Source organism: Arachis hypogaea, chromosome 20 (assembly GCF_003086295.3).
Source record: "Arachis hypogaea cultivar Tifrunner chromosome 20, arahy.Tifrunner.gnm2.J5K5, whole genome shotgun sequence".
Lineage (NCBI taxonomy): Eukaryota > Viridiplantae > Streptophyta > Magnoliopsida > Fabales > Fabaceae > Arachis > Arachis hypogaea.
In genome coordinates this window covers 100,649,886-100,721,974 of record NC_092055.1, presented here as the reverse complement: position 1 = coordinate 100,721,974, position 72,089 = coordinate 100,649,886, and the positions used below count along the sequence as shown (strand labels likewise).

The following is a 72,089-nucleotide window of genomic DNA, read 5'->3' as shown; positions in this document are numbered from 1 at the left end:
CGGGAAATTTTATCATCTTTTCTCACATTTATTCAATGAAATAGCATGGTTTTGTGAATTTCTCCTAATGTGTGCTTAAGAGTAAAAACATGCTTTTTAAGCCTTTAAACTGCTAATTTTAATTCACTTTAATTCCATTCGATGCCTTGATATGTTTGTTAAGTCATTTCAGGATTAGAAGAAAAAGATTGGGTTGAAGGAATGAAGAAAAAGCATCCAAAAATGCAGAATTCATGAAGAAATAAAGATTTGCTAAACTCAAGGCCACACGCACGCGTCACCCACGCGTACGTGTGAGAAGGAGATTCACCAGCGACGCGCACGCATCACCCACACGCACGCGTGAAGAGGAATTTTGCAATGCGACGCGTACGCGTGACCCATGCGTATGCGTGACAAGATGCACGTGACTTCACTAAAGGCAAAACGCTGAGGGAGATTTCTGAGCTCAAAGAGGCCCAAATCCAACTAATTTCTGATGCTTTTGAACCCAAGGATTGCAAGGGAATGGGGGGAAGGAATCATAGTTTAGTTTTCATCATGTTTTAGGGTAGAATTCTAGAGAGAGAGGCTCTCTCCTCTCTCTAGATTTTAGGATAGTTTAGGTCAAATTTTCTTAAATCCAACTTTTAATTCTTGTTTCATTTTAGTTTTCCTTTACTCTTATTTGTTCTAGCATTTTAGTTTATCTGCTTCTCTTGTTAATTTTTTATTTTTTTCTCTTTTATGTTGATGAACTCTTGTTGATTTCAATTTTCTTTTAATACAATTTTATGTTTCCAAGCCCCTTTTTATGTTTATCTTAATTGCTATTATTGATTTCTTGCTTGTGTTAGTTATGAGTTTCATTAATTCTTACAATTTATGATGTTTACTTTTATTGCACTCTAAGTGTTTGATAAAATGTTTTCACTAGTTTTTGAGTAATTTTCTTTACTCTTGGCCTAGGCTAAGGGAATTGAGTGACCTTGAGTCATTGGGTCTCATTGAATTGGTGATTTGAGAACCCTATGTGGTCAATTTGATAACCATTAACGCTATCCTACTATTAAGTCAATTAGTAGCTAGGTTAGGACTTATGGATTGATGTTGATCAAGCCTATTTGACGTACTTCAAGCGTTAAAGTAGACTTTGTACGTACTTCAAGCATAGGAGTAGACTTAATGGGTTGTTCCCTCATAATTGTCAATACATGGTTTGTAGACAAGGATGGTGATCTCAATTCCTATGCCTAGCCAAGAGTTCTTTTCCTTTCCTTTATTAATTAATTGTCATTTACTTTCTTGCTTTTATATTTTCTTGCCAATTGTAAATCAAACCCCCTTGTTCTTTCATAGCCAATAATTGATCACTTCATTGTAATTCCTTGTGAGACGACCCGAGGTTTGAATACTTCGGTTAATTTTCATTGGGGTTTGTACATGTGACAACCAATATTAAAATTTGAATGAGAGTTATTAGTTGATTTGGAACTATGCTTACAACAAAGTTCTTTTTCTATTGAGAAATTTCTAGACCGACAATAATTCTCACTTTCAAATTTTTGGCACCGTTGCCGGGGAATTGCAATGGTGTTATGTTATTGGCTATTGTATATATGTTGATATTGTGAATTTGCTTCTTTGTTAGTTTTTGCTTGTTTTAAGAGTTAGTTTTTATTAGTTCTTAATAGTATTTGTTTTTATTTTCTCTTGTCACTATGAATTCTCATCACTTTGGCTATGAGTTTGGCTACAATTATGTTGTAGGGAATGAAAGGTTCAATGAGGAACCACATTGTGGAAATGGATATCAAATTAGGGAGGAGCCACATGTTTACGGTCAACCTTCATGGCAACAACCTCCTCCAATCTCTCATGGCTACAATCTACCCCATAATGTACATAATTATGAACCAATTCCTCAACATTGTTGTCAACCTCACTCACAAGCCTCATACCACCATTCACCTCCATATGACCCCAACTCATATCCTATACTAACCACCTTGTGAACCATATGAACCATATGTAGAACCACCCCAAGTCCACCACCAATACCCTCAAAAACCACCACTTCCCATGTATGGGAATTTTCAATCACATAATGAATTTTTCTTTCCACCACAACCCTCAATGGAAGAATACCCATATCCATAAATCCAAGAGCAATATGATCCTACCTATGTTAGTCAAGTGGAACAAGAACCAAGGGATCGCTTCAAGGAAGCAATGGATCGGCATCAAGCAATCATCCGTCAGAAGGAGCAAGAGGAAGCCCAAAGGATGAACGAAGCTATCGAGGCTAACCTTGCCAAAATTAAAGCCAACTTGGACTCGTGGGATTTATACTGTAGATAAAGCATCTCCATGAATAAATGTGAGAAATCAACCGAAGAGTGGAGCATGAAGGAGATTTTAGAATCCCAACATGAGGATAAGGAGATGGGGTATGTCTTGCAGCAAGTGGAGGAGGAAGAGATTGTTGAAGAAGAAGAAGTGGTTGAAGACTTAGGCGAAGTTGAACAAGAGGTGGAGGAAGTTGAGCAAACAAGCTCCACCATTGAAGATGATTCCACACTAACTAATGTGTCTTTTAGAATTGATGAACCTCCCTCATTGTGTTATGGAATTGATGACAAGGATGACCATGCACAACCTCCAACATATGGTTTGAGCAATGAGGGATGTATAGAAGAAGTTGGTGAACAAGGAATTGACATTGAAGATGCTTGCCAAGAAGTGGAGGTATTCAAAGAAAAGCACAAGGGAGTGGAACTTGCAAGATCATTGGGACCATCCCTTCCTAAGTCACCATCTAACATGACATTCAAGTGGGTAAAAGTCTTATCCCTAAGCTTTACTTTCCTACTTGAATATGGTTTGCTTGAGACGGATGGGTAAGTTAGAGCTCTTTGGGGAGTTAAGAGCAAGAGAGAATTGGTTGATGGGTGGAAATGCCAATCAAGGTTCTTTATTGTTGGAAACTCAAAGTTTAAGTGCAATGGTTGGTATAGTTCTCAATTAAATGGGTCTAGGAAGATGCTTTAGTGCTCACTTGAGAATTCGGATCACTTGCCACCCAAATAAAATTGTCTTGATCAACTTGAAGATGGGTGTAGAAATAAGGTTTGGGATCCGGGTATATATGAGGATCAATTTTCGAAGCCCTTAGCTTGTGTGGAACTTCATCAAAGCGTGGTGCCATTGATTTTGAAATTTGGAGCTTACTTGAAATCCAAGCATTGGTGGAATTTCAAGGAAGAGTACAAGCATAAGCCACCATAACAAGAAGCTTCCTAATTGTCTAACTTAAGGACGATAAATAAAAGTGTTAGGTGGGAGACACCCCACCATGGTAAACTCTTTCCATTCTCTTGTAAATATAATCAATGGATGATTGAGTTGCCATTGTAGGTAGTTTTTCTTATTTTTTTATACCCTTGTACATATTTCTTTGATTGATAGGTTGCTTATTAGATTCATGCTTTGATTAGGATAGTTGTTTTTGAATTGCATTTTGCTTGAAGTGCAAGTTTTGTTTGTTTTGTCTTTGAAAATTTTTCAAAAACTAAAAGATTTTTGTTAAATTTTAATTTTTGTTGTTTTAGAATGTATATTGGTTAGGAGAGTGCTTTTTATGCTTCTTTAAAAAAAAAGACGTGCCACGCGTAAGCGTGGCCGATGCGCACGCGTCTTATGCCATGTTGGGACTCCTGGTACAAAAATCAGAGAGTTGTGCTGGAGTGGTGCTGCTATTGTGCGAAGAGCACAATTTAGCCCCATGCGTACGCGTGGGTGACGCGTACGTGTCCCCTCTCTTTGCTTCAAGCCACGCGTATGCGTGGATGACGCCTACCGTCGCTTCCCCCTCCTGCTTTTCGCGCGCACGCGTCGCCTTTGCGTCCTGTTTTTCTCCTTTCTTCTTCTTTCTTCTTCCTTCTTCTCTCATTTCTTCTTCTCTCTTCTTCCTTTCTTACTGTCTTCTTCTCCCACTCTCCAAAACTCCACTTCTCATTTTTCTTATTTTTCATTTCCTTCTGTATGTTTCATTTGCTTATTTCCATTCATTGCATTTTAATTTTGTCTTTGTAGCTTGTTCTTATTTTCTCTTCTAAGTTTCTTATTTTAACATTGGTGCTTCTTGACTTGTTTGACATTGTTGGGTGATGAAACTTTTAAATCAATGCTTAATCTTTGATGACTCTTGCATCCTTTGTGCATTGATATGAACTCCTATTGTCTTTCATGACCCACTCTTTCTTATTTGAACTTGATGCTTCAGAGTGTTCTCTTCATGCCATTTATTTATGCTTAAACTTTACTCTTGCATCAAGTGTTAGTGATATGCCCTTTGCTTATATTGTTTTCTCACTCACATGTTGTAGTTGTAAACCCTGCTAAAATCAGTAAATAATTAGTCAATAAATTAAATTTTAATTAGAAAAATAAAAAATACAAAACTAATATCAAAATAGGATAGAGCTCTTCAAAATGAGAATTTTGATACCAATTTCGAAAAATTTGGCCCAAAATTGGAGCGGATGGGCCGAACCGGTTGAACCGGACCCAAATCGGGCTTGTGGGTCCAACCGGACCCATAAGTTAAAATGGGCAGAGGCTTCTTCCTCCCCATTCAACAACAAAAACGCTGAACAGATTTGGGGGAGTGGAGAGCTCTCAAACCCTCATCAATCCTTCCATCCACCATAACTTCCCCGTTTGAGCTCCGATCGCCGCACCGTTTGCGGCCACACGTCCAGCGTGCCAAGCTCTACATTTTCATCGAATCAATTTCACGGGTAAGTGGTGCACGAAATCACAATCACACTTTTTCAATTCCGCACAACTAACCAGCAAGTGCACTGGATCGTCCAAGTAATACCTTACGTGAGTAAGGGTCGATCCCATGGAGATTGTCGGCTTGAAGCAAGCTATGGTTATCTTGTAACTCTTAGTCAGGATATCAATAATTCTCATATTTAATTGAAATGAGTGAAAGAACATGGAGTAAATAATACTTGTTGTGCAGTAATGGAGAACAGGTTGAGGTTTTGGAGATGCTATGTCTTCTGAATCTCTTCCTACTGTCTTCTTCTTCATGCATGCAAGGCTCCTTCCATGGCAAGCTATATGTTAGTGGATCACTGTTGTCAATGGCTACCATCTGTCCTCTCAGTGAAAATGGTCCAAATGCGCTGTCACCGCACGGCTAATCATCTGTCGGTTCTCACTCATGTCGGAATAGGATCCATTGATCCTTTTGCGTCTGTCACTACGCCCAACACTCGCGAGTTTGAAGCTCATCACAGTCATCCCATCCCAGATCCTACTCGGAATACCACAGACAAGGTTTAGACTTTCTGGATCTCAGGAATGTTGCCAATTGATTCTAACTTATACCATGAAGACTCTGATCTGAACCAGGAGGTTAAGAGATACACACTCAATCGAAGATAGAACGGAGGTGGTTGTCAGGCACGCGTTCATAGGTTGAGAATGGTGATGAGTGTCATGGATCATCACATTCACCATGTTGAAGCACGAGTGAATATCTTAGAATAGAAACAAGTGTGATTGAATGGAAAACAGTAGTAATTGCATTAATCCATTGAAACACAGCAGAGCTCCTCACCCCCAACCATGGGGTTTAGAGACTCATGCCGTAGAAGATACAAATTCAGAAATGAAATGTCATGAGGTACCAAATGAATCACTAAAAGTAGTTTTTATAATAAACTAGTGACCTAGGGTTACAGAAAATGAGTAAGCTAGAATAGTTAGTGTAGAAATCCACTTCCGGGGCCCACTTGGTGTGTGCTTGGACTGAGCATTGAAGCTTTCACATGTAGAGACTTTTCTTGGAGTTAAACGCCAGCTTTTGTGTCAATTTGTGCATTTAACTCCAGCTTTTATGCCAGTTCTGGCATTTAACGCCAGAATAGGGTAGAAAGTTGGCGTTTAAACGCCAAGTTGCATCATCAAAACTCCGGCAAAATATGGACTATTACATATTGCTGGAAAGCTCAAGATGTCTAATGTCCAACACAATTGAGAGCGTGCCAATTGGGCTTATGTAGCTCGAAAAAATCCATTTCGAATGCAAGAGGGTCAGAATCCAACAGCATCTGCAGTCCTTTTTCAGCCTCTGAATCAGATTTTTGCTCAGTTCCCTCAATTTCAGCCAGAAAATACCTAAAATCATAGAAAAAATACACAAACTCATAGTAAAGTCCAGAAATATGAAATTTGAATAAAAACTAATAAAAATATAATAAAAAAATAAATAAAATATACTAAAAACTACCTAAAAACAATGCCGAAAAGCGTATAAATTATCCGCTCATCACAACACCAAACTTAAATTGTTGCTTGTCCCCAAGCAACTGAAAATAAAATAGGATAAGAAGAAGAGAATATACTATAAATCCCACAATATCAATGAAGCTTAGTTCTAATTAGATGAGCGGGGCTTGTAGCTTTTTGCTTCTGAACAGTTTTGGCATCTCACTTTTTCCTTTGAAGTTCAGAATGATTGGCATCTATAGGAACTCAGAATTAAAATAGTGTTATTGATTCTCTTAGTTTAGTACATTGATTCTTGAACACAGCTACTTTATGAGTCTTGGCCGTGGCCCTAAGCACTTTGTTCTCCAGTATTACCACCGGATACATAAATGCCACAAACACATAACTGGGTGAACCTTTTCAGATTGTGACTTAGCTTTGCTAAAGTACCCAGTTAGAGGTGTCCAGAGTTCTTAAGCACACTCTTTTTGCTTTGGATCACGACTTTAACCACTCAGTCTCAAGCTTTTCACTTGTACCTTCATGCCACAAGCACATGGTTAAGGACAGCTTGATTTAGCCGCTTAGGCCTGGATTTTATTTCCTTGGGCCCTCCTATCCATTAATGCTCAAAGCCTTGGATCCTTTTTTCCCTTGCCTTTTGGTTTTAATTGGCTTTTTCTGCTTATTTTTTCTTTTTATTTTTTTTTTAATTTTTGCCACTCTCTTTTTTTTTTCTTTTTTTTCGCAAGCTTTGTTATTCACTGCTTTTTCTTGCTTCAAGAATCAATTTTATGATTTTTTAGATTATCAATAACATTTCTCTTTTTCATCATTCTTTCAAGAGCCAACAAATTTAACATTCATAAACTCCACTATAAAAAATATGCATTGTTCAAGCATTCATTCAGATAATAAAAAGTATTGCCACCACATCAATATAATTAAACTAATTTCAAGATAAAAATTGAAATTCATGTACTTCTTGTTCTTTTGTAATTAAGAACATTTTTCATTTAAGAAAGGTGAAGGATTTATGGGACATTCATAACTTTAAGGCATAGACACTAGACACTAATGATCATGTAGTAAAGACACAAAACATAGTCAAACATAAAGCTCAAAACCGAAAACAGAAAAATAAATAGACAAAGGAGATTAAGGAACGGGTCCACCTTAGTGAGGGTGGCGTCTTCTTCCTCTTGAAGAACCAATAGTGCTCCTCTATGTCTCTTCCTTGCCTTTGTTGCTCTTCCCTCATGGCTCTTTGATCTGCAGTCAAATGCTCTATCACTGAACTATGGACCCTTGAGATGAATATCTCCATCTCTCATGACTCAGGGGTGGAAGCAACTGCCTTCCTTTTCCTCTTTCTAGAGGTTTCTCCGGCCTTAGGTGCCATAAATGGTTATGAAAAAATAAAAAGCAACGCTTTTTTTCCACACCAAACTTAAAAGGTTTGCTCGTCCTCGAGCGAAAGAAGAAAGAAGGGAGTAGAAGGACAAGTGGAGGAGATGGAGGTTGGTGGAGATCCTGTGGGGTCCACAGATCCTGAGGGGTTAATGACTTCTCATCCCTACTCTATTTAGGCGTGAAAAACGCTCTTAGAGTGCAATTTTGGCATTAAACGCCAGGTTGCAGCCTGTTTTTGGCGTTTAACGCCAACTTTTCTTCCCTTTCTGGCGTTTAACGCCAACTTTGTGCTCTGTTCTGGCGTTAAACGCCAGCTTGTTACTTTTTTCTGGCGTTTAAACGCCAGTAAGTCTGTCCTCCAGGGTGTGCTATTTTTGATGCTGTTTTTAATTCTGCTTTAATTCTGCAGCTATTTTTATGACTCCACATGATCATCAACCTAAAGAAAACATAAAATAACAATGAAAAATGAAATGAAAAAGTAATTAACATAGATAAATAAGATTGGGTTGCCTCCAATAAGCGTTTCTTTACTGTCAATAGCTTGACATTATTGAGCCTTATAGTTTGCAATGTCTGCAAACCACGGAGCTTCCTGAATAGCAAACAATTGCTCATCTGGAAAGGTTTCAGAGATCTCAATAGATGGGGAGGACGCCCCTTCTACTTGTTCTATCCGGGACAGATGATCAGCCACTTGGTTCTTTGTCCCTTTTCTGTCTCTTATTTCTATATCAAACTCTTGCAGAAGCAACACCCATCTTATGAGCCTGGGTTTTGAATCCTGCTTTGTAAGTAGATATTTAAGGGCAGCATGGTCAGTGTACACAATCACTTTTGATCCTACTAAGTATGATCTAAACTTGTCAATGGCATAAACCACTGCAAGCAGCTCTTTTTCTGTGGTTGTGTAATTTTTCTGTGCATCATTTAAAACACGGCTAGCATAATAAATGACATGCAGAAGCTTGTTATGCCTCTGTCCCAATACTGTACCAATGGCATGGTCACTAGCATCACACATTAGTTCGAATGGTAATGTCCAGTCTGGTGCAGAAATAACTGGTGCTTTGACTAGCTTAGCTTTCAGAGTTTCAAACGCCTACGGACACTCTGTGTCAACACAGAAATGGCATGTCAGTAGCTAGCAGATTGCTCAAAGGTTTTGCAATTTTTGAAAAATCCCTTATAAACCTCCTATAGAATCCTGCATGTCCCAGAAAGCTTCTGATTGCCTTAACATTGACAAGTGGTGGTAATTTTTCAATTACCTCTACTTTAACTTGATCCACCTCTATTCCCTTGTTTAAAATTTTATGCCCAAGGACAATTCCTTCAGCCACCATAAAGTGACATTTTTCCCAGTTTAAAACTAGGTTGGTCTCTTGGCATCTTTTCAGAACAAGTGCTAAATGGTCAAGGCAGGAGTTGAATGAGTCTCCAAATACTGAGAAGTCATCCATGAACACTTCCAGAAATTTCTCTACCATATCAGAGAAGATAGAGAGCATGCACCTCTGAAAGGTTGCAGGTGCATTGCATAGACCAAAAGGCATTCTTCTGTATGCAAATACTCCAAAAGGACATGTGAATGCTGTTTTCTCTTGGTCCTGAGGATCTACTGTAATTTGGTTGTAACCTGAATAGCCATCCAAAAAGCAGTAATATTCATGATCTGCTAGTCTCTCTAACATCTGGTGTAAGGCCCACATCGGTTGGAGAGGGGAACGAAGCATGCCTTATAAGGGTGTGGATACCTCTCCCTAGCATGACGCGTTTTGACGAGTGAGTGTGGGGGGCTTTGGCCATCATCCCTATCGTCAAAGGCAAAACCGTGAGGCCTGCCAAAGCGGACAATATCGTGCTAGCGGGTGGTCTGGACTGTTATAGATGGTATCAGAGCCAGAGCCCGGATCGATGTGCCAGCGAGGGCGCTGGGCTCCCTTAGGGGGTGGATTGTAAGGCCCACATCGGTTGGAGAGGGGAACGAAGCATGCATTATAAGGGTGTGGATACCTCTCCCTAGCATGACGCGTTTTGACGAGTGAGTGTGGGGGGCTTTGGCCATCATCCCTATCGTTAAAGGCAAAACCGTGAGGCCTTGTGTGCCAAAGCGGACAATATCGTGCTAGCAGGTGGTCTGAGCTGTTACATCTGGTCTATGAATGGTAAAGGAAAGTGATCCTTCCTGGTGGCTGTATTGAGCCTTTTGTAGTCAATACACATACGCCATCCTGTAACTGTTCTTGTAGGAACTAGTTCATTCTTTTCATTATGAACCACTGTCATGCCTCTCTTCTTGGGGACAACATGGACAGGGCTCACCCAGGGGCTATCAGAAATAAGATAAATAATCCCAGCCTCTAGTAACTTAGTGACCTCTTTCTGCACCACCTCCTTCATGGCGGGATTTAGCCAACTCTGTGGTTGAACCACTGACTTAGCATCATCCTCAAATAGAATCTTGTGCATGCATCTGGCTGGACTAATGCCCTTAAGATCACTTATAGACCACCCAAGAGCTGTCTTGTGTGTCCTTAGCACCTAAATTAGTGCGTTCTCTTCCTGTGGCTCTAAAGCAGAGCTTATGATCACAGGAAAAGTGTCATTTTCTCCCATAAATACATATTTCAGGGATGGTGATAGTGGTTTGAGCTCGAGTTTAGGAGGCTTCTCCTCTTCCTGAGGAGTCTTCAGAGGTTCTTCTGTTTTCTCTGGTTCCTCCATATCAGGCTGAGCATCTTTAAAAATGTCCTCTAGCTCTGATTCGAGACTCTCAGTCATATTGACCTCTTCCACCAGGGAGTCAATAATATCAATGCTCAGACAGTCTTTTGATGTGTCTGGATGCTGCATAGCTTTGACAACATTCAACTTAAACTCATCCTCATTGACTCTCAAGGTTATCTCCCCTTTTTGGACGTCAATGAGGGTTCGTCCAGTTGCTAGGAAAGGTTTTCCTAGAATGAGAATTGCACTCTTGTGCTCCTCTATTTCCAGCACTACAAAGTCAATAGGAAGGCAAATGGCCCAACCTTGACAATCATGTCCTCAATTACGCCTGATGGGATTTTAATGGAGCCATCAGCAAGTTAGAGGCATATCCGGGTTGGTTTAACTTCATCAGTCAAACCAAGCTTTTTGATAGTGGATGCGGGTATTAGGTTGATACTTGCCCCAAGATCACATAGAGCTATCTTGGTACAATCATCCTCTAATGTGCATGGTATCATAAAGCTTCCGGGATCTTTAAGCTTCTCTGGTAAGCTTTTCAGAATGACTGCACTGCATTCTTCAGTGAGGAAAACTTTTTTAGTTTCTCTCCAATCCTTCTTATGACTTAAGATATGTTTCATAAACTTAGCATAAGAGGGTATTTGCTCAAGTGCCTCTACAAACGGAATCTTTATTTCAAGAGTCCTGAGATAGTCTGCAAAGCGGGCAAATTATTTATCCTGTTATGCTTGGTGGAGTTTCTGAGGATAAGGCATCTTGGCTTTATATTCTTCAACCTTAGTTGCTGCAGGTTTACTCCTACAGAAGTGGTTGGAGAGGCCTGCCTAAGGGGGTTGTTATCAGCATTTGCAGGTGTCTGATCCCCCATTGGCGTTTGAACGCCAGAATTGAGTGATGTATGGGCGTTTAACGCCAGATTGCCACCCTTTTCTGGCGTTTGGACGCCAGACTTGGCTATCCACTGGGTGTTCAATGCCAATTTCTTACCCTTTTCTAGCGTTTGAACGCCAGAATCCTTCCTCTCTGGACTTTTACTGTCCTTAGAGGGATTTTAGGCAGTGGTTTGGTCATCCTCTATCAGCTGTTCCTTTCTTGGCTTTCTGCTGCCTTGAGTTGAAACATTCAATGTCTTCCCACTCCTTAAATGAACAGCTTGGCACTCTTCTGTTATCTGTTTAGATAACTGATGTCTTGTCTGATTCAATTGTCTTTCCATATTCTGGTTAGCATCTTTGGTTTCTTGCAGCATCTCTTTAAATTCTGCTAACTGTTTTGTTATAGAAAATAGTTGCTGATTGAGTTCAACAATTTATTCTGGAGGACTAAGTTTAGTGGATACTGCCTCAGCCTCTTCTTTTATGGAGGTCTCACTACTTGAGTACAGGTGCTGATTTCTGGCAACTGTATCAATGAGCTCTTGAGCCTCTTCAATTGTCTTTCTCATATGTATAGATCCACCAACTGAGTGGTCTAGAGACATCTGGGCCTTTTCTGTAAGCCCATAGTAAAAGATGTCTAACTACACCCATTCTGAAAATATTTCAGAGGGGCATTTTCTTAGCATCTCTCTGTACCTCTCCCAGGCATTATAAAGAGATTCATTATCCTCTTGTTTAAAGCCTTGGATATTCATCCTTAGCTGTGTCATCCTTTTTGGAGGGAAATAGTGATTCAGGAATTTGTCTGATAACTGTTTCCATGTTCTTGTGCTTGCTGTGGGTTGGTTATTTAACCACCTCTTAGCTTGATCTTTTACAGTAAATGAAAACAGTAATAATCTGTAGACATCCTGATCTACTTCTTTATCACGTACTGTGTCAGCAATTTATAAGAACTGTGCCAAAAACTCAGTAGGTTCTTTCTGTGGAAGACCGAAATACTGGCAATTTTGCTGCACCATGATAATGAGCTGAGGGTTTAGCTCAAAATTGCTGGCTCTTACGGGGGTATACAGATACTACTCCCATATGCAGTAGTAGTGGGGTTAGCATATGACCCCAGAGTCCTTCTGGACTGTTCATTTCCACTTAAGTCCATGATGGAGAAAGGGAGATGATGTGTATTGCAATTAAATATATATATATATATATATATAATTTTTTATTTTATTTTATTTAATTAAAGATAAACCGAATTAAAAGAAAGAAATAAAATAAACTAATTGAAAAATAAAATATAAGTTTCAAAAATTAAGAGAAAAAGTAAAATAAATAAAAATAAATAAAAAAATTTGAATGCTAAAATGGCTAATTAATTAAAAAGATTTGAAAAATTTTGGATATGATTTTCAAAAATTGAAGAGAGAGAGTGGTTAGGGAGTTTTGAAAAAGATATATCTTAAAATTAAAGATACTTGAAAAAAAACTAAATAGATAAAAGAAAAGATTTGAAAAAGATATGATTTTAAAATTTTAAAGACTGAAACTTTCTTAACAAGGAAACACCAAACCTAAAATTTTTCAATCAAAATAGTAAAATAGGAAAAAAATTTGAAAATTATGTCTAAAAGGAAAAAGATTTTGAAAAATTTTATAAAAGATTTTCAAATTTTGAAAATTAAAATTTGAAATAAAATAAGATAAGATTTTGAAAAAGATATGATTTTTTTTAAAAAAGATTTGAATTTTTTGAAATTTTAAAACTAAGATAAGATAGAATAAAGAAAATTTAAAAAAAAAAATCTGAATTTTTAAAAGTAAAAATAAAAAATTCAATTAAAATAAAGAGAAAATATATTTTGAATTTAATGAGGAAAGAGAAAAACAATAAAAAGACACCAAACTTAGGATTTTTAGATCAAAACAAAGAAAACCAACAAGAAAACTTTGAATGTCAAGATGAACACCACGAACACTTTGAAGATCAAGATGAACACCAAGAACAAATTTTGAAAATTTTTAAGGAAATAAGGACACAAAGGACACCAAACTTAAAAATTTTTATATTTTGGACACTAATAATTCGAAAATGCATAAGAAAAACAAGGAAAGACACAAAACAAGAAAGACTAAAGATCAAACAAGGAAAATAAACAAGAACAACTTGAAGATCAATAAAGAACTAAGAACATGTAATTCGAAAAATTGAAAAAAAAATAAAATCATGTAATTGACACCATACTTAAAACATAAAACTAAACTCAAATAAAAGACTCAAATTTAGTGACTCTAAACCAACAAAAATAAATTATTCCTAATCTAAGCAACAAGATAAACCGTCAGTTGTCCAAACTCGAACAATCCCCGGCAATGGCGCCAAAAACTTGGTGCACGAAATCACAATCACACTTTTGCAATTCCGCACAACTAACCAGCAAGTGCACTGGGTCGTCCAAGTAATATCTTACGTGAGTAAGGGTCGATCCCACGGAGATTGTCGGCAATAATTTTCAGATTTAATTGAAATGAGTGAAAAAACATGGAGTAAATAATACTTGTTGTGCAGTAATGGAGAACAAGTTGAGGTTTTGGAGAGGCTCTGTCTTCTGAATCTCTGCTTTCCTACTGTCTTCTTCTTCACGCATGCAAGGCTCCTTCCATGGCAAGCTATATGTTGGTGGATCACCATTGTCAATGGCTACCATCCGTCCTCTCAGTGAAAATAGTCCGAATGCGCTGTCACTGTACAGCTAATCATCTGTCGGTTCTCACTCATGTTGGAATAGGATCCATTGATCCTTTTGTGTCTGTCACTACTCCCAACACTCGCGAGTTTGAAGCTCATCACAGTCATCCCATTCTAGATCCTACTCGGAATACCACAAACAAGGTTTAGACTTTCCAGATCTCAGGAATGTTGCCAATTGATTCTAACTTATACCACGAAGACTCTGATCTGAACCAGGAGGCTAAGAGATACACACTCAATCGAAGATAGAACGGAGGTGGTTGTCAGGCATGTGTTCATAGGTTGAGAATGGTGATTAGTGTCACGGATCATCACATTCACTATGTTGAAGCACGAGTGAATATCTTAGAATAGAAACAAGCGTGATTGAATGGAAAACAGTAGTAATTTCATTAATCCATTGAAACACAGCAGAGCTCCTCACCCCCAACCATGGGATTTAGAGACTCATGTCGTAGAAGATACAAATTCAGAAATGAAATGTCATGAGGTACCAAATGAATCACTAAAAGTAGTTTTTATAATAAACTAGTGACCTAGGGTTACAGAAAATGAGTAAGCTAGAATAGTTAGTGTAGAAATCCACTTCCGGGGCCCACTTGGTGTGTGCTTGGGCTGAGCATTGAAGATTTCACATATAGAGACTTTTCTTGGAGTTAAACGCCAGCTTTTGTGTCAATTTGTGCGTTTAACTCCAGCTTTTATGCCAGTTCTGGCGTTTAACGCCAGAATAGGGTAGAAAGTTGGCATTTAAACGCCAGTTTGTGTCATCAAAACTCGGATAAAATATGGACTATTATATATTTCTGGAAAGCCCAAGATGTCTAATTTCCAACGCAATTGAGAGCGCGCCAATTGGGCTTCTAAAGCTCGCGAAAATCCATTTCGAGTGCAGGAGGGTTAGAATCCAACAGCATCTGCAGTCCTTTTTCAGCCTCTGAATCAGATTTTTGCTCAGGTCTCTCAATTTCAGCCAGAAAATACCTGAAATCACAGAAAAAATATACAAACTCATAGTAAAGTCCAGAAATATGAATTTTGAATAAAAACTAATAAAAATATAATAAAAAGTGAATAAAATATACTAAAACCTACCTAAAAACAATGCCGAAAAGCGTATAAATTATCCGTTCATCAGTAAGTCTCAGTTCTATCTCAGATTTTTTACGCCTTTCTACCTAAAAACCCTACCAAATTCGGTGTTTTAGGTTCGATTTAGCTTCCGGAGCTTATCGGGTTTGAGTTGCTACGCGCGTGGGTGCGGTAAGGATCACCTAAACCTTAGTTAAATCTTGGATTTATTATGTGAAATCTAAAATTGAAGTGCACATGTGTATTAGGTGTGAATTATATATATATATATATATATATATATATATATGCATTGGAGTTGAATGGTGGACAATTGGAGGCTTAGTAGAAAATTGGTGCTAAAACTTTGGTTGATTTCTCAAGCTTGAGGGGCTATGTATGTGACTAGTGTGGCTGCCTTGGACTAAACATAGTGATCGGCCAAGGTATGGTTTAGGTTTCACGCGTTTAGTATATAAGGTTTTGTGAAAACTTAGGCTAGGAGACTATAGGATAAGTTGAAGTGATTTAATGTGTTAAATGATTAGTCGTTATGATATTGAGGGATTGGTTGATGTGGGCATGTGTCGGGTAATTGATAATGTGGGTTGAATGTAAATATATTTATATATGCTAGTAAGATGATGATGAATGAGGAATTTGTGATTATGGCAATGTAATGATATGGTTGGGAACTTGAGTGGTGTTTATTTGGATTTGTTGGTATTGTTATAATGAATAATGTTATAATGATGGTTGAAGAATTTTATGATGATAATGTGTATTTGGAATGATATGTTAGTTGTGAGTAAAACTTGTAAAGTTGGACTGAATTAAGGTGTTATTGAGCTAAGAAAATGCAAGGGTTGTAAGAATTGTTGTGTTATGATGAAGGGTAAGTTGTATTGATGATTATGGTATGTTGAACTGAATGAGAATGAGTTTTAAAAAGGAAATGTGATTTTTGGGTAAAAATAGGGTTTGGCATGTTTTGGTAAACTTTGATTTTTGATGAACTTTGGTAGTCCATAACTTGCTCCTCAAATTTTGGGTGGAAATGCGGTTTGTTTCAAATGAAAGAAAGTTTTATAAGCTTGAAAACGATATAAGGTTTACGAAAAACTGAATTTTGTAGAGGAAGTTATGGACGCCGAAAATCCGGTGCAAAAAACTGAAATTTTCAAAGTTATAGCAGAATCAGGTTTTCTGATGTGTGCCTACGCACACTGTTGTGCGCACAACCAATAGAAGCAGAAATTTACCTGTGCGTACGCACGCCTTTGTGCGCAGGCACACTTGGTGCTTTTAGAAAATGTGCGTGCGCACGCACTTGTGCACACGCACACACCAGGATATGCTTTCTGTTGGTGGCACTCGCAGGGAGTGAGGCGCACGCACACCAAGTAATTCCTAGCTAGTGTGCGCACGCACACGTTCTGTTTTCTTGTTAAGCTGTGCGCACGCACACATGTGTGCGTACACACATACTCTGTTTTCCAGCACTTGTGTTTTTATTATCTAAACATGGTTTTAAACCCCTAAACCTCTAGTTTTACCCTGTTAACCTTAGATTTTAATAGTAAGATTAGTACTTAGCAGAAGTTAGGAATTTGAGGTAGCTTGGGAAAGAAGAAAGAGGTAAACCTGATGAAATATAAGAAAGAGATGTGGAATGTTAATGAAGTTATGATGCCATGGCTTTGATGAATGATTAAATAATGATTATGAATATAAAATGGCTTATAAATGATGATATCTGAGACACGAGTTTTTCTGGGTAACAAAACCGTGGCTTGCCACCACATGTTCCAGGTTGAGACTCGATACTCTGTTGACCCTGCATCGTAAGGGTGATCGGGCACGTATAAATTCCCAGGTATAGATATCCCCCATTGAGTGATATATAAATGAATATTTGAATGACGAATGAATGAAAAATATATGCATAGACTCATGGAGATGCGCGACGAGGGACCGTCTAAGGTTTTCGGACTTGTCGGGTTGGCTGGATAACCGACAGATGAGCCTCATCATCCATAGGACAGGCATACATCATGTGCATTCTGTTTATTTTGTTTGCTTTGCATTACTTGGGATTGCCTACCTGAATATATATTATGCTAATTGTTATATTTGCTACCTGCCCTACCTGTTCTCTACTTGTGCTTGAAATTGTTTAGTTATTTGTCTTTGTTAAATCATTGGTGATGCAGGAGTGGAGGAAAGATGGATTGGTTAGGTGTTAACGTTAGGTTTAAAGTACGTAAGTTTTGGATTCTTAGATCACCTACCCCTTTTATGGCTTCTGCTTAGAATTTAAGTTTTATAATTGCATGTTGGAGTTCTAGGATTGCCTTTGGCATTCCCAGGACCTTATATATTATAGGCGTGGCACCGTTACCATGCTGAGAACCTCCGATTCTCATCCCATACTGTATTGTCATTTTCAGATGCAGGTCGAGAGGCTCCTCGCTAGGCGTCTGGATCCCTGAAGCGGAGTAGTCCCTAGGTTATTTTGGGTTTTCAGTTTGTATATGTATGTATATATGTACTAGCTTGCTCTCCAAGAAACTGATTATTTTGTACCTCATAGAGGTTGGAGGAGAGTTAGGGTCTTAATTCTGTTTTTTGAATATTTTGGGGATATTTGTATATGTGTCATGTCTGTATATATTCTCCGGCCAGCCTTGGCTTCGCAGGTTGAGTCAAGAGCTATTTATGTTGTAATCTTGGCTTTCTATTCGCTCTTTTACTTACTCTTGTCCATAACCCTTAGATTTCTTAGCACACAAGTAATTCTGTTTTTGGAGCGTTGCGCTTTTTATTTTGCGATTTTGTTTTACCCATTCTTGATTAAACTCAACAATTTGAATGCAAATTCACTAGGAAAAGATAGAGAAGATGCTCACGCATCAGGGAGGTCGAGGACTGACCTCCGTGGGTAACAATTTCCTTTTCCAACACCAATGCTTAATTTTCTTTGTTAGATAGTTGTTTCATTACATGATAGTTAGAATTTGTACATATTTTACCACTTCTTTTTATGTTAGGACTACTTGGTTAGAGTGATGATTTCTTTTCCAAGAAAACTATTTTAGGGCACTCTACCAATTTGAAAAATTTTTTTGTGTTGAACTTGCTTGAAGGAATTAATTTTGGAACATGGCTTTTGAGCTAAGAACACAAGCATGTGAGTTTTGAGCCTAATTGTGTGATTACATCATATAACCACTATTTTCATTCTTGTGTGTATTGTTCTCTTTCTATGATTGTAATACTTGATTTGTTTGATTCTATATGTCCATTATTTTGTGTATAAATGCATTTATATGATTGAGGCCATCATTTCCTTTAGCTCACTTACCTAAATAGCCTACTTTCCATCAACCATTGTTAGCCAATTTTGAGCTTATTTAATCCCTTTTGTTCTTAATTCTAGCACATCACTACCCCTAAGTGAAAAATAATAAATGTCCTTAATTTGGATCTTGGATTAGCATAGGCTAGTGAGAGTGTGTATCAATTAGATAAGAGAAATTTGGGAACATTGGGTGAGATAAAAGTGTGTTTTTGTATTTTTATTGAAGATTTTGGAAATTAGGTACATGCTCATGCATTAAATATGTAAAACCATATGCATTGATACGTATGTATATACTTTAGAAAAAAAATAATAAAGAAAAAGAAAAATAAAAAGAATGTAAAAAAAATAGAGAAATAAAAGAAAGAAAAATACAAAGAAAAAGGAACCAATAAAAAGAGGACAAAATTCCCCAAAGCAAAGTAATAATAACAATGCATATGGAATGTAAATTAAAGAGAATGCATGAGTATGTGGAAAAAAGTGGGAATCATGGGTAGCTAGGTGGCGTATTAGAATTGTATAGGTTGTTATATGTGTTTGGTGAGAGCTTAGGTTAATCAAAGATTCAAATTTCAAGCTCACTTGACCATATGCATCCTTACCTTTACCCTAACCCCATTACAACCTATGAATAAGTCCTCATGATAAATTTATACATGCATTGAATAATTGTTGATTGTTAGATGAAAAATAAATATTGGAAAGCATGATTAGAGGAGAATTGAGTGAATCAACTCTATACACTTGAGCGAATAGAGCGGATACAATTCCGGTGAGGGTTCGATGCTCAATTCCTTGTTCCCTGCTTTCACGAGCTTTCTTCTTGCAAGTCTACTTGAAATTCATTTTTATATTTAAATTGGTGGGATTCATGAATAATCATACTACTTAGCCCTACATGTTCATATACGTTCTTGGAGAATTGATTTATTTTTGACCAAGTAGGTAGAATCATTTTGCATCTAGTTGCATGCATGTAGATAGGTTCATATAGTTTATTTGCATTGAATAAATGTTCATACCCCTTTTCTTGTCTTTCTTGGTTTAGCATGAGGACATGGTTAGTTTAAGTGTGGGGAGGTTTGGTAAACCCTAATTTTGTGGTTTATCTTGTATTAAATTCGGGAGATTTTATCATCTTTTCTCACATTTATTCAATGAAATAGCATGGTTTTGTGAATTTCTCCTAATTTGTGCTTAGGAGTAAAAACATGCTTTTTAGGCATTTAAACCGCTAATTTTAATTCACTTTAATTCTATTCGATGCCTTGATATGTTTGTTAAGTGATTTTAGGATTAGAAGGCAAAGATTGGGTTGAAGGAATGAAGAAAAAGCATGCAAAAATGGAGAATTCATGAAGAAAAGAGGATTTGCTGAACTCAAGGCCACGCACACGCGTCACCCACGCGTACGTGTGAGAAGGAGATTCGCCAGCGACGAGCACGCGTCACCCAGGCAAACGCGTGAAGAGGAATTTTGCAATGCGATGCGTACGCGTGACCCATGCGTACGCGTGACAAGCTGCACGTGACTTCACTAAAGGCAAAATGCTGGAGGAGATTTCTGAGCTCAAGGAGGCCCAAATCCAACTCATTTCTGATGCTTTTGAACCCAAGGGTTGCAAGGGAATGGGGGAAGGAATCATAGTTTAGTTTTTCATCATGTTTTAGGATAGAATTCTAGAGAGAGAGAGGATCTCTCCTCTCTCTAGATTTTAGGGTAGTTTAGGTCAAATTTTCTTATATCCAACTTTTAATTCTTATTTCATTTTAGTTTTCCTTTACTCTTATTTGTTTTAGCACTTTAGTTTATTTACTTCTCTTGTTAATTTCTTATTTTGCTCTCTTTTATGTTGATGAACTCTTGTTGATTTCAATTTCCTTTTAATGCAATTTTATGTTTCCATGCCCCTTTTTATGTTTATCTTAATTGCTATTGTTGATTTCTTGCTTGTGTTAGTTATGGGTTTCATTAATTCTTATAATTTATGATGTTTACTTTTATTGTACTCTAGGTGTTTGATAAAATATTTTCACTAGTTTTTGAGTAATTTTCTTTACTCTTGGCCTAGGCTAAGGGAATTAAGTGACATTGAGTCATTGGGTCTCATTGAATTGGTGATTTGAGAATCCTATGTGGTCTTTGATAACCATTAACGCTATCCTACTATTAAGTCAATTAGTAGCTAGGTTAGGACTTATGGATTGATGTTGATCAAGCCTATTTGATGTACTTCAAGCGTTAAAGTAGACATTGTACGTACTTCAAGCATAGGAGTAGACTTAATGGGTTGGTCCCATATAATTGTCAATGCATGATTTGTAGACAAGGATGGTGATCTCAATTCCTACGCCTAGCCAAGAGTTCTTTTCCTTTTCTTTATTAATTAATTGTCATTTACTTTCTTGCTTTTATATTTTCTTGCCAATTGCAAATCAAACCCCCTTGTTCTTTCATAGCCAATAATTAATCACTTCATTGCAATTCCTTGTGAGATGACCCGTGGTTTGAATATTTCGGTTAATTTTCATTGGGGTTTGTACATGTGACAACCAATATTAAAATTTGATTGAGAGTTATTAGTTGGTTTGGAACTATGCTTACAACAAAGTTCTTTCTCTATTGAAAAATTTTTAGACCGACAATAATTCTTACTATCAAGATCGCAGACCAGGCGAGGGGGTTAGGAGGGAGAGGGTCAGGCCTCGTTAGGCGCGGCTTGATGTAGAGTCCCACGAGGAGGTGGAGTACAACCGACATGAGGACCACAGAGACCTCCCATCAAACAAGGAGGATACACCTCCACCTCCACCTCCTCCTGCTCTTCTAGCCCACGCATCGCGTCCACCATCAGGTTTAGGAGGGCTGCTGCACCGGGCTATCTGGGACATATCACCGCTCGCGTGGCATGATCCAGGGCCATCCAGTAGCCATCAGGATGAGCAGATGGTTGATGAGATATTCTTCGACGACGCCTTTCAGCTTCACACCGTTGACCCGGTCTTGATGTAGCGCCTAGCCGAGTCATTCCGAACTGGAAGGGAGTAGGGTGTCGAACAGTATCAGCATCCATCTACTTCCACGCATACCTTGGCGTGGATGCCATAGATATCTCCTGCATTTGGAGCGTCATACGGGGCAGGGGTTCAACCGGGTGCCCAGTATGAGACACCACCATTGTACGATTACGGTATGTTGCTGACCTCACCACGGCCTCTGATGACCCTTCCATCAGATCCACCGTCTCACCTTCAGCCTCAGTTACATCAGTACACTACAATTCTATACTTGGGAGGCTACTACATCCCACCTCTGCCATCTCATCTGCAGCAGCCACAAGATCTTGCTATTCAACCCATGCCTATGGGAGACCCTCAACCTACCTGACCTCATCGCCAAACTCAGCCTTCACCGTGTGATACCGTGCACCGGCGCCACTATCAGGATCTCCACCACCGCTGATGTGTTATGTTTATTAGGTCGAGTTAGTTGTTTTCATTTTTATGGAAGTTGTATTGTATAATGTTGTTGTTTATTACATTCTAGTTGTTTATTATAGTTATATGCTTTGTTTATATGTAGTCATTTTATAATGTTGTTATTTTTTACTTTGAAAAAACTCAGTGGAAGTTGTAAGGATACGAAGCAACTCAAAGTAAAATATACTACGTGAACAACAACCGCGGATAGTTTTTACTATACGTCTTATAAAAGTTCACAACTAGAATATAAGAATCCAACCAAAATAGAACAAGACAACTACAATAAAAGGAAATAACAGCAATAAGAATAAACTACTACAATAAAAGGATGAACCATCATAAAAGGACTATCAATACTAAGCATCATACGTGGGTTGATTAGGACAACCCCTTCTAGTATGACCGACTTGCCTGCAGAGGCCACACCGCTTCTCCTGTCGCTCGACCTCATCCATGTCATTCCGGAATCTAGTAGACACGGGTCTTCCAGTAGCCTTCTAGCGCATGAGTGGGTTAGGATGGAGCATTGTCCCATACCACTCCGGCCATAGGGACTCGTCCGATATCGGTGGACACTCCATCTCGTACACCTTGAAGACTGCTTCCTGTCTGTAAACTGGATGAACATACGGGGCCCACTTGATGCTAGTGGCGGCACACCCGACAAGTGCATGGCGACATGGGTAGTGGAGAGACTGAAAGAGTCCACAGTCACACGTACCCGCTGATAACCGGACACGGAAGAAACCTTGCGACCAACCCTCGAATGGCTCTAACTCCTCCACGACAAAAATGGAAGCCCGCCTATCATAATGAGTAACACGCATCTTTGAGATGCCTTCTCTGTACTTTTCAATGGTTGCCCTCAGCCTCTGGAAGAAGCGGTTTCCAGCAACCAGCTGTGACTGCGCCTCCCTGCCCTTTGTGATGAACAACTTCTGCAAACGTTCGTATGTGACGCACACGATGGCAGAAATCGGCAAGTATCGTGTACCCTTAAGAACTGCATTGATGCACTCCGAAAGATTTGTTGTCACGTGACCAAACCGCCAACCACTGTCGCAGTGTTGCAGCCATATCTCTTTGTTGAAACGACCGGCCCAGTCCACCATCCTCGAAGACACTCCTCTCAAGGCATCCATGTGCCACTCATACCCAGCCTTGCTTGGACTGTAAGCAGCATTTATAAGGTATCTCTTGCCCTCGGCTGACTTAAAACGAGTCATGAAGTTTGCGGCCATGTGTCTAATACAGTAAGCATAGAACGCCCGAGGAGGATGCCAACCACTATCATCGGCACTAAGTGCAGCCTTGATGGCCTGCGATCTGTCGGAGATAACCAGCAGACCTTCTTGTGGGGTCATCTCAGATTAGTAAGGAAGAACGACCAGGACTTGGTACTCTCGGACTCCACAATGGCAAAAGTAATAAGAAGGATATTGCTATTGCCATCTTGTGCCACCGCAATAAGCAACACCCAACCGTATCTTCCATACAGATGCGTGCCATCGACGGAAATAAACGGCTTGCAATACTTGAAAGCCTCGACACAGGATGGAAAAGCCCAAAATACTTTATCGAACATGCTACAGTCACGGACCAGAAGGTGTCCGTCGTAGTATGGTACGGCCCGTCGCTCACAAATAGTTCTCGGGAAATAACTCTACAGCGCCTGAAGTAGTTTCGACACCTTGTTGTATGACTCCTCCCAATCCCTGTAGATCTGAGCAACAGCCTTCTGCTTTGCCATCCACACCTTTCTACAGGAAGGTTTGAAGTGATAGCTCTGTCGAACCACACCTTGTAGGACAGGGATGCTGACGGAGGGGTTGGACTGTATCAACAGCAAGATGACCTTGCAGATGAGACTGCTATCCAACTGTCGATGGTCCTGGGACATGGTGGGTGCTAAACAAGTGTGTGCTCTACCAATCCTCCAGACCTCCCTGACAAAATAAAACAGCCATGGTTCAAGACTACTTAATATATGGCAACCATAAATGAGTAAGTACGCCTCAATTAAATTTGAACTCACCAGTATCCGAGGTTCTGTCTAAGGGAAACACGGAGACTCCATGGACAGCCATTTGTACCTTGACGGAATTGAACATGGTACTTTAATCGGTCCGATTCGATCACCCAGTACTCAGCACTCCTGCGAATAATGTAGTTTTTCACACCCTGCATCACTACATCTCGACATTTGAATCTGTGGTCGACCCGAAAGTCAACCTCACCGTCTAAGTTGTAATCCTCTTCTCCCGTGTTGGAAAACGGAGTTCTCTCATGCATGGCATCCAGATCCAATGTATGATATTTGGTACATCTGATAGCGCCGAAATTGGGTGGGGGGAGGCAAAACATAGCGCACCGCTGTCTCGGCGGGCGTCTTCGGTACAAACTCCTCCTCATCACCCCCTTTAGAAGAATCACTATCGACACTATCGGCAATGTACTCTTTGTCAAAGTCTTCCTCACCCACCTCCATGTCCTCCACTGGAATGGCGACATGAATGGGTGGTGGTGCGAAAGGTCGGTCGTCCTGTACATAGGTCGAGTGTACAGAACCACCACCACCAACATCTCCAACCTCAGCGAAAAGCTCCATCACTTGTTCCGCCATGATTCTCCCATGAATGTCGAACATTTGTCACACATGCTCGTCCCGTAGAAGGCGAAATAGTCTAAACTGGAAAACTCTATTACCCAACGGTGCGAGCAACCTATACCCCACCTTTCCGGTCTCCCTCATTTCTGTGCCACCAAGGTTGCTCAATATCAAACTCTTCCACTCGGACAACGAACTCACACGCTGAGTGCGCAATAGTATCGGATTCTCACACTCAAATATCACCCCATTATCGCCATTTCTCATACGACAATTAGGTAAACACCAAGGTTCTGAAAATCGAACCGGTCATCGAACCGCTCTGGCTATTGGTTTATTGGTTTATAGGTTCAACCGGTTCGACCGTGGTTGAACCGAAAAAACCGTTTTATAATAAAATAATAAATAAAATATAAATAAACACATGAAAATATAATTATAGTCTAATCTAAACTTCAAAATATCATTCAAATTAAAAATACTACATAAATCAGAATGTTATAATCTCATTCAAATACAAATTCAAAAGTCAAAAAACAAAACAACCAATCAAACATAACATAGCAGCATCAAAATGATCCAAGTTTGTCATCAATCATCAAAATCCTCCATAACTTGCTGCAGATTTGCGTCATTGATATCATCACCTTCATTTCCACTACTTCAGTTTGTGACTGACTTTCGTTAGTCGCGGGAGGAAGAGAACGTTCATTCAAAGCAGAATTAGTTTCAGCATTATTATTCCTAGGTGGTTCTTGATTGATACTTTCATCCATACCTAAACATTACCAACAATTCAACCCAATAATCTCAACTCTCAAGTTCACAACAAGTGAACAAACAACATCCAAAATTATTCAAAATTATTCACAATTATCCAACAAACAACAAAATCCAGTTTAGTAAACAAACCAAAATCAGTTCATGTTTAAGTAATCAGTTAATCACTAATCAGTAAACAACAATTATTAACCAAAGTTCACAGTTCATCATGTTGAATCACAGTTCAGTTTCAGTAATCAGTTTCACTAATCACTCACTAGTCAATAATCACAGTACAGGGAGAATCACAGTTCAATTTCATGTTGAATCTTGAATCAGTTCACAGTTTCACACTACACAGTTTAAAGAAAAATTAAACAGGGAGACAGAATTTCAAAAGTTCACAGTTTCGGTGTTCATCATCTTGAATCACAGCTCAGTTTCAATTCAAAGTAAAATACCTCTAATCAGTTTGAGTAATCAACTAATCACACTACACAGTTCAAAGAAAAATAAAACAGGGAGTGGGAGACACTGAGACAGCGAAGACACCTTCAAGGCAGAACATGCAACATGGAGAGTAAGAGTGAGGCGGTGGGAGACAGCGAAGGCACCTTCTCAGTTCTCCACGGCTGCTACGGTGGCTCAACGGCGGTGGCTCGACCTGTGTGACGCGGTGACGCCAGTGACTTCAGTGAAGCAAGCTTGCTCGAAGAAGAATCATCAACAATGGGAACCACTGAAGCAGAGAGAGCAGCGAAGCCAATTAGGGATCTCAGTCTCAGCCTTGGGAGTTTTCGTGATTTAGGGATTCAGACTTCAGAGGGAAAAAAACTCAAAAACGGCAGCGTTTTGGAGCGACGCCAGGTGAACCAAGCAGTGGTGGAGCACCTTCAAGGGACAACGGCTGCTGCGCGACGGAGGTCACTGGTCGAAGGAGGTGACTGCGCGACGAAGGTGACTGCTCGACGGAGGTGACTGCTCTGCTCGACGGAGGTGACTGGACGACGCCGGCGACGGAGGTGACTGGGCGATGCCGAACTCGTGTGGTCGTGTGCGACTGTAATGGCGTTCTCAGAAGTCAGAACCTTGCTCGATGAGAATTGTGAAGGCTGAAGCCAATTAGGGATTCAGATCATTGATTTAGAATTTTAGGGTTTCAGTGGCGTAAACGGCAACGTTTTGCTGCCCAGCCCAAAAACCGGCCGGGTCACGGTTCGGTTCGACCGACCGATTATCGGCCAGTTCACCGGTTCAACTCCAATTTTCATATTTGGCGGTTTTGCTGATTGTCCGAACCGTCTTTGCGTCGGGTTCACAGTTTGACCGGCTATTACTGGCCATTGTTGTCTTCTTTTTGTGAGAAAAATGGGATAGAAGAAATAAAATGTATGTAAAGAATACCAAGAATTACACATCCTTTTATAGCTGCTGAAAAATTCTCACTATATCTCTTTTACACTCTGAACAAAATTTTACACGTATCGTGTAAACGAGATACGTATAAAATTATCTTGTTCATAGTATAAACGAAATAAGAGAGGCTGACGAATTTCGATAATAACTTTTAAAATTATTTAATTAAGTAATTATTACATTTATTTAATTTATTAAAATAAAAAATCCACCAAGTTAAAGAATGTAATATCAAAACGTAATGTACGATTTATTACATTTATTTATGTTTATTTTATTTTTACTTAGTTTTGTTTATTAAAACTTAAAATTGTAGATCCAACCTGAACACCAATCAAACCATCAACGCCACATTCATAGTATCCTTTTCCGACCACAATGCCAACTCAGATATTTCAATCATAATCCGTGGCATCAGCGTCAAAAACCTTAGGATCTCATCACACCAAATGATCTCGTACTCAATCCATGACTACATTAACATTTTTAACTTTATTTAATAATTTCTTCAATCTTAATTACATTAAAGCCAGTGATGGAAAATTTTATGGAAACCAGAAAACTAAATTACATGATATATATATATATAGGCTAAAACCAAGATTCATTACCAGAGCTACAAAAAGCGGGATTTTAAAACAACTGACACAAAATACTTGTCGAACCATCTCCATAGGTGAGCAGATCAGCAGATTTTACATTTGCTCTGCATAATGGGCAAGTCCTTTCTCGCTCAAGCCTGAAAAGCAAGATATAAATATGATTATGAAATGTATGAACAAATTAGAATAATTCAAAAGCATCCAAATCATACTTACACAACATAAAGAAAACATTTGACGAAATATCAGTGGTGAGAATAATTATCCATGTGGAAGCACACTTTATTTTCTAATAGCCTATAGTTTATTTAACTTAATAATAATTGATCTTTCGATAGGTCAACTCTGAACTCACCATTCGGACACACATTCCTCACAGAACAAGTGTTTACAGTGCAACAAGAGCGGAGCTCGCATCTTCTCCTGGCATATAGCACACATGTCACCAGCAGACTTTACCTGCAATTAGATACTTATATTTAGAATCACTCAGAAAAGATTGCCAAGGGATAGATATATGCAAGTACCACCGAGTAAAGAAACAGTGATTGTCACAGATCAAGATTAAATCAGAAACTGGAGGGATTGAATGTGTACCTGTTCCTTTGTAGCATAAACCCCATATTGGACTTTCCTTCCCGATAATAGTCTTAAGGCAGAAAAGAAGTTTTGGATCTAATCAATAAAGATGGTTGAAGGAATGGAGCCATTTAGTTTCAGTGTTATACACATAAATCTTTAAAACACGGCACTAGGAACAACATTTTAAAGGATGAAAACATACCTTCTCAACTAAAGTTGTTAGTTTGAATGTTAGATACAACCCTGTGGTCAGTGATGAAAAGAGACTTCCATAATCATGGTTCAAGAAAAACCGATACCAAACTGGTGTTGGCAGCAAGGCACGATACAACAGCAACACGTACTCAACCGCAGTTAAGATTTGACCCTTGAAATAACATCAACACTTTCAGATTGATGGAGGAGGATTTTATAATTGACAAATAAAATGCTTAATGGAAAAATAAGGAAGTCACCAATAACCTGCCGACGGAAGCTGGGGCCTCTGCGACATTTGTAGAAAATTAGCACCAAAAGCTTGAAAGCCATTGCTGCTTGCCGCACCAATGTATCTGAAAGTAAATTCATATATTGTTACTATGTCTGCGAACCAAATTTTACTTATTTTTTTCTGATACCCACAACATTAGAACAATATGAAATGAAAGGAAAGCATGGAAGACAAAGGCAACCAATTTTGGTAGATTGAGTTTCTTCTCTCCGGCTCACAAAATAATAATAATAATAATAATAATAATAATAATAAATTAATAATAGAACACATAAAGAAGTTTGATTGTTCCCTGAAAGATACGCAGATCTTGTATCAAAACTTAATAACAACACATTTAATATTGCAATCAATTCATTTAGAATCCATCTAGGTTTTTCTGCCTAGGTTGCATGAAACCCAAAGATTCTCAAAGAAACATAATTGATGTTAATTCCATAGTTGGCAGGAGCGTGAATATCAATTCTACTTTATTTAGTGTAAATAAAACCAACCATCTAGAACAGCAAATATGTAATAACTGAATACGCAGAATAACTTACCATTGATCAAAACGGTGAATATTGCATGCCAGAAAAGCGGTGTTTCTTTTGGAGGAAGCATTGCAATTGGGTATAAAAGATCATCATTTTGAAACCAGTAAATGGCTATCACGTGCAGCATGAAGGCAACCGAGATACCAACAAGAACGGAGACTTTCCGATCTCCCTGAAAAATAGAACATGGATTGAGATTCACCAAAAGCTATTTAACTGGAGGGAAGGGAATTTTCAGATAGATACAAATTTGGGAATGGAATTAAAAAGCAATACAAAAATCTAGGTAGAGCACCTTTAGAGCTGTCTGTTCCTTAACCACCTCATTTGATTTAAGCAGCACAGCTGACACATAAATTGTGAGAAAGAAACCTGCATGCTCTCAGCAACAAATATCATAAGATAGGTGTAAAAACTCAAAAGTACAAATATGGAGGAAGCAGAAGCTATATACGAGAAACTTTTTGTCAATGTGTCTACACTCTGGAAAAAAAAAAACGAAGAAAAGGCACTGATATGAAGGTATCAAGCAGGAAGCATTTCCTTATTCACCAAGCCAATTTTACATAAGATCTAAGGATCATTCTAGAAACACAAGGCATAAGCATCATCTCTTAGTTACCTCTACAAATTCATCTTTACTTTTATAATGATTATGGAAGTTCCAATTTTGTTACAAAGGAGAGGTGCTGATAATCAATGACCCAACCCTACATGATCCTCATAGATCATTCCGCAAAATGTTTTCTTTGCTCTAGGATTAAAAGCAACACAGCCAACACTGGCATTTTTCTCGTTGAATTAACAGATAACATTTGACAAGCTACCAATATTAAGAATTTAAGCACTCTCCCATGCTATTAGTTCATATTCGTAAGTCTGTCAAAAAGTCCTGAAAACACATATCTTTGCATACAAACATACCAGAGCGTGTAGCACATACTATTTCTCTAATTCGCACGCAATGAAACTTGGGTTCAGCTAAGCCATATGATCGAAATCCAATCATATAATATGATACTAACACTTGATAAACAATACAATCACTTGAAAACCAAATAATACCTTGCAAATGCTGGCGAATGAACACCACCAACAGCAAGAGGGAGAAAGGGATAAGCTGTTCCAGCCACTTAACAGCCTGCTGAACATTCCTATTACTACTACCAAGAAGCTCATACACCTCAGACGCAGGTGTCTCGTACACAGGCGGGTCCTGAATCAGCCGGTGCCGAGTCTCAGGGTCGGTAATGTTCGGCGGCGGCCACGGCCGTCCGTTGACCATGATACACTCATGATGGCCCGATCGAGACACACGACTCAGCTGCGAAGAAGAGGAAACCGAACCAATCACACCATTGTTGTCTTGGTCCCCAGTACCAATTATGCGAATTTGAACTTCACCAGTACCACTGCAGGCACCACCAGGACCAGAACCAGATTGAAGCTGAGACCTAGGGCGCAAATGAGTTGTTGAAGGTCCATCTCCAGGTGCAGGTGCAGGTGCAGGTGCAGGTGCAGGTGCAGGAGAAGAAACATCGGGGTTTGAGGACATGATGCCAGAATATTCGAGAACAAGAGAAAGAGGAGTGCGGAATCTTAAGGGGATGTTGATGCTACTACGCCAAGTCACATCACTGGTATCTATACCGTTATTATTTACAGAAGAAGAAGAAGAAGAAGAAGAAGAAGAAGAAGAAGAAGAAGAAGAAGATGGAAAATACATCTTGTTCCCCTTCCCGAAGAAAACCCCTAATTCTATGAACCTAATCTCTAGTTGATGGGTTCTTCTTCATCTTCTTCTTCTTCTTGTAAAATTTAGAAGAGAGATTTTACAAATACAAGAAAATCATTATTCCGACTTGGAGAAGAAGTTGCAGGGTTAATTACGAAAGAAGAAGAGATCAAATTTGAAAAAAAAAAATTCCAGCGTCGCATGTGAATGCATTAATAGGACAGGAGACTTGGACATCGCCTAAGCGAATTTACAGAATGGGACAAGGATAAAAACAGTAATAATAAAAATAATTCATGTCAGGAATTCAGGATGGATTTTAGGGAATGAAGGTGTGAAGAAAGGAGCAGGAGCTGAAAGAAGAAGACCAAGGGAAGAAAGACAGACGAAAAGTCAAAGTCAGGAAACTCAAACCTTCGATCTCATTTTTATTTTTTTTAATTTTTCATTGTTTTTTGGAGGTAACTAAGCTTGGCGCGAGTGAGGAGGGAAATGAAAAAAAAATGGTGTAGAGAAGGGGTTGAGGGAACGCGCTTTTTGTTTTCGGAGAACATCGAGTTCCAACTTCCAACAGCGCATGAACTGGGCACACCAAATATCGCCCTCGGATATTTTACAGAAAAAGAAAAAAATCGTAAAGAAATTATTTTAGAAATAACAATTTACAGATCGATTTTTAATTTTTGGCAAACATCGAAATCAGCTCTTGTCACTTGTCAGTTGTCAGGGGAACTTCCCGGCAAATCTCCTGAGGCTGGCCGCCTGGCCGATTTACAACGCAAAATGTTGGAGAGAAAAGTATGGATTTTTTTTTTTAATTACGGTAAAAATTATCAACAATTGTGTTTATACAAAGTTAATAATTTAATTAATTATATGAGATAAGTATTGTTTTGATTACGAATGTTGAAGGTTAGAATTGAAATCGTTCTTCATGTAATTTTTTTATTTAGAATCATCCTAAACGTTTTATTTCGTATTAAAATCGTCTTTTTAATTTTTTATGGATAAAAATATTCTCCACCACCACTAGCACTTTTACCACCACCATCAGCATCTTTACCACCACCAAATACACCAAATTAGATTCAAAAACACCAAATCAGATTAAACAACATCAAATTCAATAACAAAATCAACACACAACAACAATAAAATTAGAAAATAACAAATCAAAATTAGAATTAGAAGCAAAGAGAGAAGCAGAAGAAGCAGAAGAAGGCAGAAGCAGAAGCAGAAGACAGAAGCAAAGCCGAAGAAGCAAAAGCAGAAGGTCAAGCAGAAAAAAGAGAGGGGAAGAAGGGGTGACGGCGAGCCAGTGACTAAGGGGGGAGGAGTCGTTGCCGTCACACGCATCGCTGTCGCCATCGTGTCGCACCCAGGAGAGAGAGAGAGAGAGGGAGAGAGAGAGAGAGAGAGAGAGGACGCGAGCCAGTGACCAAGAGGGAGGAGTCGCCGTCGTTACACGCGTCGCCGTCGAGGTGGAGGTCGTTGCGCGCCGCCGAAGAGAGAGAGAGAAAGAGAGAGACAGAGAGAGCAGGGAGCCCGCGAAGATGGAGAAGACGCAACGTGGTGGTGAGTGGTCACCGTGTTGCCGCTGCTTCCGTCTCCCCTCCCCTCTTCCCCTTCCCCTTCCTTTCCCCTTTCCCCTTTCCCCTCCCCCCTCCCTCTCCCTTCGCGTACCCTTTTTCTTTTCCCTCCCCCCCAAAACGCGTTCTTTCTTTTTATTTTTTTAAAAATTTTATAATTTTTTATTAAAGTAGAGGTAATTTAGTAATAAAATTAAAAATTTTATTAAAAAAGACGATTTTAATGCGAAATAAAACGTTTAGAGCGATTCTAAATAAAAAATTATATCAGGGACGATTTTGATTCTGACCCTCAACGTTAGGGACCAAAACAATACTTATCCCTAATTATATTAAATTATTTAATAACTTTTAATTATTAATTTTATATAAATATAATTATATATAAATTTTTATTTCAAATTATATATTAGCACATGACTAAAGTACCTTTTATTCACAGGATTTTTTTCAAATAATATCTTATTTATCAAAATATATAATTTTTAATATTTTTACGAAAATTCATCATATGATGCTGTAAACGAAACAAGGCATGAAAAGAATGACGTGTATATTTCGTTTACAGTGTGAACAAAATATGTATATTCTTATTTTGTTTATACTGTAAACGAGATACGTGAAGAGTTATGATATTTACAGTATAAACGAGATACGTTATGACAAAATTTCAGTAGATATAAAAGGGTGTGCAACCCTTTGGTTTCTCCACAAACATTTCACTTATTCTTTTCTTCCATTTTTTCTTACAAAAAATAAGCCAAAATATCTAATAATAGTGGATATGTGGTTCTATGTGTGTATCCAAATTGTCATATGAAAAACAGTGACACTGGAGTGATTATTTGAGTGCGATAATCCCATTCTGTTGCATACCTGGCGAGTAAATTCTTTGTCTGAGTTCAAGAGTCTGATATTAAATAGCATTGGTGGTAGCGGGAGAAGAGAGATTGGAAGGGTGGGATATAGACTGCTAGTATTGATGGGAAATGGAGTCTTTCAATTTTGACTATTTTAGCTCCATGGCGATGAACATGTGCGCCCAATGTTTGACATCTATGGGAAAATCATGGCGGAACAAGTGATGGAGCTTTCTGTGGAAGTCGGTGATGTTGGTGGCGGTGGATTTGGCCACTCGAATTTTGTAAAGGATGACCCACCTCTCGCACCACCTTCGATACACATTGCTAGTCCAGTGGAAGACATGGACGTGGATGGTGAGGACTCCGACGAGGAGTATGTTGTGGATAGCAACGATAGTGGTTCTTCTGAAGATGATGACGAGGAGGAGTTTATACCAGAGACGCCAGTCGAGGCATTAGTTCAGTATCTTCTGCCTGCCCCACACCTAAATTCCTGCATTATCAGTTGTACCCAGTCACTATCATACATTGAATTTGGACGTGATCCACGAGAAAATCCCATTTTCCAACACGAGTGAAGACGACTACAACTTAGACGGTGGTGTAGAGTTTTGGGTTGGCCACAAATTCAAGAGCAGAGATGCTGTAATGCAAAGTGTGAAGAATTACAACACTCGCAGAAGTGTTGAGTACCGAGTTATGGAGTCAGACAAATTAAAGTACCATGTGTATTATCGGCAATATGCAGCAGGATGCCTTTGGAGTCTCTGTGTTGTCCTTTGACAGAATCTTGGATATTGGTGAGTTCAGGTTTAACTGTGGTGTATTTTCGCATTTATGATTGTTATATTTCGTGTAAAGGCTAACCATGTATGTGTTATTTCGTTAGGGAGGTACGTAGGGTTGGAGGAGCGCACACGTGTTTAGAACCCACCATGTCTCAGGGCCATTGACAGTTGGACAGTAGTCTCATATGCAGTCATCTTGCCATTGATGCAGTCCAGCCCCTTCGTCAGCATCCTTGTTCTACAAGGTGCAGTTAGGCAAAACTATCACTTCAAACCCTCGTAAAGAAAGGTCTAGATGCCAAAGCAAAAGGCAATTGCCCAGTGACGGAGGAAAAATGTCGGTAAAGATTTTCACAAAAATTATCGCGTTGCAATTATCGTTCTAAACCAACAATTAAACCTCAATCAATGTTTAAATTGTTTGTCACTTAAGCAAACCCAATAAAATTAACCGAAGTATTTAAACCTCGGGTCATCTCTCAAAGAATTGTAGGGAAGTGTACTTATAATTGGTTATGGAAAAGTATTTTTAGGGTTTTTGTGATAAGAGACAAGTAATGTAAATAACAAGGAAATAAAATAACAACTAAGAAAAGTCCTAGCAAGGATTGAGAATTGGAATTCCTATCCTCATTATCATCATCAATTGTGATGGTAATTGCCTTTTGCTTTCACTTAGTTAACCTCTAACAATGAAGGAAAGTCAAGTGAGCAAAATCAACTTAAGTTCACAAGTCCTAATCAAAGACTAGATTTAGTGAAGTCTAAGCCAACCAGCAAGTCTCAATTACCATTCAACAAAAGATTTTTGATAACTCAAGAGTCTCTAAATACTCAATCCAAGCTAAAAATACAAAAACCTAATTTAAAATCCAACCAAGCATTTTATCAAATACTTGGAAGGCACAAAATAAAAGCATAGAAAAGTAATAAGACATAGCAAAATCTAAGACCAACAATTGCAATAGGAAACAATAATAACAAATGGAGAAAGAAGCAATCATAAACATGAAAACATAATTTGCATTAATAAGGATTAAAGGAAACAAGAAGAATTCATAAACTAAATTGGCAATATAAAGGATTCAATGATAGAAGTAGACAAACTAAAGTACTAGAATAAATAAAAGTAGAAGAAAACTAAATAAAAGCAAGGTAGAAATCTGAATTTGAGAAAAGCTAAACCTAAAGACCCTAAAACCTAGAGAGAGGAGAGAGCCTCTCCCTCTAAAAAACTACATCTAAACCTAAAATTGTATGTATCAAAGTGTGAATGATTGATTCCCCCCTCCCTTCCAGCTTCACTCTGCAGCCTCTAATTAGTATTTCGGGCCTGAAACTGGGTCAAAAGTAGCCCAGAAATCGCCCCCAGCAAATTCTGTTAATTGCAGCACGTGACGCTCTGTCATGCGTACGCGTCGGCTACGCGTACGTGTCGCTGGACATTTCACTGGCCACGCGTAGGCGTCAGCCACGCGTGCGCGTCGTATGTCTGCTGCACCAGTCACGTGAACGCGTCGCTCATGCGTGCGCGTCGCTACCAGATTCTGAAATACTCCATTTCTTGTGTTCCTTCCACTTTTGCATGCTTCCTTTCCATCCTCTAAGTCATTCCTGCCCTGTAAAACCTGAAATCACTTAACAAGCATATCACGGCATCGAATGGTAGTAAGAGAGGATTAAAATTAGAAAATTTAAGGCCAAAGAAGCATGTTTTCAATCATAGTACAAAATTAGGAAGGAAAATGTAAAACATGCAAATTATGATGGGCACCTTATGGTGCGTGACTACAGCATGTTTGATAAGGTGTTCTGGGCCTTCCCTGCCTGCATGGAGGCTTTCAAGCATTGCAGGTCATTCGCCTCTGTCGACGACACGTATTTGTACGGCAAATATGGTAGTGTTTTGCTTATTGCAGTGGCACAAGACAGTAACACCAATATACTTCCTGTTGCATTTGCAATTGTTGAGTCTGAGGCCACAGAGTCTTGGTCTTTCTTCCTCACCAGTTTGAGACGACATGTGACCCCACAAGAAAGCCTGTTGATTTTTTTGACAAATCCCAGGCAATCAAGGCTGCATTGGGAGCTGACAATAGTAGTTGGCAGCAACCTAGAGTGTTCTATACTTACTGTGTCAGGCACATGGTGGCAAACTTTATGTCATGTTTCAAGTCTACAGAGAGCAAGCAAAATCTCATAAATGCTTCTTATAGTCCAAGCAAGACTGGGTACAAGTGGTACATGGATGCCTTGAGAGGTTTGTTGCGAGAGATGACAAACTGGGCTAGTAGGTTCAACAAAGAGATCTGGCTACCACATTGCGACGGCGGTCGCCGATTTGGGCACATGACAACCAACCTATTCGAGTGCATGAATACAGTTGGTGCACGGAAATCGTGATTCACACTTTTCACATCTCCGCACAACTAACCAGCAAGTGCACTGGGTCGTCCAAGTAATAAACCTTACGTGAGTAAGGGTCAATCCCACGGAGATTGTCGGCTTGAAGCAAGCTATGGTCATCTTGTAAATCTCAGTCAGGCGGATTCAAATGGTTATGAGGTTTTGATAATTCAAATATAAATAAAACATAAAATAAAATAAAGTTACTTATGCAATTCATTGGTGGGAATTTCAGATAAGCGTCTGGAGATGCTTTGTTACTTCTGAACCTCTGCTTTCCTACTTCCATCTTCCAATCATGCGTGCTCCCTTCCATGGCAAGATGTAAGATCCTCTCAGTGAAAATGATCCTCAACGGTTTCTGCACGGCTAATCAACTGTCGGATTTATCGTCTCGAAAGAAAAATACCAAGTACAGCTACCGCATGGCTAATCATCTGTCGGTTCCCACTAGCGTCGGAATAGGATCCATTGATCCTTTTGCATACTGTCACTGCGCCCAACATTCGCAGGTTTGAAGCTCGTCACAATCATCCCTTCCCGGATCCTACTCGGAATACCACAGACAAGGTTTAGACTTTCCAGTTCCCAGAAATGGTTGTCAATAATTCTAGCTTATACCATAAAGATACTAATCTCATGGACTCGGTCCGTGTATTAGATATCCAAGAGAATATACTCCGGCTGTCATCCAATGACTACGTTGAACATCATGTAGACCGCTTTGTGGTTGTCAGGCACGCGGATCTTGGCTAAGCGAGTAACGAAGATTGGGTGATTGTCACGGGTCACCCCTTCATTCTGAATTAACTGAATTAAGTATGAGAGTATATCTTGGAGAAGAAGTAGGTGTGAATTGAATAGAAAACAGTAGTAATTGCATTAATTCATGAAGAACAGTAGAGCTCCACACCTTAATCTATGGGGTGTAGAAACTCCACCGTTGAAAATACATAAGTAAAAAAGGTCTAGGCATGGCCGAATGACCAGCCCCCAAAACATGAAAAATGGTCTATGATAGCATAAAACTGGTCAAAGATATATAATAAATCTCTAAAAGTAGTTTTTATACTAAACTAGTAACTAGGGTTTACAGAAAATGAGTAACTAAGTGCAGATAGTGTAGAAATCCACTTCTGGAGCCCACTTGGTGTGTGCTTGGGCTCAGCATTGAGCTTTACACGTGCATAGGCTGTTCTTGGAGTTAAACGCCAGCTTTGGTGCCAGTTTGGGCGTTTAACTCTAATTCTAGTGCCAGTTTGGGCGTTTTACGCCAAGATGTTTTAGGCTGGCTTTGGACGCCAGTTTGAGCCATGAAATCTCGGGCAAAGTATGGACTATTATATATTTCTGGAAAGCCCAGGATGTCTACTTTCCAACGCAATTGAGAGTGTGCCAATTCGGATTCTGTAGCTCCAGAAAATCCACTTCGAGTGAAGGAGGGTCAGAATCTAACAGCATCTGCAGTCCTTTTTCAGCCTCTGAATCAGATTTTTGCTCAGGTCCCTCAATTTCAACCAGAAAATACCTGAAATCACAGAAAAACACACAAACTCATAGTAAAGTGTAGAAATATGATTTTTGAATAAAAACTATTAAAAATATAATAAAAAGTAACTAAAACATACTAAAAACTATGTAAAAACAATGCCAAAAAGGGTATAAATTATCCGCTCATCACAATACCAAACTTAAATTATTGCTTGTCCCCAAGAAACTAAAAAAAATAGGATAAAAAGAAGAGAAAATACAATAAATCTCAAAAATATCAATGAAGATTAGCTTCAATTAGATGAGCGGGACTTGTAGCCTTTTTGCTTCTGAACAGTTTTGGCATCTCACTTTATCCTTTGAAGTTCAGAATGATTGGCATCCATAGGAACTCAGAATTCAGATAGTGTTATTGATTCTCTTAGTTCAGTATGTTGATTCTTGAACACAGCTACTTTATGAGTCTTGGCCGTGACCCTAAGCATTTTGTTTTCCAGTATTACCACCGGATACATAAATGCCACAGACATATAACTAGGTGAACCTTTTCAGATTGTGACTCAGCTTTGCTAGAGTCCCCAGTTAGAGGTGCCCAGAGCTCTTAAGCACACTCTTTTTGCTTTGGACCATGACTTTAACCGCTCAGTCTCAAGCTTTTCACTTGACACCTTCACGCCACAAGCACATGGTTAGGGACAGCTTGATTTAGCCACTTAGGCCAGTATTTTATTCCTGTGTGCCCTCCTATCCATTAATGCTCAAAGCCTTGGATCCTTTTTACCCTTGCCTTTTGGTTTAAAGGGCTATTGGATTTTTTTGCTTGCTTTTTCTTTTTCTTTCTCTTTTTTTTTTCTTTTTTTTTCTTTTTTTTTCTGCAAGCTTTTGTGTTCACTGCTTTTTCTTGCTTCAAGAATCAATTTTATGATTTTTCAGATTATCAATAATATTTTTTCTTTTTCATTATTTTTTCTAGAGCCAACAGTTTTTAACATTCATAAACAACAAATTCAAAAATATGCACTGTTCAAGCATTCATTCAGAAAATAAAAGGTATTGCCATCATATCAAAATAATTAAACTAATTTCAAGATAGAATTTGAAATCATGCATTTCTAGTTCTTTTGCAAGTAAAAACATTTTTCATTTAAGAAAGGTGATGGATTCATAGGACATTCATTGCTTTAAGACATAGACACTAGACACTAATGATCATGTAATAAAGACACAAATATAGACAAAACATAAAGCATATAATTCGAAAAATAGAAAAATAAAAACAAGAAAATTAAAGAACGGGTCCACCTTAGTGATGGCGGCTAGTTCTTCCTCTTGAAGATCTTATGGAGTGCTTGAGCTCCTCTATTTATCTTCCTTGCCTTTGTTGCTCCTCCCTCATGGCTCTTTGGTCCTCTTTGATTTCATGAAGGATAATGGAGTGCTCTTGGTGCTCCATCCTTAGTTGCCCCATGTTAGAACTCAATTCTCCTAAGGAGGTGTTAATTTGCTCCCAATAGTTGTGTGGAGAAAAATGCATCCCTTGAAGTATCTCAGGGATATCTTGATGAGGAATTTCCTCATGCTCTTGTTGAGGTCCATGAGTGAGCTCTCTTGTTTGCTCCATCTTCTTCTTAGTGATGGACTTGTCTCCTTCAATGAGGATGTCTTCTTCTATGACAATTCCAGCTGAATTGCATAGGGTACATATGAGATGAGGGAAAGCTAACCTTGCCAAAGTAGAGGGCTTGTTCGCCACTTTGTAGAGTTCTAGGGATATGATCTCATGAACTTCTACTTCCTCTCCAATCATGATGCTATGGTTCATGATAGCCCGGTCTATTGTAACTTCAGACCGGTTGCTAGTAGGAATGATAGAGCGTTGGATGAACTCCAACCATCCCCTAGCCATGGGCTTGAGGTCAAGCCTTCTTAGTTGAACCAGCTTGCCTCTTGAGTCTCTCTTTCATTGAGCTCCTTCCACATAAATGTCCTTAAGGACTTGGTCCAACCTTTGATCAAAGTTGACCCTTCTAGTGAAAGGATGAGGCTCTCCTCTCATCATTGGCAAGTTAAATGCCAACCTTACATTTTTCAGACTGAAATTCAAGTAATTCTCCCGAACCATTGTGAGCCAATTCTTTGGGTTCGGGTTCATACTTTGGTCATGGTTCCTAGTGATCCATGCATTAGCATAGAACTCTTTAACCATTAAGATTCCGACTTGTTGAATGGGGTTAGTGAGAGTTTTCCAACCTCTTCTTTGAATCTCATATCGGATCTCTGGATATTCACTCTTTTTTAGCTTGAAGGGGACCTCGGGGATCACTTTTTTCTTGGCCACAACTTCATAGAAGTGGTCTTGATGGACCTTTGAGATGAATCTCTCCATCTACCATGACTTGGAGTTGGAAGCTATTGCCTTCCCTTTCCTCTTCCTAGAGGTTTCTCCGGCCTTAGGTGCCATTAATGGTTATGGAAAAACAAAAATCAAGGCTTTTTCCACACCAAACTTAAAAGGTTTGCTCGTCCTCGAGCAAAAGAAGAAAGAAAGGAGTAGAAGAAGAAGAAATAGAGGAGATGGAGGGTAGTGGTGGTTTCGGCCAAAGGGGTAGTAGTGTGTATGATGTGTGAAATTGAAGGTAGTGAGGAGGGGTATTTATAGGGTAAGAGAGAGAGGGAATTTGGTCATGAAGGGGTGGATTTGGGAGGGAAATGGTTTGAATTTGAATGGTGAGGTAGGTGGGGTTTTATGATGGATGGATGTGAGTGGTGAAGAGATTATGGAGAAGAGGGTAAGATTTGATAGGTGAAGGGTATTTGGGGAAGAGTGTTATGGAAATGTGTGAAGAGGAGAGAAGAAGAGGTGGGGTAGGTAGGGATCCTGTGGGGCCACAGATCCTGAGGTGTCAAGGAATTCTGCTCTCTGCACTATTCTGGCATTCAAACGCCCTCTGTGTGCCAATTCTGGCGTTAAATGCCAGCTCTGCTATCTTTCCTGGCGTTAAACGCCAGTCTGCTGCCCATTTCTGGCATTTAACGCCTGCCAGGCTGGGCGTTAAACGCCCATTCTGCTATCCTTACTGGCGTTTAAACGCTAGTAAGCCTGTTCTCCAGGGTGTTCTATTTTTTATGCTGTTTTTCATTTTGCTTTAATTCTGCAGTTGTTTTTATGACTTCACATGATCGTCAACCTAAGAAAAACATAAAATAATAATGAAAAAATATATAATTAAATAACATTGGGTTGCCTCCCAACAAGCGCTTCTTTAATGTCAATAGCTTGACAGTGAGCTCTTAGAGAGCCTCACAGAGACTCATAGCTTAATGTTGGCCTCCGAACACCAAACTTAGAAGTTGAATGTGGGGGTTTTGTTTGACTCTGGACTGAGAGAAGCCTTTCATGCTTCCTCTCCATGGTTATAGAAGAAGATCCTTGAACCTTAAACATGAGGTGGTCCTCATTCAATTGAAGGACTAACTCTCCTCTGTTCACATCAATCACAGCTCTTGCTGTGGCTAGGAAGGGTCTTCCAAGGATAATGGATTCATCTTCATCCTTCCAGTGTGTAGGATTATGAAGTCAGCAGGGATGTAATAGCCTTCAACCTTTACTAAGACATCCTCTACAAGTCCATAAGCCTGTTTCCTTGAATTGTCTACCATCTCTAGTGAGATTCTTGCAGCTTGTACCTTAAAGATCTCTAGTTTCTCCATTACAGAGAGTGGCATGAGGTTTATACTTGAACCAAGGTCACACAGAGCCTTCTTAAAGGTCATGGTGCCTATGTTGCATGGTATTAAGAACTTTCTGGAGTCCGGTTTCTTCTGAGGTAATTTCTGTTGAACCAAGGTATTTAGTTCATTGATGAGCAATGGAGGTTCATCCTCCCAAGTCTTATTACCAAATAACTTGGCATTCAGCTTCATGATTGTTCCTAAATACTAAGCAACTTGCTCTTCAATAATATCTTCATCCTCTTCAAAGGAAGAATACTCATCAGAGCTCATGAATGGCAACAGTAAGTTCAGTAGAATCTCTATGGTCTCTGTATGAGCCTCAGATTCCTTTAGTTCCTCAATAGGAAACTCCTTAGTGGCCAATGGACGTCCATTGAGGTCTTCCTTAGTGGAAATCACTGCCTTTCCCTCCTCTACATGTTCGGCCATGTTAGACGTGTTGATGGCCTTGCACTCTCTTTTTGGATTCTCTTCTGTATTACTTGGGAGAGTACTAGGAGGGATTTCAGTAACTCTTTTACTCAGCTGACCCACTTGTGCCTCCAAATTTCTGATGGAGGACCTTGTTTCAGTCATGAAACTGTGAGTGGTCTTAGATAGATCAAAGACTATGGTTGCTAAGTCAGAGTGGCTCTGCTTAGAATTCTCTGTCTGTTACTCAGAAGATGATGGAAAAGACTTGCTATTGCCAAACCTATTTCTTCCATCATTATTATTATTGAAACCTTGATTAGGCTTCTGTTGATCCTTCCATGAGAGATTATGATGATTTCTCCATGAAGGATTATAGGTGTTTCCATAGGATTCTCCTATGTAATTCACCTCTTCCATTGCAGGATTCTCGGGGTCATAGGCTTCTTCTTTAGAGGAAGCTTCTTTAGTACTGCCGGATACAGATTGTATTCCAGTCAGACTCTGAGGAATCATATTGACTTGCTGAGTCAATATTTTATTCTGAGCCAATATGGCATTCAGAGTATCAATCTCAAGAACTCCTTTCTTCTGAGTTGTCCCATTATTCATAGGATTTCTTTCAGAAGTGTACATGAATTGGTTATTTGTAGCCATTTCAATGAGTTCTTGGGATTCTGCAGGCGTCTTCTTCAGATGAAGAGATCCACCAGCAGAGTGGTACAATGACATCTTGGATAATTCAGACAAATCATCATAGAATATACATAAGATGCTCCATTCTGAAAGCATGTCAGAAGGACACCTTCTGATCAATTGCTTGTATCTTTCCCAAGCTTCATAGAGGGATTCACCTTCCTTCTGTCTGAAGGTTTGGACTTCCACTCTAAGCTTGCTCAACTTTTGAGTTGGAAAGAATTTGGCCAAGAAAGCATTGACAAGCTTTTTCCAAGAGTTCAGGCTTTCTTTAGGTTGTGAGTCCAACCATATCCTAGCTCTGTCTCTTATAGCAAAGGGGAAAAGCATAAGTCTGTAGACCTTAGGATTCACCCCATTGGTCTTAACAGTGTCACAGATTTGTAAGAATTCAGCTAAAAACTGATGAGGATCTTCTAATGGAAGTCTATGAAACTTGCAATTCTGCTGCATTAGAGAAACTAATTGAGGCTTAAGCTCAAAGTTGTTTACTCCAATTGCAGGAATTGAGATGCTTCTTCCATAGAAGTCAGAAGTTGGTACAGTAAAGTCACCAAGCATCTTCCTTGCATCTCCACCATTGTTGTTATTTTTGGCTGCCATCTCTACTTCTTTTTCGAAAATTTCTGTAAGGTCCTTTCTAGAGTGTTGTGCTTTAGCTTCTCTTAGCTTTCTCTTCAGAGTCCTTTCAGGTTCAGGATCAGCTTCAACAAGAATGTTCTTATCCTTGTTCCTACTCATATGAAAAAGAAGAGAACAGAAAAGAATATGAATCATCTATGTCACAGTATAGATATTCCTTTATGTGAGTAGAAGAATAGAAGAATTAGAATGAAGAAGGGATCGGAGAAGAAGAATTCGAATACAGAGAGAGGGAGAGGGTTCGAATTATAAGAAGAGAAGTGTTAGTAAATAAATAAATAAATAGAAAGAGATGAGAGAGAGAGTATTCGAAAATTAATTTTAAAAGAAAAGAAAAATATTTTTGTTGTTATTTTAGTTATTAGTTAGAATTCGAATTTAAGAAGAAAAATAAAATAAAATTAGAATTTTAAAACAATTAGTTAAAAAAAGAGAATTTTGAAAAAGGGGTTAGTTATTTTCGAAAATTGGAGAGAGAAAAGTAGTTAGGTGGTTTTGAAAAAGATATGATTGAAATAGAAAACTTTTAAAATCAAACAAAAAGTCAAGTAGTTAATTGAAAAAGATTTGAAAATTAATTTTTGAAAAGATAAGAAGTTAGAAAAAGATTTTGAAATTAAGTTTTGAAAAAGATATAATTGAAATCTATTTTGAAAAAGATTTGAAAAGGAAATTAAAAAAATTTGATTTTTGAAATTAAAGTTGATTACTTGACTTAACAAGAAACTAAAAGATATGATTCTAGAATTTAAAGATTGATCCTTTCTTAATAGGCAAGTAACAACTTGAAATTTTTGAATCAAAATATTAAATGTTAGTAATAAATTCGAAAATATGAAGTAGAAATAAGAAAAAGATTTTGAAAATTAATTTTTAAAATTTTTGAAAAACATGAAAGAAAATTGAAAAAAATTTGCAAAGATAGAATTTTTAAATTGAAATTTTGACTTGACTAACAAGAAACAAACAAATTTAAAAAAAAAATTTTTTGACTCAGTCAACCCAAAGATTTCGAAAATTATGAGCAATTAAAGGAAAAGATATAATTTTTTATTTTTGAATTTTAATGAGGAAAGAGAAAAACAATACAATGACACAAATCATAAAAATTTAAGATCACAACTAATAATGCATGCAAGAACACCTTGAATGTCAAGATGAACACTAAGAACACTTTGAAGATCATAATGAACATTAAGAACACATTTTTGCAAATTTTTAAGAAAAGAAAGACATGCAAGACGCCAAACTTAAAAATTTTTAAACTATAGACACTAATAATTCAAGAATGCATATGAAAAACAAGAAAATTTAAAGATCAAACAAGGAAAATCATCAAGAACAACTTGAAGATCAAAGAAAAACACAATGCATATATTTTTCAAAAATTTAAGAAAAAGAAAAACATGTAATTGACACCAAACTTAAAATTTGACACAAGACTCAAACAAGAAACACAAAGTTTTTTGTTTTTATGGTTTTATTAATTTTTTGTTGTATTTTTCGAAAATTATTTTGGAAAAAGAAGAATAAGAAATTCAAAATTTTTAATAAGAATTCCAGGAATCATGCAATGTTAGTCTAAAGTTTCGGTCCAAAAATTTAGACATGGCTAAATAGCCAGCCAAGCTTTATGTGAAAGCTTCGGTCCAAAAGATTAGACATGGCCTAATGGCCAGCCAAGCTTTAACAGAGCATTACATTCAACAGCCAAATTGATGGGAATCAAAACGCTCCTACAATGATAAGTGGAAGCCTCAGTCCAAAAGATTAGACATGGCTTAACAGCCAGCCAGGCGTCAACATATCTCATGAAACTCTAGAATTCATTCTTAAAAATTCTGAAATTTTTTTTTTGAATTTTTCGAAAATAAAATAAAATAAAAAGCTTAAACATAAAATAAAATTACCTAATCTAAGCAACAAGATGAACCGTCAGTTGTCCAAACTCGAACAATCCCCGGCAACGGTGCAAAAAACTTGGTGCATGGAAATCGTGATTCACACTTTTCACATCTCTGCACAACTAACCAGCAAGTGCATTGGGTCGTCCAAGTAATAAACCTTACGTGAGTAAGGGACGATCCCACGGAGATTTTCGGCTTGAAGTAAGTTATGGTCATCTTGTAAATCTCAGTCAGGCGGATTCAAATGGTTATGAGGTTTTGATAAATAAAATATAAATAAAACATAAAATAAAACAAAGTTACTTATGCAATTCATTGATGGGAATTTCAGATAAGCGTCTGGAGATGCTTTGTTACTTCTGAACCTCTGCTTTCCTACTGCCTTCTTCTAATCATGCGTGCTCCCTTCCATAGCAAGTTGTAAGATCCTCTCAGTGAAAATGGTCCTCTACGGTTTCTGCACGGCTAATCAACTGTCGGATTTCTCGTCTCGGATGAAAAATACCAGGTACAGCTACCGCATGGCTAATCATCTATCGATTCCCACTAGCGTCGAAATAGGATCCATTGATCCTTTTGCACACTGTCACTGCGCCCAACATTCGCAGGTTTGAAGCTCGTCACAGTCATCCCTTCCCAGATCCTACTCGGAATACCACAGACAAGGTTTAGACTTTTCGGATCCCACGAATGGCTGCCAATAATTCTAGCTTATACCACGAAGATACTAATCTCATGGACTCGGTCCCTATATTAGATATCCAAGAGAATATACTCCGGCTATCGTCTAATGACTACGTTGAACATCATGTAGACCGCTTTGTGGTTGTCAGGCACGCGGATCTTGGCTAAGCGAGTAACGAAGATTGAGTGATTGTCACGGGTCACCCCTTCATTATGAATTAACTGAATTAAGTACGAGAGTATATCTTGAAGAAGAAGTAGGTATGAATTGAATAGAAAATAGTAGTAATTGTATTAATTCATGAAGAACAGCAGAGCTCCACACCTTAATCTATGGGGTGTAGAAACTCCATCGTTGAAAATACATAAGTGAAAAAGGTCTAGGCATGGCCGAATGGCCAGCCCCCAAAATGTGAACAATGGTCTATGATAGCATAAAACTGATCAAAGATATAAAATAAATCTCTAAAAGTAGTTTTTATACTAAACTAGTAACTAAGGTTTACAGAAAATGAGTAACTAAGTGCAGATAGTGCAGAAATCCACTTCTGGAGCCCACTTGGTGTGTGCCTGGGCTGAGCATTGAGCTTTACATGTGCATAGGCTATTCCTGGAGTTAAACGCCAGCTTTGGTGCCAGTTTGGGCGTTTAACTCCAATTCTGGTGCCAGTTTGGGCGTTTTACGCTAAGATGTTTTAGGCTGGCTTTGGACGCCAGTTTGGGCCATCAAATCTCGAGCAAAATATGAACTATTATATATTGCTGAAAAGCTCAGGATGTCTACTTTTAAACACAATTGAGAGTGCACCAATTGGGCTTCTGTAGCTCCAGAAAATCCACTTTGAGTGCAGGAGGGTCAGAATCCAACAGCATCTGCAGTCCTTTTTCAGCGTCTGAATCAGATTTTTGCTCAGGTCCCTCAATTTTAGCTAGAAAATACCTGAAATCACAGAAAAATACACAAACTCATAGTAAAGTTCAGAAATGTAATTTTTGAATAAAAACTAATAAAAATATAATAAAAAGTAACTAAAACATACTAAAAACTATGTAAAAATAATGCCAAAAGGGATATAAATTATCCGCTCATCAACAGTACTCAAGGGCATGGAACAATTGTTTGTCAGGAAGGGCATGGAGGCACAGGTACAGCTGGAGAGGGGGGAATCAATTTTCCCAATGGCTGATAGCTCTTATTAAGAAGAACAAAGAGGGCATCTTGAAGATGTGCGTTACTCACTGCGACAAACGGGCTTCAGTGTTTGTGGTTGAGGTCTTGAGGAGTTAGAGCCTTTCGAGGGTTGGTCACAAGGTTCGTTCCGGGTTTGGTTGACGGCTGGCACATGTGACTGTGGCCTTTTTCACTCACTCTATTTTTCATATCGTCATGAACTTGCTGCTTGTGCTGCTGCAAGTGTCGAATGGGGACCTTACGTGCATCTGGTTTACATGCAGGAGACTCTGTTTAAGGTGTATGAGGCAGATTTCCCATCGATACTAGACAAGAAACTTTGGCCGGAGTGGTATGGGACACGAGTCTATCTAAATCCAAACATGCGCAAGAAGGCTACTGGCAGACCTGTTTCCACCAGGTTTTGTAATGAGATGGATGATGGTGGGCGCCAAGAAAAGAAGTGTGGTCTATGCAGGCAAACTGGTCATACCCGGAGAGGTTGTCCAAACCAGCCTACATACGAGGCTTAGCTTAGTGTCGTAAATTTCTTCGTTTGTATTTGCGATTGTTGTTTGTGTAGTTCCTTTGGTTGTTTAACTTTGTTCTTTGTTTACTTCGGTGGGTATGAAACTAAATATTAGGCGATGTGTGTTTATTTTGATTATTTTATACCCGAATGGTGTTTTCTATTCCTATGTCGATTAAATTGTACTTGAATTCTAAAATTTGAAATACAACAATGTAATATAATATCCATATCAAGACCACAAAATCTGGCTCACAAATTAAACAACATAGATATCACAAGTTTACATTAGCGATGCATACAAACATAGTGTTACCAAAATACAACTTTAACAACATATGACATAACATAGAGTAACAGTATAACAACATCATCGGTGCTAATCACCCGGATAATGCAGGTGATGTCTGGTGCCACATCGCGGAGGCTATGCCTGTCGGTGAGGTCTACTAGGACGTGTCTCCAGAGAAGGCTGTGGGTGAAAAAAGGGATCTTGTGACTCGGGTGGTGGCTGTGAAGGTAGTGCATAATGAGGAACAAAGTAATTGTCCGAGTAAGGCACTAGTGCATATGAATGAGGCTAATGCTGAGGTTGAGTAGGGGGAGGATACGGAGGTAGAGGCATCGGCTGGGATGCTGTCATCAAGAGGCTATAGTTCACCAATGGTGGGGTAGCATACTGGGCACCAGGTTGGAGGTGTGTGCCGTATGAGGTGCTAGACCCCGGTGAAGTGTACAGAACCTAAACTATGGTAGACATAGGAGCAGAAGAATGTTGATGAACATGCCCAATACTCTGCTCCCTGCCCGTGTGGAACTGGTCGTTGAGACGCTACATCATGTGCTGATCGGTAGTCCGAATCTGGAATGCCTCCTTGAACTGGATCTCCTCGACCATCGATGCCTTGTGATGACTGTTGGATGCCCCGAGGTCATGCCATCCAGGCGGGGCAGTATCCCAAGTATCCCGACCTGCCTGTGAATGTGAACCCGATGGTGGAAGTGGTGGTGGAGGTAAAGGAGGGGGTGGTAGGGGTGGTAGAAGTGGTGAGTCATCCTGGTCACCTAGAAAATCACCATGCTCATCCTGTCGGTGATACTCAGCCTCCTCCTCAGACTCCAAGTCCAAGTGCTCCCTGCGAGTCCTAGCCTTGTCCCTCCGTGGTCCTCCACGCTCTCAGGCACCTCTATCCCTCCTGGTAGGCCTTTGGGTGTCCGCTCGAACCTCCTTGGCACAACGACGATGGTTAGGCACATCTCAAAGAAGGTGTAGGACGTCCCTCGGCTGGCTAGCAGTTGGCTGGACGTCACCAGGTACCAGTCAAACAGCCTGGGGTCATCAAGCACATGCTGCCTTGACAGGTGTCTAACACAGGAAGCCTACCGGTACCAATCCCAATACTCCTGACTAGGTCGATAGTTTGTGAATAGCTGAATGGAAATCCAGTGTCCCTCCTCAAACCCATCCCTCCAACCATTATACCATTCTCAAAGCCTGGTAGGCCACCATACATCCTCCCCCGACCTATGGTGGACACGAACTTGTCGATGTTGACTAGGGCCGCTGGCACTGGCTACTCGCCACCAAACTGGTGCTTTATCCAGTCAACATGGTGAAACTCAATGATGTTGAATGGATGAGAAAAATAACAGACATCCATGTTTCCCACTCTGCCTCATCCTTCAATCATAGCAGGCAGAGATCCTACAGTGCAAGGTCGTTGTATGGCGTCCACAGGAACTACATAAAATGTTGTAAAATAATCATCATTAATACATACTAAAACAGCATAAGTAATTCATGAAACTGTAACTGAATAAAAGAATCTCGCTTACCTCATCTAACTGTAACTGATCCAAGTCTCGACGCTATCGGAGGACCCGCTGCTCGTGCTAGTCCCTACTCTGCTGTGCCATACCTATCAACATGTGGACATTTGCAAGAATAACAATGATTCAATTTATCAAACATCATATTGAATTACATAAACGAAGAATCAGAAAACCATAAGTAACGGTTACCTCGCAGCCATGGCATACATATAAACCCGTCGCTCAAGTGGACACCACTGGAGCATCTCTAGTGTATCCAAGAGACTAGCAGCAGAGTGCATCCTGTGATGTCTGTGGTGCCTCGATGTGCTGCATTGCATAGGGAATAGTACGTCCATGCAAGCACCGCTGAATCCAAAGACAGAGCACGACATCTCTAAAAAGTCCTCAAGCAATGGCAGCCACTAGAGATGTACCTGGTTGTTTGACTTGTCACTCATCAAGTAATTCCGAATCATCAGAAGTATGTAGCACCTTATGTACTGTCGGGGGGTGTCTAGATCATGGGTATCGGACATCTGTCAGAGTCGCTCCCAAAGCCATGTCAACTTGAGGGAGAAAGACTCCTTCCTTTGCACACCCTGCTGCTGAACTACAGGAGGCCTAGCACCAAGTAGCCACTCCACCAACTCCCAGACCTCGGTCCCATACCATGTGTGAAAATCTCGGAAACACCCACTTACTGGCTCTTCATGCATGCGTAACCCAAGGTGGTACGCGATGTCCTACAGGGTGATAGTGCACCCACTTCATGGCAGGTGAAAAATATAGGTTTTAGGATGCTATCACTCTACGAATGTCGTGATCAGAGAATTGTCAAACACAAAATTCTTGAGTGACACCATATCGCCGAAGCCAGCCTCTCTCAAACAGGGGACAATAGCACCCGGTGGTGCAAGTGTATGACTCACTCATCTCGGGAAAAACAGGCGAGACCTTTGATAAAAAAAATGGATAAAAAATCTATAAAGCTCTAGTTCTATCAAAGTTAACAAAATAAAAAATATAGAAACTTAACATAATAATTTAACTAATAAATAAATTAATTTAACAAATAACTAGAAATATTTACTTAATTTAAATAAAAATATTTAATTAAATAATTAATAACTAAATTAGTAAACATCTACTTAATCAATTAACTTAAATGAAAATAGTTACTTAAAGAATTATTAACTAAATTAATAAACATCAAATAAATATATTAATTTAAGTAACGACAATTACTGAAGTAATTAATAACTAAAGTAATAAAAATATTCTTAATAAATTAACTTAAATAAAAATATTTACTTAAATAATTAGTCACTAAATTAATAAACATCGAGTTAATATATTAATTTAAATATAGACACTAATTTAAATAATTAATAACTAAATTCATAAACATATACTTAATAACTTAGTTTAAATAAAACAAAATTAAATTAACATTTACCTAATAAATAAATTTCACTAAAACCTAAAATCATATCCTACCAGTTAACTCTTATTAATAATGCATTTGTCCACCTAACATTTCTATAAAAGTGCACTAAATGTGGCTTCACATACTTGCTCTAACATAAACATAAAAAAAAATAAGACTAACCTCAAAGTTAACTGTCCCAGTGATGTGTCATATCGCATTCAGTCGGTTGATGTCCAGATTACGTGCATTTACACGCGCCATAATAACCGAGTAATTCGATAATATGATTAAAAAGGGGTAGAAATTGGAGAAAATTTGAGAAAATGGGACGATGTTTATCCAAAGAGCACTGTAATCGAATTATATATAGGCCGCATCATCTCTTATCTCGTTTATAGTGTAAACGAAATAAGATTACATGTATCTCGTTTACAGTGTAAATGAGATAAGTCCGTCGCACACAAGGTATACAAATGTGATATGCTCACGTCATTTCCACTCTTATCTCGTTTACAGTGTAAATGAGATATGTGTAATCTTATTTCGTTTACACTGTAAACGAGATAAGATATACAATAAATTTTCGTAAAAATATTAAAAATGGTATATTTTTGTAAATAAAATATTTATTTTATTTATTTTAAAAAAATTGTTATTCACAAGGATTCTAAAAATTAATAAAAAATTAATCATTTGTTCGAACTATAAAAAATCGATTAAATTGATCTAATTATTTATTAAAAAGTGATTAAAATTTTAATTTTTAAAAAATTAAATTATTATTAAAAAATATATTTTATATTAAAATATTATTTTATTATATTTAATTTAATTTATTAAAAATTTTAAATTTTAGTTATACTGATTTAATAACCAATAAAATTTTTGGCTTTTCAACCCATACTTGCATATTGATAGTCATGCAAACAGAGATAATTAAACATGGATATAAGACTATTAATATTAAGGTGCTAATAATTTGTTATAAAATATCTTACGACAATTATCATTAAATTAAAAAAAAAGTAATTATAACACGAATATTATATGAAAACGTGATGACTGTTAACTATAATGCACAGACATTGATACAAACACATGATATGACGCGATACGAGGATACGCCGACTAAAGATGGCAAAATTTTTTAAAATGCGAGATCCTGCAGTATTATAGAATATCTTATGACAATTATCATTAAATTTAGAAAAAATAATTATAACAGGAGTATTATACGGGAACATGATGGTTATTAGCTATGATGTATGGATACTGATACGGACACATAATATGATATGATATAGGAAATATATATATATATATATATATATATATATATAAGCTTTACGACTAGAGATAAGGCTTCGGATAACGAGGTGTTACAGATGTATATATATATATATTTCCTAGAATTTATATAACTAAAAGCCCGATGAAGGAATAAAGCTCAAAGTCGCATAAAGTGAAATTATAAAATGTGGAGCGTTCACACCCAATAACTAAACGCGTAGACATGAACAGAACAAGACATAATATATATAAAACCTTGAAGATAGCTCCAGGATACACAAGGTAATAATTAAAGTAGACCATATATATATGGTATACAAAAAGAGGACTAGTCACAGCCTGAGGAGTTTAGGCCGGCTAGCCAAACTGAAGTATAAAAGCGTTTTGGAAGATTAAAACAGCTTATACAACTTATCTCTCAAAGTTTCAGAAATAAAGCCTCTAAGGCAATAAAATTAAATATACTAAAGGTGAGAGAATACTACAACAAAAGTAAAGTGAAATAAAACATAAGGAAGATCATACTCCGCTCTGTCAGCACATCCGCAAACTCATCGTGGTGGGTTGCAACCTGCATTTGAAAATAACAACAACATATGGTATGAGAACCGGAGGTTCTCAGTATGGTAACAGTGCCCAATATGTAAAATGTAAGGTTCCTGGATGCCAAAGGCAATCTTAGAACTTCACATCGATACAGATATTCAAGCTTAACAAAATAAATACTTAAACGATAAACAACAAATAGAGTTATCTAAACTTAGGGGATTTCTAACTAATACTAATCACACCGTTGTATCCCATAGCCTCTGCCAACCTAACCTCTGTGCGATCTCATCGCCACCGCCTTCCGATCCTTCTCAACGCCAGTAAAACACATTTAATGCAACCAAGTAAAACACAAATAATATACATATACAACAGGTAATTCAGCTAGCATTTAGGCATGTTATTCAAATAGGCATAACTCAAGTAATCAAAGCAAGCAAGCATATAGAAGATGCATATGATGAATGTCTGTCCTATTGGCTCGTGATATCACTTGTCGGTCCATAATTGCCAATCCGACACATCCTTCTGGATGTAGCCTTTTCTGCCACACCCGAGATATAGTGTCATGCACACTCATACAGCAGAGAATCTGCTATGCCAGAGATATAGTGCCCTGCACACTCATGTAGCAGCAGGGAGTTTGATACGCCAGGGATATAGGCCCTGCACACTTCATGCAGCAGAGAAGGAAACAACAACAACTACTCATACAGCAGAGAAATCTGCCACGCCAGGGATATAGGCCCCGCACACTCATCTAGCAGAAAAATCTGCGACACCAGGGATATAGGCCCCGCACATTTTCATATAATCCAATAATTTCATCATTCCTTTCCAAGTTCTCAAATCATCATAACCATCACCGGTTTTCAACTTCTTAAAAATCTCTTCAACCATCGTCACCTCTTAAGTTCTCTAAATCATCACCAATATAATACTCTGTCCGCTCAACCACAACTTCAGAAACCTAAGTCTCCGTCTTCTAAACTCATATAGAAATCATCTATTTAAGTCTCTAACTCATATTTAATATTATTAAGGCCTAATTACTAGTTAGCAATCTTAAACCATGGATAAGGAAGTTTGGAAAGCTAGAGAACCATTGAAAAGTGAAGAAAAACCATTTTTCAGCAAAACAAGGTGTATGCGTACGCATGCATTATGTATGCGTACGCATACATACATTTTGGCCCATTTTGCGTATGCATACACATGTATGCGTATGCATAGGTGTCAAACAGAGTGGCACTCTTGCGTATGGGGTGTTCGCGTACGCATGCATTCTCAGACTTAGAAAATTTTGCAAAGTTGCAGAAATCAGTTTTAAACACCAAACTTTAAACGTTCATAACTTCCTCTACAAAAATCTATTTTTATCAAACTTTATATCAATTTAAAGATCTCTGAATGAACTTTAATTTAAGACAAATTGTAACCAATTTCAAAAATTGAGGCTCAAACTATGATCCGTTAAAATTCACCAAAAATTGATTTTTACCAAAAATTAACTAGGTTCTCAAACTTCCAAAATTCACAACCAAACCAAACCAAAACATACCCAAACATCATAAAATACTACCACACACTATACCTTACCCTTTCCATTTTACTTCCATTACTTTCACACCTAATTCACTCAAGCTTTCTACCATAAATCAACACAAATCTATAATTCCCAACTTAATATCTCAATCATCAACAATTTGCACAATTTACTCATCATAAACATCATTCATCACCTCTCACCATAAATTCTCATAATTATCATTATTCAATATCATCATTCACCAACATCATCACAATCCTCAAAATTATCATACATCACAATTATCAACAATCAATTTCAAACCTATCCTATGGTCTACTAGCCTAAGTGTCTAGAAATATTACATATTATATAGAGAAAATCGAAACCATACCTTGGCCGATTCTTAAAATGCACCAAACATCAAAACAAAGCCACCAAGCTCGATCCAAAGCCTCAAACCAACTCCAACAAATATCAAAACTCAATCTAACATCACATAACATACAAACATCAAACCTAGGGTTCACAAAAACAACTAAACACAAAGGTTTAGTGAGACCTTACCTTATCTAATGAGATTAAGGATAAAATTCAACAATATTCCAATGCTAGATCACCTCTAAACAAACAAAATCACAAAATATATTAAAAAACCAAACCCCAAAAATGCAGAAATGTTAGGACAGGAAACTAGAGCATGAGATGCAATTTTTTACCAGCAAATCCTATATTGAATCAAAGAGCTCGACAAGAACTTCGCGTGACCACAAACGACTCGTCAATCGGAACTCTGTAGCTCAAGTTATGGCTCCCGGAAGGTGATAATGAATAGTGACAATGGGTTTCCGTTTCACCCCCACCATCACCTCTCTCTCTCTCTCTCTTTCTCTTCCCATCAAAATGAGTTTAAAGCTCAATAAATTTAAAGCTCACACACACACACACACACACATATGTTGGACCTTAGGCCCGGTCCAACACACACACACACAATAAATTTAAAGCTCACACACACACACACACACACACACACACACATGTTGGACCTTGGCCCGGTCCCACACACACACACACACACACATGTTGGACCTTGGACCCGGTCCAACACGTTAACGGTTTTAGCCTGTTTGGCCCACTTTTGGCCAAAACCTTTAAGATTAGTGCTCGGTTTTTTATTCTAAATTATTTTTGTCCTTTCAAAATAATAAATTTAATTTTTCAAAATCTTATTTTCCAAAATACGCGGTACCAGGAAAACTAGAGCCGGTACTGCCGGCTTAAACTCCAGTACGTATTTTTACAAAAATTTTTCACAAAAGATACATTTTCCAACTCAGAAAAATTCATTGAAATCAATTTTCACCTTTATATTTTAAAAAGAACATTTTTATATTTTTGAACCTATTTCGGGCAATCAAAAATTATTATTTTATTAAATCAGTTAAGGCAGTTCTTACAACATCGACTAGAGATGGCGAAACTCCTCAAAATACGGAAATTCCTGCGAAGACTTCCCCAAATGGAGACCCAAAGATGGTTTGGAGTTTTTTTCGTTGGGATGGGAATGAGGACAAAATTTTTCCAAAGCAGCCGCGGGGACTCGAGTGGGGATCCCCGTTCCCATCCCTACTAATCTCCTAAATTATTAAATTTATTTAAATATCCTTAATAATTTATTTCTAATGTAGATTTTTTTGTCATTTCATATATATATTGAAAAATCTAACCCTAATTTAAAAAGTATATTTTTTCCCTCCATAACACTAATATTGTACTGTGCCAATGTTCAGTTCCTTCTCTCCATGACTATGGTGTGTTATTTTATATTTTTGGACTTGTAATCTTAGATAATACTCCATTTGTATGATGTAATAATATTTGTAATAATATTTTGTGTATTTTTTAATTTTTTATTAAAAATTTTATATAAATTATCAATATAAGGAGATAGAAAATGGGATTCCTGCAGAAAATGAAGTCCCACGGAGAATAAAGATGAGGAAAAATATTTTCCCATGGCAGATATCAGGGACAGGGACAGAGAGCAAATCTGGGACGGGGACAGGGAGCAGAGAGGTATCCCTTGCCCCCGCCCTGCCCATTACAATCTCTAACCCGGACACACATTTTAAAATCTTATAAAATATGAGAACACATGTATAAAATATAAAGTATTTTTTAGATAAATCGTAATGACATTTGATATTTTATTGATATTAAAATATAAATTAATTTTTTTATTATTTTTAATATTTTATTTTAATATTATAAAGTATTTAAAATATTGTTTGTTTTAATAAATAATAATATATATTATTTCTGAATTTATTTCAACAATACATGTTAAGAATAAGGCTGGACATGCTAACACGTGATGTATTTAGGTATGTCTGGAAGAATTTTTTTATTTTTTATTAAGACGCGATTGGACACAGCAAACACGTGTGTCAGAAGAGTGTCGACGAGTGTCATGTGTAAAATATGTCTGATTCGTGAACACAATAATTCAACAAAATATTTATGCTTCATAGATTATTAATAACTTCTACTATCCTACTATAATACCTTTTTTTCTAAATAAAAAAACCTCTAATATAATATAAGTATATAAGTGAAGGCAAGTTATATATTCTGGAGAGTTAATACCTAAATTAATTTTTGAAATTATACTCCCGCTTTAAATTAGTATCTGAAGTTTTAATTTATTCAATTTAATCTCCAAAATTTATATTTGTGACTCGACTTAGTTCTTCGACTATTTTTTATCAATGGTGTGCTAATATGATATACTGACATAGACCGTTAATACTACATGTGAGAATATTATTCATCCAGATGTAATAGGACAATAATGTGTCAATCAGTAACACGTAGCATGTCAACATAGACGATAGTGCCATATAATAAAATACAGTTTGTTTCCTTATTATTTTGGTACCATATGTCATAATATTATTTGTTTACATATCACTGACTTGTCATCATTATAAATGACTCAATTTGATTCTTAAATTTTTCAAAGCACTTCGATTTAGTCTTTAAAATTATAAGATAAGAATTAAAATAGTTTCTAGACCAACTTTTTATTATAAATTTAAATTTTTTAATAATTTTATATATGTTAATCTTTTCTATTTTTCATATATTGTTTGAAAACAATTATTTTTAAATATTTTTAATTTTTAAATTTTAATCATACAAATTTTTGTTATAATAATTCAATATTAATAAATTTGACAGTATATACTTATGTTATTTCAATAAGAAAATTATATGATTGACTAAAATACATATTTTTTATTTTATTCTAAAATTTGCATATTTTGTAAAAAATTAAAATTCAATAAAATTTATTTAACTTATTAAGGATTATTATCACTAATTAATTAATAAAAAGAACCACGTATATGAAAATTATTAAAAACAAATTGTTTGAAAAATAGATAAAAAGAGACATTAAATTTATTTTTTATATAAACATTAATACCTTTTATTTTTTATTTTTTCTTTCTTTTAAATTCATCATCAAATTTAAACATTCACACATGTTTCATATAACCCCCTATATATCATTGGAATTTAAAAATGATAATTGACCTTATCCAGTAAAAATCAAATAGACGTAACAAATTAAAGAAATGTAAACTTCCATCGTATTACATATTTTAAAACTTAGTTTCATTTAATTGGTGATCATGTATTATATTAACTAAAATGATATCACTTTTAGAATGCGTATTTAATAATTTTATATTTGAGTAACAATAAAAATTATTCAATTCAACAGAAAAAGAGGATAGTATTTATATGAAGAGAACATTTTTTAATGTATAAGTTATTATTATTGTTTTTATAAAATAAATTGTATCGAAAGTTCTTTAAAATATTTTTTTATTGTGTGATGAGAATGTTATTTAAGTTACATGTAAAAATATAAAAAAGATTAGTATGTTTTTAAAAAAATATGATTGGTCTAAAAACCACTTTGATTTAAGATTTTTAATTTTAAGAATTAAATTGAATCTTGTAACAAAATTTAGAGAGTAAATTAAATATTTGTAATGATAACATGTTAATAATAAGTGAATAAATTATATTATGACATGTACAAATTATTTTCAATCACGTAACATCATTTATGTTGACATGCCACATGTCACAAACTGCTGTTAACAGTTAACACCTTATTACATGTAGTTAAATTATATTTTGATATGTGATACTGACAATCTATGTCAACATACTATAATATCACATCATTAATGAAAAATAATAGAGAGAATGATTTGAGACACGAATATAAATTTCGAAAATTAAATTGAGCCCGTTAAAACTTTAGGACTAATTTAAAATATAAATACAATTTTATACACTAATTTATATATTAACTCATATTCCAAAACATGAACTTTCTTTCGTTAAGTTTTACCATGCAACATTTAGTACTGAATATATTTTTATAATAAACTAATTATAAAAAAATCCAATAAAATTTCACAACACCAAGAATTAAAACAAAATCCAATGTACTTAGGTCTCATTATTATTCATTAATTAATTAAATAGATTAATAATTAAATTAGTGTCTAAAAATAAAATATTTTTAAATTTGTTTTTAAAAATTTTTTTCAATCAAATTGATCTATCAAAAATTAAAAATTAATTATATTTATCCTTCAGTCACTCCATTAACAATTTTCGTTAACAATTGATATATAAAACGTTAATTAACAATATAAATAATATTTCACAGGTCTAATTGAATATTCACCAAATATATTTATAAAAATTAATTTAGTTCTTTGCTCCAATTACATAAATTCTATTTCCAATATGACCTAGCGACTAAATTAATAGATTTTTATATACATATTTGATCATCGTCCAATTAAACATGTTAGATATCATACATGCTATCAATTTTTAATGGAATAACTGAAAAATATGATTAATTTATAATATTTAAAAAATTAATTTGACTAATAATATATTTGTTTGAAGAGAAAATGAAAGAAAAAAAAGAAAGGAACGAAAATAGAAAGGAAAATGATTATTTTCCATTGTTTGGTTGAGAATAGAAATTAGAGAAGAAGAAAAGGAGATGAAAAAAAAAAACTGGTAGAATCTATCAATTTTTTTTCTCTCCAATGTTGGAAAGAATTATTCTCTCTATACTTCCAATATTTCCCTTTCACTTTTTTCAATATATTTTATAATATAAGGATAACATTATTTTTTTTTATAACATTTTTTTTCTCTTTATTTTTCTTCCATTCAAACACATCTAAGAAAAATAAAAATCTACTTAATTTCTTTTCTTTCTTTTCTATTTTCTTTCTCTCCATTTCTTTCTTTTCAACCAAACATAGCCTTTAGAGACTAATTTAACTATTAAATCTGTTTCTCTCTATTTCTTTCTTTCCAACCAAACATAACATTTAAGCTGCATTTGTTTCTTAGAACAGGACATGACTGATGGACAGAGACACAAAATTTTGTGTTCTTGTATTCTGTTTGGTGATAAACTAGAACATATAAAAATCTAATTTATTCTCATTTTATTTCATTCAAAAAATTTGAGATGAAAAATATAATAATAAAAAATATAATTATAAAAAATTAACAAAAATAATAAAAAAAATAAAAAATAAGTTATATCCATTGTTAGTGTTTCGGTATCTTTCTTGTCAGAATGGACACAAAATATACTAATTCAGTGTCTCTAAACACATTATCTCTATCCATGTCTCTTCTATTAAACACGATTTTTTGTGTTCTTGTATTCTGTTTGGTGATAAACTAGAACATATAAAAATCTAATTTATTCTCATTTTATTTCATTCAAAAAATTTGAGATGAAAAATATAATAATAAAAAATATAATTATAAAAAATTAACAAAAATAATAAAAAAAATAAAAAATAAGTTATATCCATTGTTAGTGTTTCGGTATCTTTCTTGTCAGAATGGACACAAAATATACTAATTCAGTGTCTCTAAACACATTATCTCTATCCATGTCTCTTCTATTAAACACGATTTTGTGTCTCTATGTCCTTGTCTCAATATCCTATCTACGTAAACAAACGCAGCCTTAGAAACTAATTTAACTATTAAATCTATGAGCATCACCGCCTGTGAGATAGATTGCTACAAGTCTTTTTGCCTTTCTGTGCCACACTGCCACTAATCTCTTCGTTATCTACAACACGCTAAAAACCGAGGCAATCATTTCATTATAATATAGTAATAATAGTAATAAAATCAAGTAAATAAATAAAGTAGGCTGTTATTTTCTCTGGCAAGCACATGATAGAAACAAAACATAACTTCATATAACCTCCGGGTAGTCACCAAAAGTATAACCTTACGGTTGATAACATCAAATTTAGGGGTTGAAAGTTACGTGCAGATGTAGGAAAGGAGAAAATCATGTATCGCTAGTTCAGAAGTAGATAACATGAATGACACATCATCTTTTTGTTTAGACTAACCAACACAAACATTGTACTATGCAAATCACAATCCACGCCTCTAACACAACAAGCATCTGATTTACTGATTATGATATTTTTCATTTCAGCTTCAGGGTGGTTTTAAGCAACGCCAAATGTTACAACTTATGTAAATGTAAATGTCTATAAACACATTCTTACAGAGAAAGACAAATGTAACATAATATTATTAGCCCTTCCAATTGTCTTTACGCTTGCGTATCTCTCTCAAAGCTTCAACAGGGGACTTGCAACCCACCTTTTCCTGCAAATAATTTAAGGTTTTATGTCTCACTTTCTTGAACAACAAGGAATATGCATTCTCTAAGTTCATATATTTCATTCCGTGCTCTTGTATTATGCTATATGGTATATACCTGAAGTTCAGGTAGGTCAACCCTCATGAATGGGTTGGTCTCCATCTCTTCTTCAATGGTCGAGGGAATTGTAGGTTGGCCAGCTTGATTCTGCTTCTGAGCCCATGCTAACTTCTCTTGTATCCTTGAGTTGTTTGGCTCAATTGTCAGAGCAAATTGCAGATTCTTCACTGTGTACTGTGCACAAAACAAAAGCCGACATAATTAGGAATCAAGTTTTATAGTTCAAAACTCGATAGTATATTTATTCACGAATTGGACTGCATTTTTCGTATACATTTAAATCAAACCTTTTGGACTTGTTTCACTTTGCCAAATTCATGAAGAATTTTCCAGGCAGATGTAATTCTCCTAACTTCTCAAAATCCTATGAATAATCATTCCCTCTATCTCCACTGATTACCACTCTTACAGGGAGAAGTTGTGCATAAACTAATTGTTGAAACTGCTAGGTGGATCAATTTGTTCTCTTAATTTAGGAGAAGATGAGTGACATTTTTCTATAATAAATGATCTTTAGTAAAGGAAAGAGGGGGGGGGGTGATTTTAGTGTTATTTTACCTCATGGCCGCAGTAAACGAGGGTTGGCTTTGGTAATGAACCTAGTGTTACACAGAGTGACTCATACATCTGTTCGGCAGTTCCTTCAAAAAATCTCCCACAGCCTGCAATGAACTACAAAAAGCAACAACACAATAAATTAACGTCTTCTTTTGGGTTTTTTTTTTTTTTTTTTTTTTTTTTTTTTTTTTTTTTGAAAGAAAGAGTTCAACACAATAAAGTGGAGCTTATTACCAGAGCTAAAAATAAACCAAAGAAAGACAAAAGTCTAACAATAAATTAAGGCCACTTTATCATTCAAGAACGTAAATACAAGTGTTAATGGATCATGGAGATAAAGACAGCTAAAAAGATAAGCTACATAAACTGACCCCAAGAGGTTGAGTAAACTATACTTCCCAGGGAACAACTCTTTGGGACATGAAAGAACCCAAGATGAGAAAGATAAGATTGATCAGTGAGCTTACCAGTGTATCTCCAGTAAAAACAGCAGGGTTCTCGTTCTCTTTGCCAGTCACATAATAACTTATGTGACCTTTGGTGTGACTGAGAAATTCAGGAAATTAAAAATAAAAATTTTATTATATTTAACAAAAGAGAAACGCGTAGTCAAAAAGGAAGAAGGGTTCAATCACTAGAAAAATCAAGAAACAATAGCATGCATGATGCATCTAATAATAAGTAATAACAATTACACAAAGTTAAGCTTCCTTGGTGACTTTTGCTAAGTAAAAATATTATATTAGTGTTACAAACACATAAACAGAGCTAGGAAACTATAACCCTGTATTAAAAACCTTGAAATATTTACAAAATTATTTTGTAGATGAGATCAGCTCTCAAATTAATACCATTTGAAATAACTTATACAAGAAATTAAAGATTCCAAGCAGACAGTAATAGAGGATCGAAAGCATTTTGAACAAGAAATTCACCTAGTATACATTTCTTCATCAGCACAAAACTTTCTAGTAAGATAACCACATTAAGAACATCAGTTTTCTTTCCCATTTTGCTAATTATTGACATCATACTCACAATATTATTATATTTTTCAAATCTCTTACAGAATTGTACTATCAATACAATTTGGATATTGTCAATTCAATAGTCCTACAATAGAAGCAGTTGCAGGGAACTTCATATAAAACTCCCTACCGTTGTAAAGTTCGGGACGGGGGCACTAAAAAATAAATGCTAGATGTACACTAAAATAACATGTATTTATACACAAATACATAATGGTTGATTTTTGGTGTGCATATAGCATTTTTGTAAAAAAATAAGCAGGTGACAAATTCAATAGACATACCAAGGTGTGTGAAGAGACAATATATTAGTATCAGCTCCTAGGGAAACCTTATCCCCATTTTCGCCCTTATCGGTGCAACCCTTCACATTATCAATTGAACCACCATAGACCTTGATTCCAGGCACCAGTTGCCTTATCTGTTCATTTCCACCAGCATGGTCCCTGTCATTTACAAACTCCCATCCAATCAATATTCTATTGTTGATAACTAAGTAAACCAATGAAAAACTGGTAATCATAGTTAAACTAAATCTCTATAAAAAATCAGCCTTGGCTTGAGTGCCTTTTTGATATATAGATATCTTAACATCTGAGAAACAGTTCATATGTAAATTATCAATTTTCAAACCAGATACAAGCTAATGCATACAGATTCCATAACAGTTCTAATCAACTTCAAATTCCAGTTAGGTTATACTTAAAGAAAGGTGAAGAAGTAGGAGCATGGTACCAGTGATGGTGGGTAGTGAGGACAAGCTTGAGATTGACGCCATGGGAATTGGCAGCTTCGAGAACCTTCTGAGGCTCAACAGGGTCCACCACTGCACCTTCTTTGGTGCTCTCGTCCACTATCCTGCATCAGTACAATAACCCCAAATTGAATGTCAACATATAAAAGGGCAAAAACAAGACAATATAATGAGATTAGTGATATTACAAGTAGGAATAATTGTCTTGGAGACAAGGAATGTGATAAATTTTCATGGTTGCACAATCCTTGATGATGATGCTACTACGTCCCAACACAACTGATGCTTCGGGCTATTTCTAATTTTCTATATAGTTTAAGACTCTAAGGCTTCAAGCCTTCTCGTGGGGCGTGGCTTCGGTCTAACACTGCCACGCACCTATGACCTGTCAAATCTCCCAAGAGGCATTTCGTTCGCCTGAATATACAAATTTTTTTTTTAAGTAGTTTTGCTTTTTCTAGGACCCATATGGGAGTTAAGCTCATGTGCTACTGTGGTTTTTTTTTTTCGGTCAGTTGCTACTGTGGTTGACAGTTGTACTAATAGCATATCTTGGGCCTTAAAAGGATCACACTTGGGTTCATGAGTTCGCTAAGTCCAGTTTGTGGAATGAACTCTTTCTGGTGTTTAGTGAGTGGTTGTGTGTGGAAGAAACTTTTCAACGTGTTGTCTGTTGTGTGTCCTATCCCGAAAAAAAAAAAAAAAACCGTGTTGTGTGTGTAAGTTTATAATGCCTAAAGTTAAAGATCCATCTAAAACTGGACACGTACTCAGCATCCTAAGCTTACACGTACGTTAGTTACTTGGACGGTGAAAATCGGGCATACCTATAGAGAGACAAATCAGGTGGCTCACGGTCTGGTTAATATAATTCTGAAAGGAGATGCTCATTATTTATGATTTGATAATCCCCCAAAAAAGTAGAGTTATTTGTTGATTGTTGTGGGATTCAATTTTTCCGTGATGGTTAGTTAAGGTTTTTCTTTTCTTTCTTGGCCTTAGGATCTCTGATGTACAAAAAAAAAAAAATGGTCTAATCCATCTAAAAAAATTATTCAATCTATTCAGTTTTCTCGACAATAAAAAAAATTTAAAGCAGAATATTTCACTGACTTAAAAAATAGCATATTTCTGACAAAAAAAAAAAGAAAGTAGAATATGAAAATTTTAAAATTTAAACTGATATTTAATTTACTTTGTTAACAAAAAAATAGTTTACAAACAAACCTCAAAATATATGAAGAATAGCGAGTGTCGTGTCACTTGTGTGCCAAAGAGAAATTCTGCCCAATCTAGTCATGTGCTAAACTGCTAATAGAGTAGTAAAAGTATAGGAAACATTTCAAGTGCACCGGGGAGTATCGATGCACCAGTTGTTTTAATCGTTGATTTCAATTAATATATATTATATATATTTTTTATAATTTAGATCAACGGTTAAAACAACTGGAGCACCGATACTCTCGGTGCACTTGAAATGTTTCCAAAAATATATCTCTTTATCACCATAATTGAAGGGGGAGTTCTATGGTGTGAATGGGTTTAGTGGATATTATGTGGACATTTTATTTGATGAATACGTTTTAGTTGCCCGTGCTTACAGGTTCGGCTGATAAGAGAGCATGTCAGGGAGTAGTAGTGGTTTTGTAGATATACTGCACAATATAAAAAAATTAATAAGTGTAATGAGATGCTAATTATTTTTTGGCAAATTTGGACTAATGGGCAAGTTGTATTTTTTTTTTTTGTGTATGTGGTCATGACTGGATTTTGGGTTTGTGTCACCATTTTTTTGCAACTGTGCAGAAACAAATTTTCTTCTGGTTAAAAACAAGTCAAAGATAGCATTAAAAAGGAAATGGGCTAATATGTTTTTGGATTTGTTTAGGTGATCGGGTTTTTAATTTCAGGGAATGTGGCTAAGCTTGTCAACGTTCTGAAAATCCTTCCGAGCCAGTCCACGTGGAAAACCGTCCACTTGAAAACCCCTTAAGAACATCTGAAGTGAATCGGCCTGTCGGACCGGATCTAAACCCAGCCGGTTTACAGAAAACGACGTTGTTTCCTTCCTTGAAAGGGAAAAGCAGATTGCACGCGTTATCCCTCCCTTCTCCAACTCCTTCCTGCAACAAAGAGCAACTTGCCATAGCCTCCACCGAAGAAAGCAAACCCTAGCCTCCACCAATACTTGTCGGCGTCTGTGGGAGTGGAAGACTGCAGCCGCCGTCCCTCGTGCCCAAGGAATTCCGTCGTCATGCTCTCGGGCCTCTCATTGGTTCCTCGGCGTCCTGTGCTTGCCTCTCGGATTTCTCTGTGCTAGGCTGATCGCGCCTCCCTTCGCCAATGAGTGCTCGAGCTCTGCATGCTGGTTGCTGCTCGTCATCCGTGGTTGTATGTTTGTTGATTCTGCCTCCCAGTCTCACGCGAGTCTTGTCTCAGTCACTGGCTTCTCGTGGTTCGTTTGTCTCGTCGCCGGCAGGAGACGGTACTCGTGGGGACTCTTGCTTCGTCGCCTTCCGCGGGGTGGTCGCCGAGTCGCTGTCGACCGTTGGTGAGTCTCTGCACCATCGCTTCCATGTTCCCTATTTTTCAAATTTTCCTTCTCCCCGTATATTTGCATGTTGCTGTAAATCGGGACTTTACTAGGGTTTGTTAAATTTGTTGTTGTAACTTGAATTTGTTGCTGAATTTGTTGCTTCCTAATTACAGAATCAGAACATAATGCTCAGTCAGTGCTTAGTTGATCGGCTTTGCACACTAATTGTATTTGATTATAAATTCTAAATTGATAACCTTTAAATTTTAAATTTGCACCGCATATGTAACTGATTCACTGTTCGTTCAGTATTTTTTGTTGTTGTTAATCATTGTGATGGACTTGGTTAAAATTGGGGTGAAAACTGTTGAATGATTCTTCATTTTTCCTTGTTCTTAACTTCTATTCTGATTAAAAAATTTACAATTGGTGATCTTTTGATTTATTATATGCTTCTATGTTTTTAATTTCACTCTGCTTCTAGGTTTTGAAATCAGTTTATGATAACTGTGATGCAATTATCTGGTTGGATAATTGATGTAATTATTGAGTTCAAGAGATTGAGTTTTTCTATTCTTATTGTTAGTAAGACATGGATAGTTTTTTCACTACTTTGGCACATTTATTTCTGAGTTTGCTATGGGATTCGGTGCTGTGTGGGAATTAGCACTGGTCACTTTTGTTGGAGTTCCTTTGATAGCTGTCATTGGAGGCATTCACATAACCACTTTGGTCAAGGCCATGCAAGTTTGTTGAAAGTAGTTAAGCATTACTTGCCTAGTCCATCATGTATGCTCTCTGGTTCCTAGAGTAAATATTTTGTGAATTCATGAATATTATAATGTTTCTTGGAGACAAATCCACAGGGGAGCATTGTATAATATCATGTTAACAAAGAAGACGAAAATTCACCTCACCACACTATATAATCATGCATCTAAGCTCATTAATCATGCTGAGTGGGTAGAGTTTGATGTTGTTAATTGTCTAAGTTAGCCAGGGTCTGTTTCTGTTTTGAGTTAACATGGATCCGTGTTCGTTGAGTTAATAGAGTTGATTCCCCTTTGCTGATTAATTGATGCTCGCTTTGTTTCAGCATGGTTTAAGGTTAAGGTAATTTGTGTCTGTGACAAAAAATAATTCAGTTAATGAAAACCAATAGGAGAAAATTATTAGTGAAGAAAGTTTACGTTTATAATCTGAGCCGTTTAATAAACGATGAAATACGATATTCATGTAATTATTAAAGTGTTGGGTGCAGAACACAAATCATGATGTATTTCAGGGTATCGTTGCATGTTTTTAAGATAACAAAATGGTATATTGTGGTGGGTTCATAGAGCAAACAACATAACATTTTATTTGGGGGCCACGGATTTGTGTGGTTGGTTTTGTGCAATAACATTGGATGCTTTTTTTTCATTTGAGCTTAATTTGCAGGCCTGATTTAAGAATTTGGCACTGTGTTGTGAATATTGCGATGGACGTCCCCAGGTTGTTGACGTTAATACAATGTGTGACGATGGGGTTGGTGTGACGGGCGCAGTCAATTTTGGAGATGTTTTCGATACAAGGGAAAATGATATTTTGAGGAAGGTGTTTCGTAGCGAAGACGATGCATACGAGTTTTATAAGAAATTAGGAAAATTCTACGTTTTTGGTATTAGAAGGGGAGACATGTTCAAGGATGAAAAGGGTAATTTGGTTCGGAGAAGATTTTTTTGCAATAGAGAGGGACAGAGAGATAAGAAACATTATAACAGGATCGATAGAAAGAGGCCTCACAAGCCGGAGACAAGGACGAATTGTGAAGCAAGAATGTGTATATATTTAGATAAGGAAAGCTCGTTGTGGAGGGTCAAGAAAATCATTTTGAACCACAACCACGACATGACTTATCATGCAATGGTTCATCTAATTTCAAGTTTTCGTTCCATGACGGATGCTGCAAAAGCCCAAATAGATGGGTTTCAAAGATGTGGCATCTCAACGGCGAAGACAATGTGGTATATGGCTGGAGTATCTGGAGGGTATTCATTGGTAGATTTTTTGAAGAAAGATGTTTACAACTATGTCGATAAGAGGCGTCGTGTAAAGATAGTTGACAGAGACGCAAACGTAGCTATAGTGTACTTGGAGGGTAAAGTTGATGCAGATCCGACTTCGATGGCAAGGTATAATGTGACGGACGACGATATGCTAGCTGATGAGCGGATAATTTATACGCTTTTTGGCATTGTTTTTAGTATGTTTTTAGTAGAATCTGGTTACTTTTAGGGATGTTTTCATTAGTTTTTATGTTAAATTCACATTTCTGGACTTTACTATGAGTTTGTATGTTTTTCTGTGATTTCAGGTATTTTCTGGCTGAAATTGAGGGACTTGAGCAAAAATCAGATTCAGAGGTTGAAGAAGGACTGCTGATGCTGTTGGATTCTGACCTCCCTGCACTCAAAGTGGATTTTCTGGAGCTACAGAACTCAAAATGGCGCGATTTCAATTGCGTTGGAAAGTAGACATCCAGGGATTTCTAGCAATATATAATAGTCCATACTTTGGCCGAGTTTAGACGACGTAAAAGGGCGTTGAACGCCAGTTCTACGCTGCTGTCTGGAGTTAAACGCCAGAAACAAGTCACAAACCAGAGTTGAACGCCAGAAATACGTTACAACCTGGCGTTCAACTTCAGAAAGAGCCTCTGCACGTGTAACATTCAAGCTCAGCCCAAGCACACACCAAGTGGGCCCCGGAAGTGGATTTATGCATCAATTACTTACTTTTGTAAACACTAGTAACTAGTTTAGTATAAATAAGACTTTTTACTATTGTATTTGACATCTTTGGATTATCTTATGATCTTTTGATCATCTTGAGACGTCTGGTTCTTAGATCATGGGGGCTAGCCTCTCGGCCATGCCTGGACCTTCATCACTTATGTATTTTCAACAGTAGAGTTTCTGCACTCCATAGATTAAGGTGTGGAGCTCTGCTGTTCCTCAAAGATTAATGCAAAGTACTACTGTTTTTTTCTATTCAATTCAACTTATTCCGCTTCTAAGATATTCATTCGCACTTCAACCTGAATGTGATGAACGTGACAATCATCATCATTCCCCCACGAACGCGTGCCTGACAACCACTTTCGTTCCACCTTAGATTGAATGAGTATCTCTTGGATCTCTTAATCAGAATCTTCGTGGTATAAGCTAGATTGATGGCGGCATTCATGAGAGTCTGGAAAGTCTAAACCTTGTCTGTGGTATTCCGAGTAGGACTCTGGGATTGAATGACTGTGACGGACTTCAAACTCGCGAGTGCTGGGCGTAGTGACAGACGCAAAAGGAGGGTGAATCCTATTCCAGTATGATCGAGAACCTCAGATGATTAGCCGTGCTGTGACAGAGCATTTGGACCATTTTCACAAGAGGATGGAATGCAGCCATTGACAAGGGTGATGCCTCCAGACGATTAGCCATGCAGTGACAGCGCATCAGACCATTTTCCAGAGAGGATAAAAAGTAGCCATTGACAACGGTGATGTCCTTACATAAAGCCAGCCATAGAAAGGAGTAGGACTGATTGGATGAAGACAGCAGGAAAGCAAGAGTTCAGAGGGACGAAAGCATCTCTATACCTTTATCTGAAATTCTCACCAATGATATACATAAGTGTTTCTATCCTTATTTTATGTTTACTTATTATTTAATTTTCGAAAACTCCATAATTATTTTATATCCGCCTGACTGAGATTTACAAGGTGACCATAGCTTGCTTCATACCAACAATCTCCGTGGGATCGACCCTTACTCATGTAAGGTTTATTACTTGGACGACCCAGTGCACTTGCTGGTTAGTTGTATCGAAGTTGTGAATGAAAAACGATTTATTAAGACGTGCGTACAGAGTTTCTGGCGCCGTTGCCTGAGATCACAATTTCGTGCACCAAGTTTTTGGTGCCGTTGCCGGGGATTGTTCGAGTTTGGACAACTGACGGTTCATCTTGTTGCTCAGATTAGGTAATTTTCTTTTTGTTTTATTTTCAAAAATTTTTCAAAAATCTTTCAAAAATTTCTCCTTTGTTTTCGAAAAAAATTTTAAAATAAAAATGTTTTCAAAAATATATTTTTCTTCAGAATTTTTAAGAATGAATTCTAGTGTTTCATGAAGCATGTTGAAGCCTGGCTGGCTGTAAAGCCATGTCTAATTCTTCTGGATAGGGAATGTCAGGCGTGTCATATCTGAGTTACATACTAAAGCTTGGCTGGCTATTAAGCCATGCCTGACCTTTTGATTGGAGCTTTAGACTAAAGAGCATAAGATTCCTGGAATTCATATTAAAAATTTTGGAATCCTTATTTTTCTTTTTCAAAATGATTTTCGAAAAAATTAAAAGAAAATACAAAAAAAAATCATAAAATCATAAAAATCAAAAAAATATTTTGTATTTCTTGTTTGAGTCTTGAGTTAGATTTAAAGTTTGGTGTCAATTGCATGTTCATCTTGCATTTTTCGAAAAATTCATGCATTCATGGTGTTCTTCATGATCTTCAAGTTGTTCTTGGTAAGTCTTCTTGTTTGATCTTGATGTTTTCTTGTTTTGCATCTTTTCTTATTTTTCATGTGCATTTTTGCATTCATAGTGTCTAAACATGAAAGATTTCTAAGTTTGGTGTCTTGCATGTTTTCTTTGCATATAAAAATTTTCAAAAATATGTTCTTGATGTTCATCATGATCTTCAAAGTGTTCTTGGTGTTCATCTTAACATTCATAGTGTTCTTGCATTCATCACATGTTTTGATCTAAAAATTTCCATGCATTGAGCATTTTCATTGTTTTTCTCTCTCATCATAAAAAAAAAATTTTCAAAAAAAAAAAATATCTTCCCCTTTTTCTTTCTTAAAATTTCGAAAATTAGATTTGACTTTTTCAAAAATTTTTAAAATTTAGTTGTTTCTTATGAGTCAAATCAAATTTTCAATTTGAAAATCTTATCTTTTTCAAAAATCTTTTTCTTCATTTTATCTCCTAATTTTTGAAAATAACATCATCAATTAATGTTTTGATTCAAAAATTTCAAGTTGTTACTTGCTTGTTAAGAAAGATTCAAACTTTGAGTTCTAGAATCATATCTTGTGATTTCTTGTGAATCAAGTCATTAATTGTGATTTTAAAAATCAAATCTTTTTCAAAACCAATTTCAATCATATCTTTTCAAAAATATCTTATTATCTTATCTTTTTAAAAATCATATCTTTTTCAAAATTTGATTTTAAAATATCTTTTCTAACCTCCTATCTTCTTATCTTTTCAAAATTGATTTTCAAATTTGTTTCAACTAACTAACTAACTTTTTGTTTATTTCTTATCTTTTTCAAAACTACCTAACTAACTCCCTCTCTCTCTAATTTTCGAAAATATCTTCCTTCTTTTTCAAAATTTCTTTTTAATTAACTAATTATTTTAATTTTTTATTTTAATTTTCGAAAATTACTAACCTTTTTCAAAAACTATTTTCGAAAATCACTAACTCTTTTTCAAAAAAATAATTTTTGAAAATTCTCCTTCTCTCTCATCTCCTTCTATTCATTTATTCATCTACTAACAATTCATCTCACCAAAAATCCGAACCCTCTCTCTCTGAGTTCAGATTTTTTTTTCTTCTTTTCCTCTACTCACACAGGAACCTCTATACTGTGGTAAAAAGAATCCCTATTATTATTATTTTTCTGTTCCCTTTTTTTCATATGAGCAGGAGCAAAGACAAGAATATTCTTGTTGAAGCAGATCCAGAACCTGAAAGGACTCTGAAGAGGAAACTAAGAGAAGCTAAATTACCACAATCCAGCAAGCACCTTTCAGAAATTTTCGAACAAGAGGAGGAGATGGCAGCCAAAAATAATAATAATGCAAGGAGGATGCTTGGTGACTTTACTGCACCTAATTCCAATTTACATGGAAGAAGCATCTCCATTCCTGCCATTGGAGCAAACAATTTTGAGCTGAAACCTCAATTAGTTTCTCTGATGCAGCAGAACTGCAAGTTTCATGGACTTCCATCTGAAGATCCTTTTCAGTTCTTAATTGAATTCTTGTAGATATGTGATACTGTTAAGACTAATG

The 72,089-nt window shown here is 37.0% G+C and overlaps 2 protein-coding genes and 1 non-coding gene across 3 annotated transcripts; 1 reads left to right on the top strand and 2 right to left on the bottom strand.

The window, feature by feature from the left end:
• Positions 1-27,216: 27,216 nt before the first annotated feature.
• On the bottom strand, positions 27,217-31,376 carry LOC112783402 (uncharacterized). Its single transcript, XM_025826338.3, has 8 exons — positions 30,023-31,376; positions 29,253-29,329; positions 28,964-29,129; positions 28,394-28,482; positions 28,134-28,298; positions 27,947-28,024; positions 27,705-27,808; positions 27,217-27,486 (listed from the first exon to the last, which is right to left on the bottom strand). The coding sequence occupies exons 1-8, from the start codon at positions 30,681-30,683 to the stop codon at positions 27,381-27,383; spliced, it is 1,446 nt and encodes a 481-aa protein (XP_025682123.1). The 5' UTR covers positions 30,684-31,376; the 3' UTR covers positions 27,217-27,380.
• An 11,385-nt stretch (positions 31,377-42,761) lies between these two features.
• On the top strand, positions 42,762-42,869 carry LOC112787854 (small nucleolar RNA R71). The gene has a single exon (XR_003195242.1). It is a non-coding gene; the product is annotated as a small nucleolar RNA R71 (small nucleolar RNA).
• Positions 42,870-60,533: 17,664 nt separating this feature from the next.
• LOC112784114 (hydroxyacylglutathione hydrolase cytoplasmic) lies at positions 60,534-64,121 on the bottom strand. Its single transcript, XM_025827233.2, has 7 exons — positions 63,621-64,121; positions 63,414-63,536; positions 62,963-63,124; positions 62,118-62,196; positions 61,651-61,764; positions 61,090-61,266; positions 60,534-60,977 (listed from the first exon to the last, which is right to left on the bottom strand). The coding sequence occupies exons 1-7, from the start codon at positions 63,665-63,667 to the stop codon at positions 60,903-60,905; spliced, it is 777 nt and encodes a 258-aa protein (XP_025683018.1). The 5' UTR covers positions 63,668-64,121; the 3' UTR covers positions 60,534-60,902.
• Positions 64,122-72,089: the final 7,968 nt, after the last annotated feature.

Excerpts from the sequence above, each read along its gene's own strand:
- LOC112784114 (XM_025827233.2), bottom strand. The coding sequence starts at position 63,667 with ATGAAAATTTATCACATTCCTTGTCTCCAAGACAATTATTCCTACTT. Across the intron at positions 62,197-62,962 it reads TTGTCTCTTCACACACCTTG|TCACACCAAAGGTCACATAA; the intron begins GTATGTCTATTG and ends TGAATTTCTCAG. Across the intron at positions 61,765-62,117 it reads TTTTTACTGGAGATACACTG|TTCATTGCAGGCTGTGGGAG; the intron begins GTAAGCTCACTG and ends TGCTTTTTGTAG.
- LOC112783402 (XM_025826338.3), bottom strand. The coding sequence starts at position 30,683 with ATGTATTTTCCATCTTCTTCTTCTTCTTCTTCTTCTTCTTCTTCTTCT. Across the intron at positions 28,483-28,963 it reads ATTCACCGTTTTGATCAATG|ATACATTGGTGCGGCAAGCA; the intron begins GTAAGTTATTCT and ends ATTTACTTTCAG. Across the intron at positions 28,025-28,133 it reads TAACAACTTTAGTTGAGAAG|ATCCAAAACTTCTTTTCTGC; the intron begins GTATGTTTTCAT and ends TTTATTGATTAG.